General features: G+C 46.2%; 1 protein-coding gene and 1 long non-coding RNA gene across 5 annotated transcripts in view; both read right to left on the bottom strand.

Moving 5' to 3' along the window:
• Window positions 1-4,830: 4,830 nt before the first annotated feature.
• Window positions 4,831-51,712, bottom strand: LOC126505955 (uncharacterized). Of its 2 annotated transcripts, XR_007593030.1 has the most exons (5): window positions 51,552-51,712; window positions 8,130-8,239; window positions 7,898-8,029; window positions 7,050-7,653; window positions 4,831-6,808 (listed from the first exon to the last, which is right to left on the bottom strand). It is a non-coding gene; the product is annotated as an uncharacterized lncRNA (long non-coding RNA). The 2 variants fall into 2 exon arrangements; XR_007593029.1 differs by having other exon boundaries at window positions 4,831-7,653.
• A 15,547-nt stretch (window positions 51,713-67,259) lies between these two features.
• The window catches only part of Nr2f2 (nuclear receptor subfamily 2 group F member 2), a 12,947-nt gene continuing 8,863 nt past the window's right edge, over window positions 67,260-71,343 (bottom strand). For all 3 annotated transcript variants that reach the window (XM_050149203.1, XM_050149202.1, XM_050149204.1), the window contains exon 3: window positions 67,260-68,721. In XM_050149203.1, coding sequence (XP_050005160.1) covers window positions 68,447-68,721 — 275 coding nt within the window. In that variant the 3' untranslated portion in view covers window positions 67,260-68,446. The remainder of the gene's footprint in view (window positions 68,722-71,343) is intronic.

Genomic DNA, 71,343 nt, shown 5'->3' on the forward strand with positions numbered 1-71,343 from the left:
GTACAACATAAATGCGGGGAGCAGGCAGATGCGTCCCCTGCCACTCAAATCTGGATCGTGCGGGTCCTGTAGAAAGAGCTCACAGCACAAGGTGTTGATGGCCACATTTGTCTGTGTGTAGTCCTCCCTGTCGGTGAACCTGGCTCCTAAAAAGGCTGAGTCTCTGAGTCTGTTCCTCCGCGCCTGTAAGAAGTGCCGCGACTCCCTCAGTCTATCTGCACCCTCCCTAGTGGTTTCTGGAATATTCCAGACTGGAAAAAGGCTGAGCTGCTGGCTCCAAGGCCTAAACTCTGAGAGTTCACACAGCGCTGCCAATGGACTGTCCGGGGACTTAGGCTGGGAGTGGAGGGAATGGGAGCCCACGGGTCATTTTATGATCCCAGGACTGCTCCTCCGAGACTCTGGAGGTGAAGGCAGCTGTCTCCAAAAAAAGCCTAAGGCGGATTCTGAGACCAGTCCTGAAGCCTAGGACTGGGGCTAAGTTGGAGCTCAGGGGAGGGATCCAAGGGTCTAGAAGAGAGTGGGACCCAGGCTTTCCCAGTACCTCTTCCAACCCCAGAAAGCCACTTGAGATTCGTTAACACGCGCGGTTGGAGTTCTCCCCTCCCCCAGGTCCAGGGAGCATAGACTTGAGGAGGCACTGAAACCAATGCTGCAACCTTTTTGGAAACCTGGCGCTCTCAAGAGCTCTGTGCCCGAAACTGACACCCGCAAGCACTCCCCGGGGGCCTGTTGGGCAGATGGAGTGGCAAGGCCAGGCGGGGCCTGTTGGCGAGACACCGGGACATTTGTCATGGGTGACCCTGCGCCTTGGCTTCTGAGCCCACTCCGGCGTGGGGAGACCAGCACTAATGTAATAAAGCGAGAGCGACAAGAGGAAAGGCCTCTCTCGCCCCGGGGCCGCCACATGCTCACTCCGTTTTACTGTCAGGGCTGGTCAAGGCTGTGCCTTCATTTCATATTCCATTAATATTTACAGCAGCTATTGAATTTCCCATTACAAAGTTCACCATACACAGTGCTAATATGAAATTTTAATAGTATTGTGCACATTATGAAAAGTCCCGCCATTAAAAGGGGAGGGGGAGGATCGCAGGGAGAAGTTACCCTGAGAAGTTACTAGCCACTGAACGCTGGAAACACTCCCAAGGCGGGGGAGATGGGGGTGGGGTGGGGGAGTCTACTCATTTGCACCTATTATCATAAAGATGCGAAGCAGTGGCTTGTTATCAATATTGAAATCAAAAGAGAGGGAGGAAGTGGAACGTAAAAATGCAGGCTGACTAAATTGAGTTTTCCAAGTTGTGTGTGCCGGGCTTTGCCCTCACTTAGAGAAAATGATTCTGTTCTCATGCTTTGTATGAGGTGTGTGACGGACAAGGTAGAAGTTGTCCACGTTGGCTCGGGTTCCAGCAGTTCTTGGTGGTCCCTGGGGCTGTGCAAGGGCAGGTGTGCCTTCCTCAGATTCTGCCCCCTTCCTGCCAGCCCCCAGGGTCCTCAAGGTCCGAAAACTGCCATCCTGCCTGTGGTTCCCAGGGAACAAACTTGGCTAAGAGTCGTGGGAATAACCTATTTCTCTGCGTGGAGTTCAACTTTACCGGATTGATGTCTTAGGAGCTGCACTGGGCACCCCAAGCGAAGGCCAACTTGGGGTGAAAAAGAATGGAGACCCAAGGGAAATGAGGCTGCCCAGGGAAGTGAGGCAGAAAGTGGGGGGGATCTAGAGCCTGCAGCTCAGGTTAGGATTCCCACTTCTGCCTCCCTCTTCTGCCTCTGGAGGGCTGCTTACGAGGGTCAGATCTGCTACAGCTTCCGGCTCCAATTGGTAGCTCACCTTCTGGCACCCAGGAGCAGAGCACACCCCTCTGCTGGAGGGCTCCGAACAGAGGCAAATGGGTCAGTTCTCAAAGGTACCCTTCTCTGCTTTTCCCAGATGACCAAGACCTTTGTACGGCTGCTAGACGGTGTCACCAGCTCACTGGGTGGCAGCCTATGGGGTGTGAACTCTCCAACTGTTTGACTTCCTAAAACACCCCAAGTTTCTTTGAAAATATCATCTGGTCCTGCAGAGTGGGCAGATAAAGTAGAAGGGACGTTTCTCTCCCCCCCTCCTTTTTGGTTGGGGGGGCGGGGATAAACTGTCTGCACTGAGCTTTCTCGCTCTCTATCCACCCACCCTCGCGCCATCCCTCCTCACTCCTCCGGGTGTGAATTAATGGCAGTACTGCAATTCTTAACAGGCTTCTATTTCTGCAAGGAAAGGGCAGTTCCTGAAACTTCAGGTTACTTTCTAGCTAAAGGAAGACGCCGGTGACAGAAGGTAAAGATGGGTGACAGTTCTTCAGGATGATCTGCTGGAGACACCACCACTCCCCTTTAAAATGTATTACTGTTATTACTATCCCCCATATTCTTGTGAGTTGCGAGTGTGTGCGAGTGTTAAAGCCCCTAAATGTGTCACACTTTGTCACATCCTCTGTGTGTGTTTTTAGAGAACCTTTGAATGAAAGGCTCGATGCCAGGTATTGGTGACACAGGGGGTGGAATTTTCAGCCGTTCCACAAAGAGTTGGCCGCCTCTATTTGCATAAGGTCAGAGTAGGGCTTGTGGTAGAACTTCACCAGCATCTCTGTCTCTTAGCAACACTCTTGCACTCTTGGTCCCTGCATTAAATTGACTGGTCCCTTCCTTTTCTTCCTTTCATTGGGAGGCTTACAATAAAATGTCACCCTTCCAACCTGTGCCTGTCACCCAGTAGGTCATCTGTATCTCCCCCCCACACACACACACATTTTCCCTCCCTCCCCTTCCCCTCTCCTCCTCCTCCCCTTTCTCCAAAGCTCCAATTAGAGACTGAGAGGATTCACTGGGTGAAATCCCAAAACTGTTTCATTTTATGGTGTTAATTAATATTAATACCACTTCTCCCTTTGTTATTAATTTTAAAAATCCCTCGTAAACAGGCAAGATAAGGAGTAAATTGCCATCACCTGCCAAACAATGGGTTTGGAGAGGGGCAATAAGGCAGATGGAGAAGGAGGGAACAGGGTTTAGTCTCTACACCATTCAAATGGTGAGGGGTTCAGCACAGCCTAGAAACCCTGGAAGAGCTTGGACTGTGCCAGGCAGCCCTCTTGGCTCTAGCATGGGGACCAGTGACAGGATCCAGATGCTGATAGGTAGTGTTAATGGAGGGTCACGTCTAGACAATAGTATCCATCACTTGCCTCCTGGCTCTTCTGTCAGCTGGAGTCATTTCTGACTACTCCATCACTCAGATTTAGGATAGATTCAATTATTACCTTCGCCTTGGCAACAGGATACACAAATTGGTACCCAGAGGACCAAACAGTAATGGTGATAGTTTTTATTAGCAGTTCTTATTATTAGCTTACTGTGCATCTTTTTCTTGTTAATTTTGAAAGAGCATCCTCGATATCTGATGAATCCTTTCCTCTTTTATTCCATCAACAGTTGCCCAGAAACACAACCCCACCGGATAATGGTTGCTTGATTAGTATACAACACACACTTTTGAAAGCCTGGATGATTTCTACTGATATGTATCATTTTATCGGTTGTGCAAATGAGATACTTTCTGAATTCTCTACCATTTTTGCAGTAGGAAATGTCTGTCTATAGACCCTGTTTTATAGTGCACAATGTTTCTCGCCATTTGAGAAGTGCTTATGCTGAATGAAAGTAGAAGTTGTATCTGAGATGGGGGGGAGTATGAAGAGCCCTTGATACGTTTTTTTTTGTTCATAAAGCTAAGAATTTATTAAAGTAAGTGGAGTTTTAAAATCGTAAACAAAACTGAAGATGAGGAAGTCGCAGTAAAGAGGCTAAACTTTCATTGAATCATTGAATTCACCTCTTTCCCCTTGGTCATAGAAACTCTCACACACACACACACACACACACACACACACACACACACATACTTCTTAAAGGAACAGTTAGTTTTCTGAAACATATTACTCATCCATTTGAGTGTCAGGAATGGTTAGATATACACCCAGCTTTCCCTGGTATTTTTACAACCTCTTACCTCTGCTTTCTCCTCTCCTCTTTATGGCTTACATACCCTGTAATTCTTGTAACACATTCCCCCGATAAATGCGCAGGTAATGGGGTCTGAGCAATGCACCCAGGGTTAAAAGTCAACCAGCTCCTCTTTAATAATTCACAAGTCATGTTTCTTCCATGATGTCAAGTTTGCTAAGGAAGATAGACAAGGTGAGGTCAACCACTTGAGTTTGTTATTCCAAATCTCAGAAGAGAAGAAGACTGCAAAAACTAGGGCCCCCCCCCCAACTCCTTTACCATCTATACTTTTCTAGAGGGGCTGTTCTTCCCTTGCGGACCATTTTTCCAGGGCCTCAGCAAGATGTTTGAAATGTTTGCAAAGGTTGGGGTGAAGGGAGCATCTTGGGAGTTTTCCCATACTCATTGATTCAAGTTTACAAAGTCACCCACTTCCTGCTTCCATCATATAATTCCCAATGGCTTCTTCTGCTCATCTAATTCCCGAGGTAAGACCTCCTCAGCAAGAGCCATTTCGTTTACAAGGATGGCTCCTACTTTGACTTTCTGTAGGTGACCCTTCTTCATGGAGTGACGAATTTTCTTCCCAGAGGCATAACTGTTGACAAGCTTCCACAGTCTCTGACTTAACCACCACCACCACCCATTTCTTTCCTTTCTAGAAGGATTTGAGGAAAAATCTCAGATGCATGCCTCTTTCAACCGTTTGTCCTTTACAGGAAGAGAGAAGGACGCAACGCATAGACAGAAACAGGAAAATAAAAAAGTCCATGGATGTTAAAGTGCACTGGAGTTTTATTCTGAAGCATCAATTGAAACAAGATTCCATATTGAAAGAGGGAAGGAAAACTATGAAGAGGGAGGTGCCCCTTTGCCTTTCCTAGATGCACAGAGGGTCAGGGAGTACAACCCCAGCCTGGCTCACATTGCTCTATGGCCCCTGTTCCTCTCTGTGATATTTCAGGATTCACTTTTACGCGGACCATGCCGAGGAAGTAATTTCGTTTACATTGTTCCCCTCACAACCATTTCAAAACCAAAATATTGAAGGAACTTTTTTGACAGAGTTTTTAAAAATTATTTCATATGCTACTTATTTAATGAGAAGAACCACAGCCTTTTAAAGATTTATTCGGCAGTAGTAAGCACACTTTTTTTTTGAGAACAAACATTCTGCATTTGTTCAGTTCTGAAAGATTTCTAACAAAATAACAGGGGAGAAGAGAAGCAAAGTTTTCTCTTCATGGTCCAGTTATCGCTAGTCTTATACCATGCAGAGGAAGAAGTAGCACCCTTTACATTCATTCACCTTATAACTTCCTTGTTAGTAAAAATCATGTTTTGTGGTATGTTTACCCCCACCCTCTTAGTTTTGTGGCTATTTAATTTTAATATCTATTTCTGTGGTAGTTATTCAGCACACAATGGATAACCAGGGCATTGTTTCAGACTCAGCCCTAGCCACAGGAACCTTCTAACCTTCTCCAACCGACCGTTGTCAGACCTTAGAGGTGGGGATCTGCTCCACGCTGATTCAAGTGAGTGGCAAAGCTCTAGGGAGAGTACAGATAATTCATATTTATCCAAGTGAGAAACACTTCCACAGAAACAAAGGAAAACGCATCAAGTTCTGAGAAGAAGAAGAAACCAAAAAAACTTGGGGTGATTTGAGAAAGAAAGTTGAGAAAACAAAGTTAGAAGGCACTGTTTTGTTTGCAAGGGGTGGGAATCTGGCAAAATGTTTCCAAGATCTGGTCTTTTTTGAAACCACAAACTTTTAAAACCTATGATTCTTACCACTTCTCCAGTTAAAGAAGAACCTAAAAGCTTCAGCTAAGTTTAGTTTTGTTTGTTTGTTTTTTTACCAAGCAGGACACAGGAAGCCTGGAAGCATTTGTGCCCTAAGCTATGAATCTACAGTGTATCTGCTCTTTCTGTCTCGATTATGGAATTATTTAAGATTGCTCGTGCTTTTACTTCCATGGATTTTTTTTTTTTTAAGAGGGAGAGGGAGCTGCAGTTTCTTTGTAACCATTTGCACAGTGCCCTGAGTATTACTGTTTGTCTATTTGGGGCTTCAGCTGAGCTGGACCCTTCAAGCAAATGAGTTTGGGGGGGGGGCAGGAGGCACAGCTGGCTTTGACAACTACCAACTCTGCCTTTCTTGGCAAGGATTCTGAGCACGGAGTTGTGATAAACATATTTCACCTTTTGTATTACAAGGTTCCTCGCAAGTCCCTTCTCCAGCACTCTCCAACTGAGGGGGCATCCTCAAATCAACCTGAATTCTATAAGGTCCACCCCTAGCTGGGGTGTTTATTTTCTAGTAGGGGTCCCCACTACCGCACTTTAGGGAAGAGCAGTTCTACCGGTCTGCACAGTTTCTACGCAGCACTGTTTTGCACCGGGAGAGAGGTTGTTAAAAGCACCTACAGAATTGCTGGGGGCGGGTAGGGAGGAGGATATGCTCCCCCTCTCTCAGACAGCAGTTCCTAGAGAGACCCTGGGTAGCTCAGACTGAGGCCACTTTACTAAGCAGCAAGCGGGGTAGGGGCAGAGAATATGTCTCTTCCCTTCGCTGGTATCACTTTCCCCCTCCCGTGCTAACTTCGTGAGAAGAGGGGAACTCAGAGGAAGAGAGGTGGGGGAAAACTCTAATAAAGTCTAGTAGAAGTTTGCAAAATGCTGATCGCAGGCAGACAGCTTCTCACAGAGGACCAGGAAGAAACCATCTCGGGAGAGGGAAGCGTCCATTTCCCGCCTGCCAATGAAAAACACACAAAGTTGCAAATTTGAGGAAGGGGTAGGACTAGCCTTTTCTGGGGCAACCAGCTGCAGCTGCCGGCTACCGAGAGAGTGCTGGGGCAGCCCGCCGGCTCTGGGCGTCGGCAGCACGGCCGCCGGAGGCCAGGGGTGCATCCCGTGCCTCCGGGGCGGGCAGTGTCGCCGCGCGGCTCCCACCCCGCCCAGCCCGCAGCCACGACCTCCAGTCCTGCCCACACCTATCATTTGGAGCCATCTTCGCTCAGTCTTCCAAACATTCCGAGGGTTTTTGATTCCACTCGCCGCTTCTTCTTATTGAGTTCTCCGCGGTCTCCCTACAACTTGTCATAGCCTGTAATAAAATGCCCTTTCTGTCGGGAGTTAAAGTACAGAGGGCAGCGGTTCTATTTGCAACTGACAGCCGAGAAAAGGAGCTGCGGCAGCCTCGCTTTTGTCTGTCTGGGGCTTTAACTCCTGCAGGGCCGGCTACAGAGAACTAGCTGCTCCACAGGCAGCACCTCAGGTAGCGAACTAGCATCCCTAGACAGCCCGGGAGCAGAGATCTCAATCCTGACCTATGTCCCGCCCTGAATAAGGAGCTCGGTTGTGAGAAAGTTCTGGACCAACAAAACTGCCAACTATACTCTGTTGAGAAGCAGTCCTCAGATAAAGGACCCCTATTTTACTCTTTGGTCTGAGTGGGCTTGAGGAAGGACGTAAGGAAAGAAAAATGTTAAGTGATTCCTATGTCAGTATCCAGAGAGCTTTCACCTGGTTTAGTTACCAAACCGCTTCATCTATTTCTTCAGGGAGTCAAACTGTCCAAAAATTATTTCCATATCCCTGGGAACAAAGAAAGGAAGATTTGTGCACGAGTTTTGTGGCCCATCAGGTACCTGAAAAGATATGGTGTGGACAAGCCCTCTAAATCTCATCTGCTTCAGGAAGTGCTCAGCCTTTAGCCTGCATCCCCCCCCCCCCCCAGTTGGCAGTGTGTTCCACAAGGTACAGTCCCAGGCTGTCTTCAGTATTCACAGACCTGACCACAACTAATCTGATGCATTTAGGAAACCAAGCCACTTCTTACCTGGCCAACCCCTTCAGAAGTCACTCTAGGATACTCTAAGGGAGGGTGTTGGTGGGTTCCAGAGTCCCCCAGACATTGTGCGTGTGTCTTCAACACCTGAAGAGTTTAGGAAGTCGATGGGAGTAATACCACCTGGTGGGGGAGGAGAATTGGGAGCTCTGGTCAGTGAGGACAATTCAGACTGGGAGAGGGGAGGCAAACAAGAGTTTCTCAAACTACTTTACCATTTTACCTTTTGGGCAAAGGATGTGCTGGCCATACAGGGAGCATGTAGCAGGTGTTGCCCTGTCGTGGGTTTCTTCCCAACTTCTAGGTCCTCGCTCCAATCCCAGAACTCCTTTTCTGAGTTCCAAAGGGAGAGAGAGTGTGAGACTGCCTCCGTCCAGGAAAATAGCCCTTCCTCCCTCTGGCTTGCTGACTGGTCCTCATACCTTCTCATGTACAGTACATCCCTTACACACAGTGTACGTCTTACATACGATGTACATACAATGTGCATAAGTACATCTCTTTTGGCTGTCCCCATGGAGATAAACATGCCTGTCTGGCCCCCCTGTACCTCTCTATCTTCATATCCACCACACACTACCTTCTTCTAACTCTGTGAAGATACTAAGAACTTGAAATCAATAGTGTCAAAACCCAGGAAAGCTGAGAAATTGACCAGCTGACCTCCGCAGATGATTTTCTTCTAGAGGATGGGAAAGCCTGTGTCCTAAACTGATAACACCAAGAAACCAAAAGGATTCTGTTGAGAGTAGGAGTTATACAATATTCCTCAACAGAGAGTCCATTGTGCTTAGCTTGAAAGAGAGAGGGAGAGGGAGAGGGAGAGGGAGAGGGAGAGGGAGAGGGAGAGAGAGAGGGAGAGGGAGAGGGAGAGGGAGGGAGAGAGAGAGGGAGAGAGAGAGAGAGAGAGAGAGAGAGAGAGAGNAGAGAGAGAGAGAGAGAGAGAGAGAGAGAGAGAGAGAGAGAGAGAGAGAGAGAGAGATTTGAGCATTCCACATCAGAAGTGGCCTGTTAGAGGCAATGCAGAGCTGCAGTAGGGGAAAGTGTGCTGTCTCGGAAAACTTAAGCAGAAGTTTTTTAATCCCCTAAAGAAGGGGGAAACAGCAGCGTGGGGAAAAGCCGTACAGCACGCGGGCCACCTTGTCAGCTACAGTTCTCAGTTCTGTGTTTATCTCTCAAGTTTGATCTCTGGATCTCTAGTAAGGCTCTTGATGCAAACCCAAAGTGGTAGTTTGACATTCTTCCGCCAGCACCACCAGCTTTGTGTAGGTGACCGAAACTGTCCTTTCCTATCCTTAGGAAAAGTTAGAATTCTCTCCCCCACCCCAGGAGGCCAACTTTTACAGGAACCATTGTTCATTTAAAGCACTGGTTGGGACACTCAGGTCATAGCTGAAGATTTGGACAATAATACCCTTATTCTCCCAGTTAGCTGGTGGCTTCTATTCCAAATGAAGCTATTTGGGGACACGTAAAAGCCAGGAAATTTCCTGATGCACAATAGAAAATGACGCTGTCTGCCTTCTGCCTATTTCCACTCCAAAGTGAATCATGCCCCAGTTACCACCGGGCCTGACTTGATTTATCTTGGTTAATAGGATTAACGTGTCAGCCTTTCTCCAGAACTTCCAAGTGCATACCCGGAGTGTCACTGGCTGGCTGGTGTCTTCTCTCCTCTCTGATGGGCATAATGACACACCTACAAGCGGAGGGCCTTTGTCCACTGGGAGCAAGCAGATTATCCGTCTCCAGTGCAATAAGGCGCACGGTAGCCTCCTTTGCCAAGACTCAGAGCCAGAAGCCAGTCGCTATAAAATAATTGTGTCACTACCTCACCAGCACACTGGCCCTGCTTCATTTGTCTTTGGACTGTAATTGAACGGTTGAAGAGCAGGAACGTAGACAAATTCCAGCTGCATTGAGATCTGTTTCTTCCTCCGCTACCTCGGCCCATCATTAGATACTTTCCCTCCCTGTGCAGGAGGTCAGAGTGTATAAATATAAATTGCATTTTGCATTACTTCAAGATGAGTGAAGCTGTCAAAGCAATAATATGAGCTTTCAGTCCCACATTCTACCACTTCTTTCTCATTTTTTGGCCAGGAGGTCATGTGCAAATTGAACGTGACAACCCAGAAGACATGTCCAACAGACTCGTATTGTTACCCGGCTCAGCTGCCTGGCTCATGACAACATTAAACCCACATTAGTCCCCAGCCTCTGCCAGGCAGGGGCTCCCAAAGGCAGGGCCCAGGCTGCTCTGAAAGTTCACTTCGGTGGTGACATGTCATCTGCAAGTCATTGGCAGCAGTGACTGAAATATTTGCCGCGTAAGATTCGGGAGGATGTCCCATTACAAAGACCAGGACGGTGCTCTGTAGGGCAGAAAGCTGAGCACAAGGTGAAGAGCCAAAGAGGTCTGCAGCACGCAAATGTTAGAACACACACACATATCCACAAATGTGCACACACACATCCATGCAGTAGAGATACCCTTGATCCTGTCTGAAAATATGCATACTTTTCAGAATCCAACTGAAATGTGGTTGGACATAACTTTTGTTGCTATCTCCACAGGGAGAACATCATTTTGAAAGCCACCTGAAAACGCCCATGGACTTTAGCGTCTCATTAGCAACTCTGGCGACCTTTGATTATGAGATTCAATTCCAGAACAAAGATGAAGTCTCAGCCGCTCACAACACACGCCTAAGATGGTGGCTTGCCCCAAACTGCACTGTACTGAAGGGATATGAAACTATCAATTTCAAGGACATTGAAAGACTTGGAGGATCTGATCAGCAAGTATCTGTCTGCGTGACCCATTCGTGTCTTGCCCATATTGCAGCGAAGGGAGAACTGTTGTTCGCAGACAGGGTGTTTGATGGTTTCTAGGAAATGAGTGGCTGTTTCCATTCGTGTTCCAAATGGACAGGTGTCGACATCAGAATTCGCAACCTGGTTGGCAGACTCAGAGAGCGGCCAACGGACAAATTGGTTATGCAGAATAAACTTCCATCCCTCCCGTGACGACAGTGCATATGTGAGCACTGGCTGTAGGTGGGGCGGAGATGTGGAGATGCTGGGGCTGAAAGATTGATACAGGGTCCACTGAAGCCCTTTGATTCCAAGAGGCGCCATATGCAATGGCACTTCTGGAGCTCGCTGGGCTCTAAAGGCACGGATGAGAGTCACTTCACCTTCCATAGGAAGCACATATCAATCTCAACAAGTAAAATTAATCGAGCCGCCCGTCTGTGCAGACTCTGTTAAATGAGCCGCAGTCCCACACATCCCTTCTTTCTCAAAGAAAGTGTCCTTGTTTTTAATCCCCTTGAGTGAACTGGATATGTTTAAATATTGAGTGTGAGAACATGGTGTTGAAATAGGAGCGGCGGGGCTGAGTCCCCGGCACCCGGCTGCCCGCGTGGCTAGCTTATGCCCGAAATAATTACATGGAAACTGTATTCTTTCAAACACTGCCTGGCCCGGCTAGTTTCAGCTTCTTATTGGTTAGCTCTTACATATTGTTCTAACCCATTTCTAATATTCTGTGTAGCCCACGAGCTGGCTTACCAGGGAGGATCTTAACCTGCATCTGTCTGGAGCGGGAGAATCATGGCGACTCAATGACTCAGCTTCTTTTTCCCAGCATTCTCTTCTGTTTACTCCACCTACCTAATTTTCTGTCCTATGAGGGCCGAGGCAGTTTCTTTATTATTAACCAATGAAAGCAACAGATAAGATACAAGACCCACCTCCATCAACATGGCAACTGAGGCCCACACCTGGGAATATGGAATTCAAATGAGAATTCCTCCTTTGTTATTGATGGATATATATATTATCAAATACTACCTAAGGGTGACTTCTGGATTTGTGGAAGCTTCCATGTCTCCCATCATTTGTACTCTCATAACTCTTAGGATCCAGATGTCTGTGCTGAATTTTGCTTCTGGAATTAGCACACTATACAGTATGATGGTTGTGCGTAAGGAAAACAATACTATGGTAACTCAGGATCCAAAGTCTTGTCATAATTCATTTTTATTTTTGTTTTATTTTGCTGTGCTGTTTAGGAGAGAATCTCATGGAGCCCTGTCTAGTTTCAAACTCTCTGTACAGCTGAATCTGGCCTTGAACTCTTGGTCTTCCTACCTCCACCAGCTGAGTACTAAGATTCAAGGTGTGCACCACCACTCCCAGTTAACCTGGTAGCCTTTTGAAATTATCTACTTGTTTTATTGTATGAGTATAATGTGTGTGCACTGCACGTGTGCAAGAGCCCATAGAGACCAGAAGAGGGCATCAGATCCCCTGGAGCTGCCATATGGGTAGTGGAAACCAAACTCAGGTCCTCTGCAAGAGCTAACTGCTGAGCAATCTCTTCAGTCCCCTCATGTACTCTTATTGTCACACTTCTCCTGTCTCATAAATTAAGGCTGTTTTAACTTGAAAGGTGTTGATAACAATACTAGAAACACCTTTGATTGACTAAAGAACCAAGGTAGCCATGTGTTGACACTGAAAATATAGACGCATAACTGTGGACAGTTTTTTTCTGGGTGCCTACAGTCTTTTTATTACATGTATTTGTGTATGTGTGTGCGTGCACATGTTCACAGTCACAAGAAACATGGGCAGGCCAGAGAGCAACTTGGGGAAGTTGGTTCTCTCCTTACACCATGTAGGTTTCCAGGGATCAAACAGCTTTTCAAACTTGGTCACCAGTCTCTTAATCCACTGAACCATCTTGCCAGCACCTAACTATAGTTAAGCATGTCAAGCTTTTAATTACACCTTAAATCCCAGCACTTGGGAGGAATAAGGCAGGTGGGTCTCTGTGAGTTCAAAGTCAGCCTGGTCTAAATACTGAGCTCCAGGCCAGCCAGAGTTACAGTGAGACTTTGTATCAAAAAGCAAAGGTATAGATGTTTGAAATTTAAAGCCAATAATTTTCCAGTCACAAGTAGAATATAGGTCCACTTCTATATTTAAAGGCTTTGATAAAGCTAACCTGTATTCTTCATAAAAACTTCCCATTAGCCTTGAGTGGAAAATTGCACTCTCTAGCCTAAGAGTGCTGGTAGTTTTTAATTGATAAATTATTCAAAGATTCTTAAAGTCGTGTTTTCCAAAATCAGAGCAATTTCTCAGAGGCAAGTATAGTTATTGCTGCTACTCATGACAGTCACAACAAAACAATGAAGCTAGGACCTCCTTAAATATCATTATCTTCCCTGTGAAATGGAATTCCTGATTCCCAAAGTCAGATAAAGTGTATAAAGTATCCAGCACGGTGAGGACACTGGGACTTGCTGGCCTAGCCCCAGATTCGGTGAGAGATCTATGTCAAAAGAATAAGGAAGAGAATAATAGAGAGAACACCCAAGACCTTCCTTTAGCCGCCACGGGCACTTACCACACCCATGCACTGGGCACACATATACACACAAACTTCACATGCTATGATGATGCAAAGATATGTCTAAAATCTGAAGAAGAATGCAGAGCATTGAAATATATTATTTACTCTCTGATATTGATGATTCATTTGTAGAAATGGGACCAAAACTTTCTAGGTGCACTTCTAAAGACAAATAGTGGCATCATCTACCGATCGGATGCTGAAGCCAGCAGCCTCCAGCACCTAAAGATGTTTACATCATCCGGAAAGATCTCAGCACTGCTGGTTCTTTGAGAACTTCACGTGGAACCAATAATTCAGTGGGGAAATGTCTGGGAAGTACCGTGTACCCTACACAAAATTTCACAGTGATAATAATACTCCATATCTTAGTAAACTTCCTCTTATAACAAAGTTCACAGTTGTATTCTCCTATGGGCCTTTCAAATGCTCTTGTGCTGAATGTTTGGTGGCAGCTGATTATGAAGTAGAGAGGTGCTGGGGCCCAGGAGGAACTCAGATGGTGCTGACTCTGCAGTTCTGTGTTAAAAACCAAATATCCATTAATTGCTTAGGTGAAAACCAAATTGTTCCAGTAACTACCAATTGACTCAAATGCATGTGTGTGTATGTGCGTGTATATGTATATGTGATTATTGCCCGGTAATATTTAAAACATTTGCTATAGTAGTTCAACAAGAAAGTCAAATGGAGTTGACTTTGCTCCATTCTTTCTGAGCATAAGTGTCGTGTTCTGTGAGTGCAAATTGGATTCAGGGAACATTAAAATCTGCGCAAAGAGAAACAACTCCTCTTTCCACTCACGACCCAAACAGCCAAGTGTCTGGCATTGGCCTGTCAGCTGCTTTGCTGACCATAGGGAGCAGCCCGCATGACAGGAACACAGATGGACACTCGGAATGATTAATGTGTCTACCAGACCTGGCAGAGGGGAATGCAGAAAATGGTAGCAGATATGAACTAGTTTCTTTGTGTAGTGCTCCATCCAAGGCTGACATGGAGATCAGGAAAAAAGAATCCAGCTCTGTCCTTTGCTAGAAAGTCTGATTGCAACCTACCTTTCTTTCTCAAGATCCGGCTTTCCACCGGAAGCTGTACCAGCTTCCTGCCTGATCCCTCATGGTTGTTTTCACCTACCCTCCCTCCTCTTTTCCTTTCTTCCTTTGTTCCTTCCCTTCTCCCTTGCTTTGTGAGATGATGCGTCCTTCATTTCTGTGCCTTTTCTCAAGCACGGTCTCAACTCAGTGACCTCTGGATGCAAACTAGAGAAGCAGAGCTTGCACTTCAGAGTGAGGGACAAAGGGAACTATGTTGCTCTGAAGGGAAGGGAGGAGACATTATGAGGGGGAAACCTGGTGTTTTTGAACACACCCTCCACTTCCTAACCAAGTGGGCCACTCCTATGCAAGGTGTTCCTAATGTAACAGGAACACAGGACACCAAGAGTTCACCATTAAAAATGGGTCCCACATGAGACTATAACCTCAGGGTCATCCCTCAAGTTGGGGGGTTCTCCTTTTGTAGTGGTTTCCTTTGTTTTGTTTGGGTTCTGGATATTGAACTCAGGACCTTACACATGCTAAGAGGTTATTCTACCACTGAACCACGCCCCCAAGCCACATGGCTTCAATATTTTTAGTGTACTATGAATATGTAATAGAGATACTTACTTTTCAAAATTAATGTGTTTTGAATAACAATAGAAACATGGAAGAGGTAAAAAGGAGAGGAAAATATTCTGCTGGTCCTACCTCTTCACCCCTCCCCTCCCCATACTTACCAATGCTTCATTTCAAAAAATTAACTGAAACTGAATGTCTACACTTAACATGTTAGAAATCTTAGGCCCTTAGGCTTCATCTCAATGTGTGTGTGTGTAGAGTTTTAGGTAGATAGAAAGTTTGCATGGGACATATAGAGAGATCACAACATCCCCTGCCAACCTCTCTTATTATATATGTTTTGCTTTAGTATAACACATTTTTATAATGGCAACATCATATATGCGTGTTACAAAAGTTAAATATTATTTCAAAGTTGTTATAGCAAAATATACATTATAATTCAGTGTAATTATAAATCATTTTATGTAAGTTCATTTGTAAACAATATTACTATATGCACAACTGATGTAGGAAGTCCTTCTGTATATGTGTTGCTTTTATTGGCTAATGAATAAAGAAACTGTCTTGGGCCTGTGAAAGACAGAACAGAGGTAGGTGGGGAAAACTAAACTGAATGCTGGGAGAAAGAAGGCAGAGTCAGGGGAATGCCACGGAGCTGCCAGAAGAGAAAGATGCAAGTCACCAGTCGGAACCTTGCCAGTAGGCCACAAGCCTAGTGGTAAAACATAAAATAATAGAAATTAGTTAATTTAATATGTAAGAGCTTGTTAGTAATATGCTATAGTGATTGGCCAAGCAGTGATTTAATTAATATAGTTTCTGAGTAATTATTTCAGGACTGAGCAGCCGGGAATGAACAAATGGGCTCCAACAATACACAACAATGTACAGGTATTTGAATTCCAAGTCCTAAAGTGTTAGAAAGGGCATTTCAAATATTTACTGTGTGGCATTATATATTGTTGCTGAAAAAAAAAAACATTTTGAAGAAGGTTTTTGTATTGTTTTGTTTTATAGCCCCGAGTGTACTGGAACTCACTTTGTAGCTCAGACTGGCTTCAAACTCACAGAGATCTACCTGCCTCTGCCTCCCAAGTGCTGGGATTAAAGTATGCACTACTACCCCCAGTGAGAAATTTCTTTCCTTGTATTTGGGTTCGCTATTGGTTTGGAATGATCTATAGGTTTTCACAAGGCTGCAATGACATGTCTGCGCCCTTACTACTACATGCAGAGTTGTTCAATTCTTCTCAATGTCCTGTGTTCTCTGCATGTTTACCTGTCGTCCCCTCCCTCAGCCCATGAAATAATTGATGATTTTCCTGCCTCTGTAGTCATTGTCTTTTTGTGCCCTATTGTTGCAGCCTTCTCTAATCTGCTTCTTTCACTTGGCACCATGCCTTTAAATTTACGCTCTGTCTACTCATGGCTTGATGACTCTTTTCTTTTGCTTGATGCACACCCCTTTGATTGACACAGCTTGTTCACTCACCTGCTTAAACACATTTTAGCTGCATCCATCTTTTGGCAATTAAGAAGAGCATTATGGTATAGTACTCATCACTGTGGCAAAGTAGGTGACATAAACTACTTGGAGGCAAGGTGTATTCTCGTTCAGGGTTTTGGAGCACTCAGTCCATTGTGATGAGGAAAGGATGGGTCAGGCCAAGTTTGTGATCTTGTGCTGGAGGCTAGTCCCACCACAGTGGGCCAGGAAGCACAGGTTTCAGAACTGAGGGTGGGTAAAACTTTTCAAGACCACCGTTTAGGGGCTGGAGAGATGGCTCAGAGGTTAAGAGCATTGCCAGAAAGGGTCACCAGATCTCATTACAGATGGTTGTGAACCACATGTGGTTGCCTGGAATTGAACTCAGGACCTTTGGAAGAGCAGCCTGTGATCTTAACCTCTGAGCCATCTTTCCAGCTTATGTACCACAGGCATTTCCAAAAGGTGGAGAACCAGATCCTGACAACAACACCTGCCACACTCATGAACACACTGAAGCAAGAGCTGCCTGCAGGTGGAGGAGCACAGGATCACTTAAGAGAGTGATTTGATTGGCCACAGGGCTTCTCTTTTAGCTTTGAGACCTACTTACTCTGTGATCTCTGGAGAGTTATAAACCTTTCAATGTTAGGTTTTCTCAACTCTAATTAGGCAATAGCATCCGAATACTAGGATCCCAAACATTACTTAAGAAGTCCCATACATATCTTCGCAAAAACACTAGGGATAAGTAAGTTCTCAATAAACATTAGTCATTTTAATGTCCTGTTACATAATAACCTTCAATAGCCATCACATCCCTTAGGGATAAATTTGCTCGGCAGTGCACTCAGAAACACCAAACATAGAATAATTCAATGTGCTGATGAAGTCTGATGAGGAAAATCCAAGTACAAGGCGCGTTAAAAAGAAAAACAAGAAAGGAAAGCGGACCTGAGAATGGAAGTCAAGTGAAACTGCTTCCTCCTTCGAGGTTTTGGTCCACGAAATCAACTTCTTTCTTGTACTCTCAGCCCTGGTTCTTACTTGTTTCTTGGCTTGGAATCCTTTGGGGCAAAGCCTGAATTACGAAATACCCTCTCCCTGGTGGCCTGCCAAAGCCTGCTCTGCGAGCACCCAGGCTGACTGGCATTCCCACATGTGAGCAGACTCCTCACCCTCAGGGCCTGAGTAACTCTGGTGCCTTTTCTCTCCTCAGACACCTCCGCAGGAAGGTGGGAGGGGAGCCATATTAAGCAATCCACGTGGTAATTGTTTTTAAAGTATTCTTTGGGCAGTTCTTATATGATGATAGAACAAAAGATGCCAACGCTGGAAAATAAATACACAGGGACTATAGCTTCTTGGGATTCCGTTTGTATTGGAAATTAACAAATGAAAGGCATTCTCCCCTGTGCATTCCTAATTAATAATCCATGGCTCTCTCCGCGGTGCTAATGTGCCAATGGGAGCAGAGCTGTTCCAGGGTGTACCAGCTGATTCGCCATCATGATATCGAATAACTAGTCTTCTTGCTTTAGCGACATGAGCGGAGTCTAAATGTCCTGAGGTCAGAACATATGGAATTGTTTTTAACTAAGAGTAAACAATGAAACCCAATAGCGTAGGTGGGGCAAAGGCTGCAAAGCAAGGACTTACTATCAGAATCTGCTCCACAGTACCAAAACACAAGACGACAGTCATATTTAGATCAAAATATTGTTGAGCAGCTATAAGATTAAAATATGCCAGAAGAGCTCAGAATCGTGAGTCAGAATTCTAGACAAATTGAATGTGAAAGCTAAACCACGGGAGATGTGACTCTTAGGAAAGGATGGCGACAGCTAGGTTTCAAAACTCTCTCACTGGAGTCCTCTGTGGAAGAGAAGAGAGGGCAGGGAACTGAAATGAACTGGTTCTTCCTTGTTCATCTCCCTTGCCCCATTGCTATATCCACGCGGGTTCCTGGTATATAAAGTGTTCTGAGGCTGGGCATGGAAGCCTATGCCTATCATCCCAACTCTTAGGAAACTGAGAGAGGAGATTGCGTGCAAGTTTGAGGACAACCTGAGCATCGTGGTGAGTTCCGAGGCAGCCTGGGCTATGGAGTGAGATCATAATTCACAAAAAGAAAAGGGAAGAAAGAGAGAGAGAGAGAAAGAAAAGAAAAAAGAAAGAAAAGCAAAAGGGGCTGGAAAAAAGAAATGAAGAACAAAAGAAAGGATGGAAAGATAAGTAAGTTTCATATTCTAAATTTGTTTTGGATGTGCAAGGACCTAGAGAAACATCTCTGTTTTTTCTAAAACATTTTTATTCTTTCTGATCCAGCATGATGAGTTTGAACACAAAATCTGGAATCAGACCCTTGACATGAGCTCTGATCTCCATTCCTCTGAGCCACAATTTTTTATTTGAAATATGTCAGTGTGTAGATTAAGAAGGATGTGCCTGCCCAACAATCACATGACCTGTACAGGAAAAGTCTCCAAACAGAAGATACCAGTTAAATTGGCTGTACTGTAAGATGCCCTTGCAAATAAAAGACCCTCTCACCACAGAATATTAGCTTCTTGTTACATCTATCTCTTGGTTGGGGGGGGGGCAGTGAGAGCTGGGGTACTCCTGTAAGGTGAGAGGACACTTGATGGTGTTAATGTCCCTACCTTGTGAGTTCTGGAGTTCAAACTCAAGCCTCCAAGCTTGACACATGCCTTTACCCAATGAGCCAGCTCACCAGCCCAGAGTAGCTTCTTAAAACATAAAAAAAATGTTCAGTTTTTCCAAAGCCTTGTGCTCCCTAAAATATATAGTGTCTTAATTTAATAAAAAATAATATCAATATCAATAGAGCTGGTGTTGATGATGTACAGAGGACCCGGATCTGAGGACCTAAGATCAGGAGAACTGGATAATCCCATCAGCAGATAAACCTATGAGAGTGTGAACGTGAGTAGTTGAATTGATGCTGTAAGATTTAGAATGCTTAGGGAGGAGGACGTGGCCCACACTGCGTTCTTTATGGACAGTGAGTCAGATCTCTGCCAGGCTCATGGCTCCTGACTCCTCAGAGGCATTCTCCAATAACAGTTTCCTCCTGGAGACTCAGTTGCTGTAGCTCTTAGCTCTGCAGTGTGTGTGTGTCCGTATGTGTGTGTGTGTCTGTAGGTGTGTGTGCGCGTGTGTACGCGCACTCACAGGAGGAGAAAGAGTAGAGCTTTTTTGCCTCCAATATAATAGGAGCTTGAAACTAGCATTCTCAGTCAATATGAAGCCAGGCAGAGGAAATATGAGCCCAACCTTGAAATCCCTCTTACTGTCAAAAGAATGACCTTGTAGGGTGTGGGATCTCAAATTGCCTAATATTTTATTTGTATGTATGGCATGACCCCACCCGCACCCCCACCCCCACCAGAAAGTGGGAAAGAAAGAAACAGAAAGGGAAGAAACGAGTTTCTTCTGAGAGCTGACATTAAAAATGTCAAGTGTCTGAGTCAGGCCCACTGCCACATGCACGTGACTGTAGCCTTGGGTGTGGAGCACAGAGGGAGGGCCAGTTCAAGACCAGGCTGTGCTACAGCCGAGACCAAGAACTAGAGATCTAATCTCTGTGGTTCAGCTCTTGCCTTGCATGCACAAGGCGCTGGGCTCGACTCCCAGTACTAAAACCAAGAATGTTGTGTCTCTGGAATGTGCTTTCTGTGGCGTCTCAAAGTTATGAATGTTGATGCTGGAGAGAAGGTGCCTTGGTGAGCAATTCCTGCATGCCGCCGGGGTAGGCTCTGCCCGTCCCCAGGCGCAGTGGCCTCTGCTGCACACAGCCCCAGCTTTCAGGGGCTGCCTTTCCACATCTTTAGGTCCTTGTTGAGGAAGGAGGAGACAGATGGAGATATTTCAAATCATTCCGAGTCAATTAATTATCGAAACAGGGTCATATATAGCCCAAGATTACCTCAAACTCATTTAGTAACAAAGGATGACCTTCAGGTCCTCAACTTCAGCCTCTACCTCCCAAGTGCTGACATTAGAGGTATGTAATCCCATGCCTGGAGTTTTCCTCTTCCTTCTTTCCTTTCTTCCTTCCTTTTTTTCTTTGGAGAAAGGGTTTCTCTGTGGAACAGTTCTGGCTGTCCTAGAACTCACTTTGTAGACCAGGTTGGCCTGAACTCATGCGATCCACCTGCCTCTGATTCCCAAGGGATTAAAGGTGTGCACCATCGCTGCCCATCCCATGCCTATCTTTTGTAGCCTCGGTGACAGAACTCGGGGGTTCTGTAGAGACTACAGAAGAACTCTAGCAACTGAACCCATGCCCCAGCTTAGTTCCTGAATTTTAAACATGCTTTTTGAGGTTCTATTCTAAAGCTACTTTAAAGAGAGTTATATATTAGGAACAAGTACACTTTCTTTGTCTCAGCCTCCTCGTTTCCTGTGCTGGGGATCAAACCTCACACATGTGGGGCAAATACTCTGCCATAATCAAGCACCTCAGCCCTCCACTGCTTTCTGGGTGCCGGCATTTTCTTCTCGTTTCGTGAAGCATAAACTGGTTCTCCTTGTAGGGGAACTCCCCACCTTCAACCATGCCGTCCAGACCTCCTGGTCTTCCTTCAGCTCCTCTGCAAGGATTCCTTTTGCTGTTTTTCTTCTCCTGGTGGCCCTGGCTCATTTCCACACATCCCCTACATTATTTCTTATGGGAACCCTTCTCTGTTCCTTCCCTTTTTCTAGGTCAACACCGTACAATTACTTGCCGTTTGCCTGGTCCTCTACTTCAAGCCTCTTTGCCTTGTCTGTGTGTCCCGGTGCCTAACCCAATGCGTATACATAGGATCTGCTGTATCATAGTTCATGGAAGAAGAAGAGAAAGCAGATGAGATGGAAGGAAAAAAGAAAAGGAAAGGGAAATAAAGGAGGAAAAGAGGAAGAGCCACTACGGAGTTCTTCCCTAGCTGTCTGTCCCCTAAACACAGTGTCTTCCTTCTCTTTCATGCCCATCTTCTTCACAGAAACTCCAAAATTAGCAAAGCTAAAAATCAACCCTGCCTTAGCGGACACCCTCAGTTTCAGCCACATTTCTGTTCTTGTTGATGGTGTGAATCAGATGTGTGTGTGTGTGTGTGTGTGGATTGTGTTCCAAGTCCAATTATCTCCACGAGAAAAGAAAAAGGAATCAGGATTCTATCACACACATCTCAAATAAGTGGCGACATAGACTTGGTCAAAACATAATTTTTATTTAAGGCTTAAAATATTACCAAAAAATATATTTTCTGTAGGAAACAACGAGTTCATCTTGATACATTGTAACACCAATGAAAGAAAGACGGTAGAAAGTATACCATTCGAGGGTGAAGAGAGAAAAAGCTTATTTGGGGAAAGACTGCAGAAAATGTGGTCTTCGGATGGCGACGTGTTTTATTTGTTCGTTGCTTCATTAGTAGCAACGCCCGAGGCATCTATTTCGTAAGACTGAAAAACATTCTATTTAATTAAAAAGAAGGTTTATTACGCTCCTCACGGAAAGCAAAAATTAAAACTAAGATAATCCCAAGATCCCTGGGCGTATTTCCCACACGCATTTCCTGGAAGATGTAGCAAGCCCAGCTTACCCTTAGAGCCCTTGACAGGGCCCAATCCTTGGCTTATGTACTCACAACACCACGCACATCCAAACTCATAAGCGTGCAGTGCTACAGTGAGCCGCATCACACTGCACACGAGGAGGATGAAGTAGATTTAGTTTCTGTTTAGTTTGGTTTGGTTTGGTTTTTGAGATAGGGTTTCTCCGTGTAATCCTGACTGTCCTGGAACGTATTCTGTAGACCGGAGTGGCCTCGAATCCAGGGATCTGCCTGCCTCCATCTCAGGAGTTCCAGGATTGCAGGTGTGTACCACCGCACTTGGCTGAGGATGAAGTGGATTTATTTTAAAGACTTTCAAAGAAATTTTCCTTTGAATTCAATGAATTTCCTCAATTTTGTAGAGAGATTTTTTTTTCTGTTTTCAATGAAAAGAGTAAAAATAAGAAAGCACCAGCGTTCTGAGGGAGAAGCAACGCTTGTTCATTTGGATGGCTGTCTTGATTCTTCAGATCCTTCCCTTAGAGAATGCTGTTTGGGATGGCCCACGGAGATAGCCGCGCAGGTAAAAGTGCCTGCTATGCCAACAAAATGGCCTGAGTTCAATCACCAGAACCCAGATAAATGCAGAAGGCCAGAAGTGACTGTGCCAAGTTGTCCCCCCTGACCAAAACATACAGATCATGCACACACAGACATGATAATAACAATAAGTAAAATTGTAAAATTAAAAGGGAAAAAAAAAAACCAATGAAGCACAGGGATGGTTTGTTTCAGAACAGGACAAGGACTTGAATGGTACAGAGATAAGACCACGACAGGACTTTTCAAAGGTTGCAATGACTAAGTCCAGATGAGACCGTAGCAGAGATTTAGTCAGGTATTTAAGATTTGTACTAGGCAATAAAACTGGCAGATCCTTGTTCCGTTTTCCCATAAGAGACCAGGCCACTCGGAGACACCGCTGCTAAGGAAATTTAAAGCGAGCTAAAGGAAATATCTCTTCACCTGCTGGAATCCACGCGGAGGAATTTTCAGGCACCGGCAGCTGTAAAATCAATCACTACGTCGGATTTTTCAGTCAGGGTAGGATAACGTACGATCCACTCCTGTGGCTAATCGGAGAGGAGAAAGTCAATCAATTCGCTTGCCTCTAGGAGATCACAGTTGATTGTAAGTAGGTCAGGAAAGGATGTACCCCATACTTGATCAGGATAATTAAAGATTGTTGATCCATGCTTACAAGTCCTAGAAGGACAGAGGATATGAAGACCAAATGACTAGATCCGAGATTCCAAATATTAATTGACAGAAACAAAAAAAAATTAAACAATACCAAAAAAAACAATTCTAGGAATTAACGATCTTCTTAAAGTCATTTTTGTAGCATAAACATCCTCTGGTAATTTAGATAAAATGTGATATTTTGCTGTGTTTCATGTTTTGCCATGCGGTGTTGGAGTTCAGGATGGAGCCTGGGGTCTTGTGCATACAAGACAAGCCCTCTCCCGCTGAGCCTCATCCCAAGCCCTGATTTGCATTTCTCAAATCTGATTCTCTGGCCAGCATTCTTGAAGTATTCCTGACAAACATGAAAACAGTTAATATGTATGACATTTTTTCTCCTGAGGGAGCGTAGAGTCTGGCTGAAGCTCCAAGTGCAATGCAGATGTTATTAGTAAGGTGACGTTAATTTTGAGGCTGTCATGTTGAACGTCAGTAAGAATGCCCTTCGATAAAGGTATCAAGGTTTGGATATAGTCCTTTTTGAAAAGCTGTTATCTTCTCTCATCTGTTTCTCTCTCTCTCTCTCTCTCTCTCTCTCTCTCTCTCTCTCTCTCTCTGTTTTCCCTTTCTTGAAAACAGGACTAGTCTTGTAGAGCTTCACTACCTAGAATTACAGCCAGCGAAAGCAGTATTGTGTCTCAGGCACGCTTCCAAAGAACTTCTGAGAGAACTCATGCCTATGAGGCAGAAGCAAAGCCTATACTTCCATTCGAGGTAAAACACAGTGTATAGTATACCAAGGAGAGAAAATTTGCTCTAAGAATTACAATGCAATAAAATGAAGTCCTGAATATGTCATGGCAAAATCTAGTCTTTGAATAAAATCCAAAAAGCATAATAGTTCTGAAAAGGCAAAGTTGTCAGCTCTTAAGACTCAGAAAGTGTTGCTGACTGTAAGGGACAATGACATGTTCAGTCTTATTATGGATGCTAAAGAGAACATCAAAGAAAAGTTAGACGGTCTCTGAAAGCACCTAAAAGCAAACTGGACTAGTAATGTTAAAATTTGGAGCTTACGAACATTTTTTTCCCTCTGGACTTATGGCATATGCCTGTAATCTCATCACACAGAAGGGTGAGGCAAGAGGATTGTCGCAAGTTTGAAGCCAGCCTGTGTTCCATTGCCAAGTACCAGATAAGCCAGGGCTACAAAACAAGACTGCTTCAAAACTCAATTAAATAAATTCTTGTCTTGTAAACCTTATTTAAACATTGTCTCAGTCATCTCCACTAAAAAAAATAATTGATACTGATAGATGTGTGTGTGTGAGAGAGAGATGTGTGTATGTGTGTGTGTATGGTGCATGTATGTATGGTGTGTGTGGTGTGTGTAGTGTGTATGTGTATGTGGTATGTGTGTGTATCATATGAATGTGTGTGTATGGTGTATGTGTGTATGGTGTGTGTATGTGGTGTGGTGTAAGTGTGTGTGTCTGTGTGTGTATGGTGTGTGTGGTATGTATTTGTGTGTGGTGTGGCGTCTGTCTTTTGTACGTGGTATAGGGTGCATGTAAGGTATGTACTGGTGTGTGCTAAATAGCTTGTTCTAGCAGGCATGTCTACAAGCCAGAGACCAGTATTAGATGCCTTTCTTGGCCATTTCTCCACCTTATTCTGTCACTAACTTTGAAGCCCACCATTGCAGCTTGACTGGATTACAAGTGAACCCCTGAAATCCACTTCCCAGGCACTGAGTTTACAGACACACGCTACTACCCTCAGTTTTCACGTGGGTGCTGACGATCAACATAAAGTCTTCCTGCTCACACAGCACGTGCTTTCCTCGCTGAGCCATCTCTCTGGCCCTAAGAATGTCAGATCTCTTAACAATACGGGGAGAGATTTTACATTCGGCATAGCCCTGTGTAGAAAGTTCTAGAGGGCATTCCAGCACCAATAGACTCCTAGCTGCTGAAGACCTTTGGGGCGAGGGCAAGTGGAGCCAGAACATCAGGATCGAGCTCTAGCCCCGCCTCTCATTAATTTGCTTTTCCTGGGGAGTGGAGACGGAGGACAGATGAAATCATTTGGCTCCTCTAACATCCATCATTTCATCTCCACCACAAACAGAGCCGGGTCTCCCACATCACAGGATCGGTGGAAGTTTAAATAACTATAAGGCATCTGTCACTGCGCCTGTCACAAATGCATCTTCATCATTGCTATTAGTATTCAGTCTCCAGAAATCCTGGCTGTTCCAGAGAGAAAAGGACAGGAAAGGGACACCAACTTTTATGGACTGGAGCCTAGGAGCCAGATGTTTCCATTGTATCTATGCCTCTTAATCCAGCTCCAACCACTTCTTGCATCTCCTGTCTGACTGGTTTGCCGCTGAAGACTCCACTCCACGAGCCAGATAACCGCATTCCCTGCATCTGTTCTAGAATTCTCTTTAGACCTGAGGTAATTGCCTTCTTCCTTTCTCCACTAGCCCTGACCTGGATACAGTCATCCCTCTGCTTAAACATCAGCATCTTGAAGGGTAACCCCCGCAAACCTGGGCTAGATCTTTTCCGAGCATTCACTAATAGCCACCCTACTTTCATCAACCAGCTCCGGCTTGTCTTTTCTGCATCTGCACTAGACTGGAAGCTGCCCATGGAAGCTGGCCTGGCTCTTGCACTGAGTTCTACTTCTGTACTCTTCAGTGGTCCTGCATGGATGGAAGAAACAGCCAAGCTCACCAGAACAGGTGTTGCCACTTTGGAACATGCTTTGCCTCTCCATCTGCTGTTACTCGGCAAGACTTCCTACTGATGAGAGTCTGGCCCAAGGAAACTGATGTCTTGACCATTACATGCAAAGCCAGCATTTCAAGAGCACCCAGACTGGAGCTGTGCGGGAACAACTAGTCTGAAATTAAAACTGAGGAAATATAAATGACGGTCTGAATTAGGAACGTTCAAAACAAGGCCAAAACAAGGGAAACAATTTCCATGGAGTGTTTAGGATACAAAGAAGATTTTCAATAAACTTGTGTGGGCTATTAGATGTGTAAATTCCACTAACCGAGTTGCAGCCTTTCTGTTTGTCTTGCAGAATGAGCAAAATGATCTTGATCCTATCATCAGGAGAGTACGTAAAGTATATCCTTGGCTCTGTGACGGATGCTCAGAATGAGGCAAAACACAATTAGAACATGAGGTAGTGAAGTAAGCAGCACCTTGAGATGATCTGTCCTCCTATGGTACCTGTACTTGAAAGATGTGAGGATCAGAAACAGAAGCGCAGCGCAATCCACATCAGGGATCCAGATCTCGATTTCTCTATGTCAGTGCAAGTTGAGTCTGCGTTTCCAGACACGTGATGATAGCAACAGCAATAACTGGCCTATGTAAAGCAAGAGCAGTGTTCAGAGCCCCTGGTGAGGGCTAGCCCAGCATTATTTCATTTAACCAAGCTAGAATTTGATGAGCTATGAAAGGCTCTGACAGTCCACAGCAGTAATTTGAGGTTAAAGGATTAAGAAACCCGGCCAAGGTTGCATAGCGAACAATTAACAGTGCCTGGCTCCATACCCTCTCTTGGTCATCTGATTGCAAAGTCTTTTTGTCAGCCTCTAATCACCCACACAGCCAAAGTCAGACACGGATGAGCATTGAGGAAGATTCGAGATCTGAATCTAGAGACCCGCTTTGGTTGTTGCTCACACCAGTTTGAGTAAGTCGCCTCCTCTCCGAATCGCTACTCCGTCATCCATCATGTGAGATGATATTACCCACCCTTCCAAAGTCTCCGAGATCATCAAGCAGATAGCTCACACGCGAGAAGTTAGGAAATAGGAATGTGCTGTACTTAAAACAGCTGGTAAGATTTGTTTTACAAGAACAGCTTCTTGGTGGAATTGGATGAATTTAGTTGTTATTTACAGAGCACTTTCGTATGACAATTTAAGACTAGTTCCAAACCAGCATGACTGGGACATATAAGTGGCGGACCTTTGTCCACAGAGGCGAATGGGCCTGCTGTGGAGGGCACGCCCGGCTGTCCCATAACTGGGCAGTCTTGCCACGGACCAGCAACACAGAGATGTGACACATTCTAAAGTTTCCTCCCCAAACCTAGCTGTCATTACAGTCATTGCTGCTTGCAGATTAGACTGGAAGAAGTGTCAGATATTTCCTGAATATGAAAAAAAAAGTGTCATCTCACGCATCATGGCACACACCTGTAATCCTAGCACTCGAGAGACAGAGGCTAGAGTATCTGCACTCCAGTGTCATCCTCAGCTACTCGACGAATTCAAGACCAAAACAAAAAAAATAAGGAAATAAATAAAGAGACAAACAAGAACAGAGGGAGAAAAATATTTTCATCTAAAGAATGGGTCAACAGCTGAATGTTGGCTTGTTTAAAAGTTCTGCTCACGCCAGGCAGTGGTGGTGCACGCCTTTAATCCCAGTACCTCAGAGGCAGAGGCAGGAGGATCCCTGTGAGTTCAAAGCCAGCCTGGTTTATAGAGTGAGTTCCAGGACAGCTAGGGCTGTTTTGTAGAGAAACCCTGTCTTGGAAAACCAAAATAAAAAATAATAAAATAAAATAAAATAAAACAAAGACGGATCACTTACAATTCTACAAACTTAAGCTTTACAGTCTATAGTCTATACACTTATTTTTTTCTATTTAAAATTAAAGCACAAAAAAGATTTTACCTACTGTTATTACATTTCCAAAGCTCTAGGGAAATGTAGTGTTATAAGGTAACTTGAAGAAGTGTCAATTATCAGATTTTTCTACGTGTCTACAGCATCCAAATTCTCACTCCTTTTCATGACGTAAAGGAGAGCTCCTGGCTACAAGAATTTGCTTTCATTCCCGCCTTTGTTTTGTAGCCAAGCACATTCATAGTTAACGACTCGCATACACATCTGTAATCTTTCTACGACCAGCATCTGCCCCTCCATCATTTGTAATAATATCACCTTGGTTTTCCCTTAAGCTTATTCCCCCTTCCCTATTCTCCACCTTTAAGGCTTAAAAGAATTCAACCCTACTGTCCCCAGCTGTTAGCAGGTGTCCTAAAGCTCAACAAGTCAAAATGATTGTTGTTTCTTTCCCCAAGTCTGGGCATGTGTTGCAATCAAGAGTCACAGATGCAAACAGTGGACTGTCCGAAGTAGCTACTGAGAAAGATATTAGACAAGGAGGGCAGAATGCTTGGGATACTGGTAGACATCTCCACTACAGCTGAAAAGGACCTATTTGACAGCACATAAGCTCAGCAGAGATGGGTGACTAGGAAAGGGACTTCCTAGAGGCATTGATTGCCCATTCAACCCTTCCCCTAGTCCTGGACCATTATATTGCATAACTAGCTCTCTTCTCTCCTCTCCCCTCCCTTTCCCTCCCCTCCTTTCTTCCCTTCCCCTTCCCTCCCCTCCCCTCTGTCTTTCTCTCTCTCTCTCTCTCTCTCTCTCTCTCTCTCCCTCCCTCCCTCCCTCCCTCCCTCAAAGAGGTTTTCCAGTTGTGGAAATGCCACATGTATTATATGCATCATCTGTTGGGCCCCCAGTGGCTTCCTGGGAGCAGGAAGTAAAAAAAAGCAAATTCTTGAGAGATATTCCCTTTTCCATCTCTACTTTGTCATGTTGGAAATTAGTGGCAGAAGTCACCATAGAGCACTCAGGATATAACAGGAACTCTTCTAGTGACTCATTTTGGGTATTGTTGTTATTTACACCTCATCAAAAACATGTTTACTATATTTCCAAGAGAATCCAAACACCGGAGAGATTAGTTGTGCCTCAATTAACACCTTCCAGATACTAGCACAGATTATACTCTTATTGATATAAGAACAGAGAGAGGCTGGAAAGATGGATTGGGTGCCTGCTGCATAAGCATGGGGACCTCTGTTTAGATGGCCACCCATGTGGTATCGAGCTGCTGGACAGAGATGGGAAGATGCTGAAGATTTGCTGGCCTGCCAATCTAGCCCAAGTAGTGAGTAAGCTGGATGGAGACTGACAAAGAAAGACAATCTGACCTCGGCCTCTGGGTTCTGCACACACTGGCCCAGGCAAACACACTTGAACTCACTAAGAAGTAGATCAACCAGAAACATTAACATCTTTTTGAGAATGTAAAAGAAGGAGAAGAAGAAGAAGAAGAAGAAGAAGAAGAAGAAGAAGAAGAAGAAGAAGAAGAAGAAGAAGAAGAAGAAGAAGAAGAAGAAGAAGCCACTAGGTTGACACTCGGAAGCTAAGCATGATAGCACACTCGGGTAATCCTCGAATGTACTTGGGAGGCCTGAGAGTGACTACAGCCTTATCTATATTTGCAGGACCAGGTCTGCTGGTACTACATTGTGAGACTCCTTCCCAACTAAAATGAACAATAAAAGAGATGCTTTAGAGCCAAAGGCCCAGCTTCTACCCCAAATTCTGCCTCAGGTTTGCTTCACGTCCTGTGGTTTCATTTAGGCCTCAGTTTCTTTATCTGCCCAATGCTGATTACATAATGTGTTGTGGAACACAGTAGCCATCCTTGATGCTCGTCCACATGCAGCTGGCCTACCTTTCTAGAGATAATGCTGACTCTCTTTCATAGGCCATTCAAGTTTATGACTGATCAAACAGCAGTTGAGTCAATAAGACACGCTCATGTGGTGTCCTAAGAGAGACCCTCCAGTGCTTTCTTTCCCATGCTAGGACCCCAGAGAACATTGCTAATATGAAACGGCCCACTCACTGAAGGCTGAGCCTCGTTCACCTCAGCCCCACCCCCCTCCGAGCTGGTTTATGGGTCAGAATCACCCCGCACACCCAAAATAAACACGTGTTCTGCATGAGAACTGTCTTGTGCTGGGATAAGCCATGGCTAGTCTAGGGTTTCATTCCTAAGAATATCTTGGGCATGTCAGCTATAAAAATAACATTCCCTTCACTTTCTTTGGTCAGCTATATTTACTGAATGCAACATCTGGGTTTTAACCTCCATAGTCTGGGAGGCTTCTAGTGAGAGACTCGTAAATATCCCTTCACAAAAGCATGGCAGATGCTCAATTAGGCTCCCGAGTATTTCATAGCTGAAGAGACTGATTCATTGACAGATAGAAGCAACAATAAATATGTGTCGGCCGACTTAACTTTTAATAATTAAAGACATCCTACCCCCAGAAAACTCTTTTGTGAGTCTACTTTAAAAGCGGCTCTCAAAATCCGCGAAAATTATGGAAGGCTATAAATCAAACCTTGCCCTCGTTCATCTTAACTCATACCTTCAGCAAACGTTTAGTAAGTGCATTTGTAATCAGTACCAGGTACCCTATTGGTTCCTTCCTAAGGGTTTACTGGTTAGCTGTTTCTGCCGCAAATTAACCAAAGACACCGCAAGTTCAAACAACGGACATTTTGGTTTCTCATCATTTCGAAGGGTCAAAAAAGGGAAGTTGGTTTTCCTGAATGGTTTCTATTTAAGATCTCTCGTGAGGCTGTCATCAAGCCGGTGGGTAGAGCTGGCATGATTTGAAGACTCAACTAAAATGTAGGACCTGCTTTAAAGTTTACTCTCATGGTCAGTGGGTCTTTGGTTCCTGGGTAACCACAGATGATGCTCAAGTTGCTCTCTACCTAGATCTCCCCTCACCAGGGATGAAAGAGAGAGACACACAGAGACAGACAGACAGAAAGAATCTACAGGCCAGAGTTGGCCTTTTATCATCTAGTCTTCAGAGTAGGGCAACGCCACCCTCAGAAACTAGCGGTCAGCACTTAAGGGGTGGATTACCAGAGAATCAACAGAAACAACTTTAAAACTATGAAGGAAGATTGAATAAGATGATAAAAGGTTAACATTTTCGTCATTTACGTCCCATGTTTTTGCTAATTATAATCAGCGTGTGTTGTTTTGAAGCTCGATTTTCTGTCAATAGACAGCACACATCGTTCTATGTTTGGCACAGGATGAGAAATACTTAGACTTGAGTCAAGGGCAAACCTGACCTCTCTCAATCCTTCTAGAAAAAAACTGGAAAGCATCAGTGCCTCTTGAAGATGCTGACAATCTTTCCCCCAGAGATGTTCATATGGCAGCCCATTGCATGTATGCAGAATGCTAGGAGGTTTGGGTACTTGAGTGGCTCAAAGACAATAGGGAAAAATTAAGATGGCATTTATTTCTTCTGGAGATGCAGTGTGCACAGCACCTATATAAGTCAGAAGGCAATTAATGGAAGTTGGTTCTTTCCTTCTACTACGCGGGCTCCAGGGATTGAACTCGGCTTGTCAAGCAAATGCTTTATCCTCTGAGCCATCTCAGCAGTCCACAGAAATTTAATAGCATTGGAGAATCTAGGAACTTCCACAAAAATATACTTCCCAATGAATTTTAATTCTCCAATGTATTCAACTTTTGGTGGTTTGACTCTCTATTTTTGATCTGCTGAACTGTCTAGTAGATTCAAATTTTTCACCATTGTCCTTCACCTTCTATAATGAATTCTGAAGCAGAAATTCCATCTGTCACTTTAGAGGATACAGCGTCTCATCTCGGAACTGAAATCAAGTTCAACAAGCGAAGCACCACTTCATCACCAGCAACGTGGAAGGCTGCAAATCAGTTAAACTCCCCTTGCATTCAGAAGAACCTGGGAATTGCACCTACAATGGGTTTACAAAAGGGGTTGGTGGTCTGTGGTTCTCAGAAGCGCACAGGGGTCAGCGACACTGACTCTTTTGGTCTTCTCTGTGACTCAGAACCCCCTCCTCTTCATCTCTCCCCGCTCACTGCCGCTGCTCCGCTGCCACACCAACAACACCGCAGTATCCCTCGTTGCGTTATTTAAACCACCAGAAGAAAACCACCCACATGCAGGTTTCTGAAGAGCTGCATGTGGCTAAGGAAGCTGCGGGTTGGAATGTGGCCCTGTAATCCTCTCATAGGGGTGGAGAGGAAACAAATCCAGAGAGGGCTCCAAATGCCACCCATGCCCCTTCCAGCTAAATTTTGCATTTCGTTTTCTCCCTTTAAAATCTCTACTGGCTACACATCTGAGAAGGCTTAAGAGCATAATTTATTCCATATAAGGTTCCCAGTAATTTATGCCCGGTAAATTGGCAACATAGGAAGAGGTTTTTTTTTTTTTTTTCATTGACTGCCCCGGAAGATTATTAAAGGCGGCCTTGCGCAAGTAAAGACTGCCCGAACGGCCATACTATTCACATAAGGAAATTGCCTGGCACCTTGGATTTTAAATGGAAACCATTTTTAACTTTAGAATTCATAAGTTCATAATGCCATTTTTTAACAATTGTCACTTCGTGTGCAAGCCTTCTCTATGTCGGCTAGCTCAGGGATGGACTTCATCTTACCCAGACAGAGTAAATACAAGAAAATCTTCTCTCTATAGCTCGCTCTATTTCTGTATTTTTTTTCAATTTCAGATTTATACCAAGATAATAGCTCAGTGCCCTGCGATGCTTGCTTTCTGACAGGTAAATATTAACTATTTGTTCTCAGCTCTGCCTTTCCCAGCAATAGATGGAATGAGTACCAGCGACTTCGCTGTTTTGCCTTTGGATGAAAACCAGATTGGATCTATATGTACAAGGTCAACCCTATGCTGGCAAAGCAGGAACTAGGCTCCATTATTTAAACAAAAGATCCCAAGCGTTTAGATATTCATAGTTTATACCCAATGCTTAATGCATCTTTTGAATTTCCCTCCCGAGTTTTTTTTGGCATCCAGGAAATATAATCAAAGATCGAAGAGTATTATTTGTAATTATTCAATAACAAGGTCATGGCAACTTCCTTCCCTGATGTTTATTATGTTAGGGCTCCTTGCACTGAGAATACCAGACAGACAAATTTGTTGGAAAAAAAATTATTTAGATTCTTAGTAGTAGGAATTTGCATGAGAGCAGATTTCTGCAAGTTGGTAGGGGGACATAAGCTGTTCTGGCTACCGTGCTTACCAGCTTTGCATGACTCTAATAAATACCTGGGATAATCAGCTTATAAAGAGAAAAGGTTAATTGTGTTCCCAGTTTTGAAGGTTCTGGTCTATCGATGGAAGGCAATACCCCAGCGTGGGAGCAGAGCAGCAGCAGAACATATCCCAAGGCTGGGCAGGAACATCCCTGGCAGGAGGATTGAGGCCAGCATTCCCCTAGTGGGTCTGCCACAGCAATGTCAGGCTTCCTACTAAATCTCATCTCCTAAAGATTCTACTCTTGCAACAGGACGTGAGGGACTTCGGAGCAAAGTTAAGATACAACAGCAGGAAGCTCACATCAGAATCCTAAAAGTAAAACCAGCCTACGTTATACAGCCTGTGCGGAGCAGTCAGAACACGAGAGAGTTGAAGCAGGATCTTCTGGGCGCATATCTGTGTCATCTACTTCCACTCGGATCTCCTGAAACAGGCTGTCGAGGCCCACAGTGTCCTGTTGACAGCCAAAGTTTGATTCTGTCTGGTGAGGGCTTGCAAGTCTCACAGTTTTGCCTGTCTTTGGGTCATGTGACAGTTGCTAGGTATCTGTGCATTTCCTCAATTGTCCAGATACCAAGACACGGGCAAATATCCGAGAGATGATGGTTAAAGCTAACACCGCCTTCTCAACTCAAAACAAACAAAAGCCAGAAACCTCTTTACTGAAAACTTCAACGGTTCCCTAGAGCTGTGAACACTAGAAGGCATATGATCCAAAAATGTGTTTTTCTTCACTCATGAAGCCCTTTGAGATCTGAATTCTTAAAAGATAATTCCCATGAGAGATGGGGCAGAATCCGGAATTTTTAAAGGAAGAATGAGTCCAGAAAAGAATAAGACGATGTCTTGCCACTAAGCCAGTGGGAATTTGAAATTACTCCAAGCCAGCCAGGAAAGCGGCTAAAACATAAGGTAGAATTCAGAGGGAGCTGATCATGTTTTGATTGAATTTAATGCTTTTCTTCATGTTTGGTTCTCAGCTCTAATTGATGCCTGTGTTGAAACATGTTAACATAGGGCAGTGGTATAGAAGGAAGGCATTAAAATCTCATAGGTGTGTGGATATTCCCCTGTATGAATCTTGCCCTCTGCCCAAGACACTGGCCATAAAACATTCTTAGCTTTTAAGAGTCCGGGTTATTGCCATTTTCTAGGCCACTCCAAGTTATAAGGAAGCTAGGTGCGGGGGGGGGGCGGGGGGGGGAGAGAGTTCGCCTTCACTCATTCTTTAGCTGAACTCAGAAAGTATCTTCAGAGTTGCCAATACTATACATGATGTAATAAATATATACGCAAAGGTCAGGTTTTAGTTCTGTGAGAATTTACAATGGCTCTGAGATATAGAAATACCCGTGTGGGGAACACGGTTGAGCACTAACATCAAGCTGTGACTCAAGCAACAAATAATAAAGCATTGATTGGAAGACTCCTGAACGGTGCTTTTTTTACACTTAAGTTTCTTGAAAGTGAGTATCCAAGGTCAAGGTTGAGTGCCCAGTTCAATGTCTACACCCAGACTCTTCCATTTCCCCATGCCGGCCCCGCCATAAATAATAAACCATTTGACAATGACTATTTTATGCAATCATAATTAAACATCCCAAATGGCAAACATAAAAAGATGTTCAGATGCTCCCACCATCATTACATAAATTAAAAACCTATATTCTTCAACATGCATCATTCATTCATTCAGAATATACTGAGCTTTAATTACGAGCCTGGCACAATGCCAGGAGCTGGAAACATAAGTGAAGTCGGCCAGTCTCCCAGCATCCAAGGAGCTTCCAGCCCTGAGGGAAAGACCCATTGAGAAGGAACTAAAACAGTGTGTTTCATCTGTTCTGATGGAGGCACAGGCTCTGAAGAGGAAGCCCAAGGTACGAACATTTTTGGCACCTGCGCAAAGTTAGCAAACCATTCTGGCAGGGTTGTTTTGGGATGCCGTTCCTCCTGTACTAACCTCTTCTGCTGCTTCAACAACCGTACCTAGTTGGAAGTGTTCTCTCTGCCTTAATCTCATATGTGAATGTCCAGGACACAAGGTACTGAATTGATCCCACCTAAATTTGACTAGAATAGAAACTCCATCTTCTAGGTTATGATTTTAATTCTCCCCCCACTCATAAAATGACACAGGGGTCTCCATTGGCCACCTGTCTGCTACTTTACAGTTGAGCAGTCAAGATGCCGAAGACCTTGCTAGGCTCCCTGCAGCACAGCACAGATCTCTAGATATGGGTACTGCTCTGCCCCCAGAGAGATGCCCATAGCATCTAAGAGGACTTAATTATCTCCTGAACCAATCTGAGAGTAAAGTTGGCTGCTGGCAGGGTCAGCATGGCTGTATCTGAAATAAGCTTCGTTCTAGTTGGTTTAGCTTGATATAGGATTGTTTAGCTCCCTATGCCCATTTTCCTAATAATAATGATGAGAGAGACAGAGAGAGAGAGACAGAAAGAGAGAATAGACAATTTAGGACTTTTGGGTGTCTTGGGGCTGTGAATAAACAGTGCATTTGGGCTGGAGATATAGCATAATAGTAGAGCGCTTGGCATGCTTACATCAAACTCTGAGTTCGATTCCTAGTACTGGGAGGGTGGAGAAAACATCATTTGGGTCTGTGGGTATAGCTCAGGTGACAGAGTGCTTGTCTAGCAACTGTAAAGCCTTGGGTTTGAGTCCCCTCTATGCCTATGCACGGTGAACAATCAGGTTTAGTGCTTCATGCTGGTAATCCCAGGAGTCAAGAGGCAGCGGCAAAGAAGTTTAGAAATTCAAGGTTATCACCAGTTTGCATAGCAAGTTGCAACCCAGCCTGGGCAACTTGAGACACTATCTCACACAAAACAAAAAGGGGAGGGGAAAAAGGAAAGGAAGGAGAGGGAGGAAGAGAAGGAGAGTTGGAGAGAAGGTGCTTAGTTGCTTGGGACTCAGAACTCTTTTTTTAAGAATATTTATTTATTTATTATGTATACAATATTCTGTCTGTGTGCGTGTCTGCAGGCCAGAAGAGGGCACAAGACCTCTTTACAGATGGTTGTGAGCCACCATGTGGTTGCCGGGAATTGAACTCAGGACCTTTGGAAGAGCAGACAATGCTCTTAACCACTGAGCCATCTCTCCATCCTGGGACTCAGAACTCTTAGAACACTTTTCAGCTCTCCTCCTTTCTGTTTTCTTGTTTGTCTTTCCAGAAACCCGTTTGGGGCACCATGGTTTTTTATCACGAAGGTTTAACTGTGAGTAATAACGTGAGAACTGCCGCAGCCAAGTCTGGAGATGCGGATGTCTAAATTGCATGGATATGGCTTCTATCAGGATCAGTGGCCAGGCAGACATAGACCAGGGCAGTGAAACCAGAGCCAGCAGCAAAACCTCCCTCCTATCCTTGAACCTGGTATCTTGGACCCCTGCCAAGAGGATTTTCTCTGGGTCCTTGGGTGCTCTGGAGCCCGTTCTTTCTTGAGCGCCCCACTCCCTGCTCTTGCAAGGAAACCTAGAAAGGCAGGTGCAGTCTTAAGGACGCTGAGGAAGGTCAAATCAAATATTCTTGGACCACCTGCTGAAGGAAGATAGGACTTGTGCTGTTTCCTGGTGGTTCATCATCAAAATTCATCCTTACCCCAGCTCCCAGGTCAACTCCAAGTCAGAGCCCTCGTTTTTTTCCAGTCTTTCAGGCATCCCATCCATCTCATCCAGTTCTCCTCCTCTGGGGCCTGAAGCCCTGGTGACAATTCACCCACCCTGCCTCCAGGACACACAGGAAGATATGGAGGAAGATAGATCCAAATGAGGCTAGCACCTGGGTGGATGGGAGGAGGGATGGGGGTGCACATTGATTCTCATACTTCTTTCCCATGGCAGCTCCAATCCCGCCTCCCCCACCCCCAGTACTTCCAAGACAGAGGCCCTTCCCCCACACCTAACCAGGTGTTTGGGAAGGGGTAAAGCAAAGGTGACTAAGCCGGTTTGTACCCTGCTAGGTTCTTTGGGTAACCCCAGCCACGGTCTGAATGCCCTCCCAGGAAGCCTTGCAGGACCCAGGATTTGCCTTTTCCTTGGAGCCTATCAAAATTGACAGTAAGGTGGTCAGATAGATGTACCTGCAGCTATGAAGCCAGTGACCCAAAGACCTACACTAAAGGCTGGAGGTTTCTGACCGTCAGCAAAAGGGGGGAAATAAACTAAGATATACTTTGTACCCCAAAACTACACTGCGGAAGGTGGGGGGATGGATCATGAAGAGCGAGAGTGGCGGAGGGGGAGGGGAGTTGGTCCTTCCCATCAGAGGGCCGACAGAGAGCGCCGGTATAAGGAAGAGTGTGGAAGATGAGGGATGGCAAAGTGGAAGGCGGAGTCTGGGAGGTGGTTCTAGCAAGGGAAGTGGTGGAGGGCACTGGATGAAGCAAATAATTCAACTCGGGGGGGGGGGCAGGGGTGAAGTGTGTGGGGGTCTCTAGCCCGTAACCATGTGGCAGCCAACCTGATTTCCTGGGGTCACCAGGAAATCACCAGGGCAGGATAGTGGAGCGCTTTGCAGCAGACAGCTCCGGAGTTCTAATTAAACGGAGATGCGAAGGCAAAAGCCTAGGCGATGTGGAACCCTATCAAAATAATAATTTTTCCCGATGTCTGCCATTTTACATCTCACGTCTGCCACTTCTGGAGTTTAGCTTTGGACCCTAGTTCGAGAGGACCTCCCACACTCCGGGGAGCTCCTGGAGTATCAACAAGAGCGAGCAGGGACACTCGCGGCTCGGCAGGAATTCTCCTGGGATCAGCTTCCGGATTTTCCTTGCTGGGTCGGCCAAGCGGTGCCCCAGCCCGGTGGGGCAGCTCTGCCTGGAGTGTGGCCTGCGACACAGGCAGGGACACAGCAGCCTCAGGCCGCAAACACAACTTTTTTGAAACGCATTGCTGTCCCCCTGAAAGGTGTTATAACAGCAATTCAATTACAGTAAATGGCGCGCATCGTCCGCACAGCTGGGAAGTCAGTAACTAAGTGCGACTAAATCCAGCTAGACACGAGACACACACACACACGCACACACACACGCACGCACGCACCAACCCTTCTCCTGATTCCTCCGGTTCTGTCTCTTTATTTTCCACTTGATTGCAAACACAGCTAGGCCACAGGCTAATAAACCCCAAAGCGCTTAGTCTATCTGGACAAGACGTGCTGAGAAATTAGCGCGAAATCCTAAAAATTGGACCCTGGAAATAGAAAGATTTCCAAAAGTTTCCACCCATTATCTTCCTTGCCTCCGAGGGGCAGAAGAACTTTTTAGTCTCGTCTGTGACGGAGTTGCCCATGGTGATCCCTCCCGGGGAGCTGCTCCGAACGCATTCACCTGGCGGTTTGAGAACTTAAGTAATGGAGTCTCCTATCAGGAAACGGTGTCCTCTACCCAGCCAGCGTGGACTGCAGGCGGCTATGTTTCCAGATCTAGATTACACTGCAAATTACAGACACCCTGGACACTTCCAAGAGTCAAGGCTCATGCTGCCCGTGCTAAATTTTGAGCAGCCTCCATGAAATGAGTATCAACAAAAAAGAAGCAGAGGAAGAGGGGGCTGGGGCTGGAGAAGAAAGAGACCTGCTGGGGTCAGTCACAGCAAACTTTTAAGTAAAATGTAAAATTGGTGTTTTTTTCCTTTAAAGTTGAAATGATGATAGTTTGAAAGAGGATTTTTTTTTGTGGGCATCATACCCACTTACCCAGCCACCAATAAATAAATTAATTAATTAATAAAAGAACAAGAAGAAAGGGGTTGCCTGGAGCTTTGGTTTCTTTATACTTTTTTTTTTAATATAACGTTTTAGTAATGTCAAGATGATCCCTCAGGGGGTTCTAGCATGTTGTCCCCCCACTCGTCGGGACATTCCACTGCCTGCGGTGGCTGAAGCTTTCCTGAGCGAGGCATAGCGGAGCTTCAAATGGTTTGGGAATATTTTCTTCTCAAGCAACACGCTGTTGTAGCCGGCCAAGGATTTCAGTGTTTGCCTTTCGGGAGGGCACCTGTTTGGGTGAGACCAGGCCGCAAAGCGTTACTTAGTTCTCCACTTGGGCCAACTCAGGTCCTGCTGTGACTGTGCCCTTCCCCGGCAGCCAGCTTACTGAGGGGGTGAGCAGGATCTGATCCGGGTCTCTTGATCTGAAGCCACTGGGCAGAGCAATGTCGATGAAAAGTCTTAGAGTTTGAGTCTGTAAAGGGCCTGGAGTTCGAAGCTCTCTCTGCTCCGCCTTCGTTCTGCCCCAGAGACAACGAGGGAACCCAGGTCGGCGTACTAGGAAAGGCATTTGAGCTGCTTTCGGCTTTGGGCTTTGTTTGCTTTAAAATCTAGCTACAGTGTTTCACCCTAATCTCACAGAAGCCTCTGACCTACACTGTGTAGGATCCTTCTCTAAACTCCTGTTTGTTTGTTTGTTCATTTTTTTTTTTTAAGAGAGAGAGAAACGGTGGGGAAAGGGTTACCCCGAGCTGGAAGTGGTAAAAAAAAAAAAAAAAAAAAAAAACGAATTGTTAACCGTCGGAAGAGGTCGCGGGCTGCCTGTGATCTGGGGTTGCTGCCCTCCAGGGTCTTTTTGCCCCTGGAGAGCTTGGTTATGAAGTTGCCGAAGGGACGTTCTGCGCCAGTCCTTGGCAGGTCCAGGTCGCCAAGGATCTCATCCCTGGCCCCCTAGCCGTCCTCTTTTGTAAATAAAGTTAGTAGTCTACCAGAGCTCTACATTGATGTATTTTGTTGTTGCTTTTAAGAAGAGTCAGGCTAGCTTTAAACACTGAAGAAGTTGCCTCCAAGACCTCCTCATTCTGCCTGGAATCTCTCGGGCATCTTTCAGGAGACCTCTGAGGCTCTGGGCCAGCTTGCGACTGCGGAACCCGATGCGAATCCCAGCTGAAACTGTCTCTTCCCTAGCTAGGGAGCAAACCGGCCAGGATCGCTCAGGAGTCCCCTTTCCTGATCTCCCCATTCCCTCCAGTTCTTGCTTCAGGTCCATTTTCTCTCTCTAGCACTCAGTCAAAAGTCCCTTCCAATTCAAGGTGCAAAATCCTTCTTTCCCAGCGGGAGAGGGACTGAGGGAAGGGCTGGGAGCCTCAGAGGTAGAGAGCCCTTCTCAGCCCTACATCTCCCCGGTTCTCTTCGTCTCTCTTCAAGAGTTTTACCGAAGTGCTTGAGCTTCTCTCAATCCCTCTACTGTGGATTTGATGATCCGAGGAGTAGCAGCAGCCCCCACTGTTATTCGACCTCTGCCTCCAAATTTTCCAAAATAGGAAGTTCCCTGCTTCAAATGGACAACTTGAGTGCCTCTGGTGGGCCCTGGATGTGGGTTGCAGCCAGGGGCCAAGTTCTCTTCTGCTTAGCACACGGGGACGGGGAGAGGGAGAGAGGGGTTGGGTTGCCCAGCTTGTCAATCACCTCGTATAGTTTAACCTCTGCACCCCAACCCTGAAGTGTCTACCTTGACCAGGACCAGACTCTTCAAAGTTAATCTAGAAAGCCAATCACAGCAATTCCTACACTTTTCTTCCTTTGCCTACCTATGAAACAATTACATCATTAATGGCTTTAGTCCATAGTTGAGAAACAAGAAACCTTTATTAAAATTCTATTCGGTTTTTCGGTTGTTCGCTTCCACACTTCTCAACACTTAATATATGCACTGCAGGGGCACCCTCAGAAATCTCACTTCTGATGGTCTTGGTTTGGGGTTTTAAAAGACGACTCTAACTCACACCATTTTCAAAAATACCCTGTTTGTTTCCCTGAGATAGCCAGGGAAAGTTAAAACAATCAAAGCAATGTTGAATTGGCCGCTTTTTTTTTCTGCTCCGAAAGTTTGCTCAATTGTACACAATTCTTTCTTCTGGTTCCCATTTTTGCTTCTCTGCAGTTGTTTTTGTTCCCAGGGCAATGTCTTGCTGCTCCCATGACTGTCTACCCAGCCCTTTTGCTTCTTATTTCAGAGTTTCTTACATTATTCTATTCTCGTCAGATTCTTCTCCTGTTTTCTCTCTGGTGGACCAATCACAGGGACAACTCTTTTATTTGAACCAGGAAGAGCTGATAGCTTGGGGAGAGGGGATAAAATTCAAGTGAGCATTTACCCCCTGGGAAAAAAAATCAGGTAGTCAAGCCAATCTTTTAGGGATTGAAAGTGCATGGTGGGTGTGTGTGTGGGTGGGTGGGTGGGTGTGTGTTTAAGTGTATATCTCTGCAATAATGCTCACAGATGTGACTATGTATGGAGTTGACAATGTTGATAAGCTGTCTGGTATCAACATGAATATTAGTCTTAGAGTGTAAACTGAATGAGAAATCATCCCAGTGTGGGCAAATGAGAAGCATCCCTAAGCATTTAGGAGTTAGTCGTCAATTATTACAAACAAAGTTCTTTTGAGCTCCCTTCCCTTGCTAGAAATAAACCATCAGCTCTCTCTCTCTCTCTCTCTCTCTCTCTCTCTCTCTCTCTCTCTCTCTCTCTCAGAAATAAGAACCTAAATTCTTTTTGGCTAAAAGGACTGAGACTAGGATGCAGTTTTGTCTTTCTTTTCTGACTACTCTGTCATCCACACAGAATCACAATCATGTCAGGATGTCTGTCGAGAAAAAGGAGAGGGAGAGGGAGAGGGAGAGGGAGAGAGAGAGAGAGAGAGAGAGAGAGAGAGAGAGAGAGAGAGAGAGGATGCTAGTGAGAAAAACCTTACAGCCATGGCCATCTTTGCATCAAAATTTTCCAGACCTCTATTTTTTACTGTGATCCCGCTGATCTGAGTTTGAAATGCGAGCGCAGTGAAGCCCCTAAGCCTTCAATCCTGTGAAATTTTCAAAAGATCTCTAGAAGCAATCTCAGGCTGCCTGACCCCTGACAGGCACCGATCTCTTTATTCCTCCGGCTGCCAGCACTTCATTTGTTGGAATATCTTTCAGATTTGCACCTCCAGATGACAAACCTGAGTGTTTATTATGTGAACATGAATCGGAAATCTCCAAGCCCGTACAAAAGCACCATCTTAAACATAATATTTAATTTCTCAGCCTAAGTGCCAGCTTCTTTATTTGCTTTTCATTAGCTTAAATATTTTTCCAGGTCTCCCCATGTGTCACTTTGATATTTAGATGATTCTCTTTTTTAATCATCATTTTCCCCTTGGAAAAAAAAATCTTCTGTCTCCAGTGTCTGCCTTGCTTGTACAACATCACAGTGCTGCGGTCAGCCAGGATGCGCGGCCTGACATCTAGCCCTGGGAAGGGAGCTGCATCTCCAAATAGGGTGGGGGCACTTCCACACCCTGGGGGGGGGGGAAGGCTTGTTTCTTAACCAACACTCAGTGCTGGCAGTGGACCTCCAGTTCATTTCACTTTATTTTCCTCCTGGCCTTTTAGATTCCTTTTATTATTATTTAAAACAAAACAAAACCTCAGGTGGCTTGAGAAAGTGCCAGGGAAACCTTCCTTGCTCCCCAAGCATGCCCAGCTTGGTGCCAATGCCTCCTTGAGTAGGTTGCCTTGAAATCTTCTGTCTAAAACCCCCAACTCCTGCCTTGGGCATTCATTTCTGCCCTGCTATTCTTTGGGGTTAGAGGGCACTGAGGGTTGGGAGGGGTCAGGGGAGGTGATGGACATATTTCCTGAGATAGAAGAGTTATATTTAAATGCCCTCTGCCAAATAAATATTCCACCCACAAAGCATTGAGGTGGAGACATTGGCCACCCTTGTCCTAGTTTCAGAGATCAACAGGTCACCCTGGTGAATGAATGAGTTGAGATCTAGGTGAGACCCTGGTGAGATTGCAGGGGTGCATACCCTAGGGATGAGTCAGCAATATGAAGCAGTCCCAGGTCCAGCAAAGGTGGGCTGACACCCCTTCTACGTGTTTAGTTGCCGTGTTGCTATGATTAACTTATTAAACCTCCTCGTAATTATTTTAATTTGACTGGAAAAAAATACTTTGGGCTGAGACAGGACGTGTTTGTATTTATCTCCCCCCCCCACACACACACACCACACACACACCCATAAAGCCTGTGTTAAAACAAATGTTACTTTCCTCTCTCTGTACATAGGCCCTCCCTTTTTGAAATAGACCAGAGGAACTGCCATTAGATCGAATGGCAAGTCTTTATGGAAAGTGTTTTGCATAATTACATACCAAAGCCAGAACAGTCACCTCCACATTTTATGGGTCACAAACCATCAACAATTGCCACATTATTGTCCACGAAACCTTCGTCCCTTCATTGATGGAGCAGACTCCACTGCCTAATCTAGAACGGGAGAGGATGGAAATTTCTTCTAATAAGAACCCAAGAAGATTATGTCCTCAGTGACGCCGTGTTTACACATAGTTATAAAGTTCAGAGAACCGAAGGGGAGAGGAAAGGCCTGATTAAGTACGTGCATCCATCTAATATAGATAGTGCATCCAAAGAAGAGTCTGGGTACCTCTCCCCTTTCAGTTTCGACCCCTTTTCTACCTTTGTGATGCTGTAATTAAGATATTCTTATGTAGACAGACAGCTTCGCCGGTAACTGAATAATATTAGCCCCTTTGATGTCAAACTTTCGACAGTTATGACACCAGCACTGGGCAATTTAGCACAAATGCCCTCCTTAAAAAAAAAAAAAGAAAAAGAAAGAAAAGGAAAAGAAACCCCCAATGTCTTTGAAGAAATCTAATAAGTGTGATCTTTATCACCAAATGATTTAAATCGCCACCGACAGGACTCCCAGCTATGAATTACATTTGGTTATACATAATAAAGCTGAATTTGGGTTTTAGTTCATTGATGCAGCACTCGTGGGGAAGGCTCCCAAACACATTTTCCCCTCGTCTGAATCCCGAAGTAGTTTCTCAGAGCAAGAGAAAGCACCCAAGATTTACCAGGCCAGGGTACGGAAACGGCTGGGATGGAACCTAGTGAGGGCAGAGCCCCAGTGCCCTTTCCTCAGCTCCGGGGAGTCGGGCAGGGGGCAGGACCAGACACCCAGTCTCGGGATGAAATGTCGTTTTTGCTTTCCCACCTTGGTCGCCAAATTTGGGACTTGCCAGATGGCGAGATTATCTTCGCGTCTGAGTGTGTGTGTATGTGTGTGTGTGTGTGTACACGGATGCGGGGTATTGAACAGAGAGTGAAGACAAGAAAGTCCAGAGACTACTCTGGCTCCTTTAAAATGTTCGCTTGTTCGCTCTTAGCTCTTAACCGACTCTGGGTTGTGCCACCGCTTGGACCTTCGTCCGAGCCTTGGCTTCTTGGAGCAGCCTCGCCGCAGGCACAAACAACCCCAGCGCCACCCGGGTCCCTCGGTGTCGACTCCCTTGGTCGAGTCTTGGGACCTGGAGCCCAGTGCCCAGATGCAAAGAGCAACGCGTTGCGGGGTGGAAAAGAGGGGTAGGGTGGCTGTTAGGGAAGGTGGCGAAGAGGACGGGTTGGGAGGGGTGAGATAGGGACGTTGACACCTGGAAGGCTTTGTCCTTGCGAGAGACACCTGTCAATCTCCGCTGAGGGGTCCTGGGGCCAGGGGCGGCGGAGGCCGCCTTTCTCCTTGGTGATGTCATCTCGGAGTCTCTTCCCTGAGGAGGGTGGGAATAGCTCCGAGGGGCACAGATCCCAGAGGTCTTTGAAAAGCGTGGGGGAGGAAAAGAGAAAATAAACAGAAGTAGCTCTTGCGGCTGGCAATTTACATGGAAATCAATAATCCAACTTTAATGTTATTTTTAATCTTGCCTGACCGTCTCGCCTTTTCACTGGGGGGAGGAGGGACAGGGTTACAGCAGCCCATCTTTCAACCCACACAATCGCTCGGGAAGTCTTGTTATCTCAAACCCCGACGTAACCGACCCTTCCCCCAGATCCAGCCCCCCTCTTTTTCTGCCGGTGGTTGTACCGAACGCAGCCTTCAGGCTTGAGAAGGAAACACTTGGGGATGAGTTTTGAAAGTCTTCCGATACTGCACAGGGTGAAGGGGGAGTTAATTAACGCCAGGCTTGCTTAGCGAGTGGGAGAGGGAGCCTCGGCGTGGGTGGGCGGGCCAGGTCGAACGCAGAGGTGCGCGCCGTGCGGGAGGCGCGGGTTCGGGAGGCCCAGGCTTGCAGGGCCTTGCTAGCAGGGGGTGATCGAAGGTGGCTCGGGCAGGGGACGCTGAGATGCCCCCAAGGAGTCTCTCGGTTAATCCTGGGGAATTCTGATCTCCCACCTACTGAGCCCCCACTCCCAACCCACCGTGTGCTACAGAACTCTCATTCTTTTCGGCCGGAGCTAATTAGCAGTCTGCCAGAGGCCTGATTTATGGAAACGCTCGGGCGGGCGGAGACGCACCGCTAGCGGAGCTCTGGCTGCCTCCAGGCGGAGCGGAGGAGGAGTCTCCACCGACCTCCTCCGACAATGAATTCCCCTCCTCCCTGCAGGGGGGAAAATGGAAGTTGCAGTTTCGTGGCTTCGACCTGGCTGGTTCGGGAGCCTCCCCTAGCACTGGCCACCTTAGCCTCGCAGGGATGTCTAGGCTTCTGCGGGAAAGACCGAGGTTGTAGCCCAGCAGTAGTTTTTTTTTTTTTTTTTTTTTTTTTTTTTTTTTTTTTTTTTTTTTTTTAGTGTTGCGGCCTCCAGGCTTCAGTTCCAAGCTACCTGGGAGGGTAGGCTGGAAGCAGATAGAGCCTGAGCCTTCCAAGCCTGGGTTGAACCTCTGTCTGATGTCCCCAATGAAGGGACATCAGGTGTGAAGGCTCTGGCGTTGTGGCAGGAGGCTCAAATCAGATCTCTAGGAGGTCAGGGTAAATGGATGCCCGCAGAGGGCCAAACCCAAAAGCTCAGGTGTCTGGATCTTCCTGAAGGGCTTGATCCTTTCCACTTTCTAGTTGTTTCTTTTAGGTCCTCCAATGAGATCCTCTCTTCGGTCCAAGCGAGTGTCCAGAGTGTCCAGAGAAAGGCCACTATTAGAACCACTTAGCCAGGCATTTACCCGTAGGCACAGCACAGTCTGCCGGCTGCCCTTTCAGGGATGTTGCCGGTGACCAAAGAGAAAGTGGGCACGCAGTTCTCCCCTTTCGCCTTGCACCCCAATAATGAATATGGAGAGGAAAGTGACCGAGAAGGTCAGAGAGGAATCTCAGCATGGACCTGTTGCTAGCGTTCAGGCAGCCTTTCTGTTCTTCTGGTTGCCAGTGTTTCTCCAAGAAGCACTGGAGGTACAAGACCGTGAGAATGAATATCCGTGCCCCCGAAGTATTTGGAGGGGAAAAGACAAGCAAACCCAGAGGCCAGAAGCTAAGGCAGACTTTCTGACTCGGGGATGAACCCGAATCCGGGGCAGCACGGTGGAAAGCGTGGATAGGGTAGAAGCCCCTGGCAAGAAGACCAGAACGACTCCCTTAAGCTCAACTCTCTCTCAACCCAACACCCCAGGCCTTCAGTGGCTGACACGGAAGTTGTAGCGTACTGCTACCTTTAAAAGCTCCTGCAAACTTGATTGCAAAACATCACATTGTTCTGTTTTGCCGTTTACAGAAGTCAGAATAAGGAACCTTCACGGCTCTCCTCAAACCTGCAGACACCTGTCATCTTTTACCTGTTGTAGTTTCACAGGTCCCCCTCCCTTTTCTTGTGAAGACCAGCCAGTGTCATAGAGAACACTAAGTCCCCTCTCAGGCCGAAAAAATTTACTTGTAAGCGGCGCGTGTGGGCACACACACACACACACACACACACAGAGAGAGAGAGAGAGAGAGAGAGAGAGAGAGAGAGAGAGAGAGAGAGAAGCTAAAACAACAACCCACAACCACCATTACCAAAGGGAGTCTTCCAAACCCTGACAGACAGAGCTGGACGGGAGGTCCCCTCTATACTGTGACATTCAGTCCCTAGAGTAATGGCCTCTTTGAATTCCCCGCAGTCCTAAAGCTTACCATCTGCCTGGCCTGGGCACATTACAGTAGCCAAATCCACTACTGGTATGCAAGTATGAGAGGAGGAGACACAGGCTGACCAACAAGTCCACCTTTGGATCTTTCTGGTGCTTGACACCCCCCCAACACACACACTCCCCACTGTCATTTTTCAGACCTCACTAAGCCCAGTTGCTGACAAGCCAACCCGGGCACAGCAAATGCTGGGAGGTAGGTGCCCAAATAACATTCCCCATTTGTCTTTTTCAAAGTTGATTTATAGCGATCGACAGGTTAAAGGCTCATCTGACTTCATTATTTTTAAAAGCTGTCTATTTCACAACTGTCCCCTTTCATCACTTAAGCACAAATAAATACTTGAAGAAATGAATTGGAAGAGACTTTCCGATCATGCTTATAATTCTTGGTTGCCAGTTAACATTCCTAATGGCCTGACCCTCTGAGCTTCTGTAGACTCCTAAACTTGGTTTCAACATCCCACCATTTCTACTTTAAAAACTTCAAGGGAAACGGGTGAGATGGGGGGGGGGGATTAGCCGGAGCATAGCTAGGCTACAAGCACGCAACTGGGTAAGCAGAGAGCAAAGTTTCCCCGGCAGCCTGAAGGCTGCAGTACGGGAAGGGCAGGGGAGAAGGGATGCCTCGTGAGTCAGGGGACCCAGTAGAACCAGAAGCTAGAAAGAGGGCCTCAGACCAAGAGAACAAATTCTGCACATGCGTTGGTCCTGTTGCAAAATGACGGCGACGCTCCCATAGTACAGAACTGTTTGCCCAGAAAGATTACGGCCACTATTATTTCCAGCATAGTTTCCAAAAGGGTCTAGGAGACTACGGGACATTTTCTCTCCCTCATCTTGAACTTGGAGCTTATGAGCCTGAGCCCCCGGGAAATGCAAAGGCGACGTGGAAACAAAACGGCGTGGATTGAAATCCATGCAATAAACCGAAATTGTTTCTTCAATTTTACTGTTATTTATTCGGCATTCAGACTCACTCTCTCTCTCTCTCTCTCTCTCTCTCTCTCTCTCTCTCTCTCTCTCTTTCCTTCCCTCCCTTCCTCCTTCCCTCCTTCCCTCCCTCACCAATGAGGGTGCAAAAATAACGAAAGCAGAAAAAAAGAAAATACACAAAACTAAAACAAAACAAAAAGGAGCAAGAGAGAAGGGAAGAAAATGGCAATAAAGAGAAAAAGGGAAACCAGAAGGAAAAAAAAAGACCTAGTTTGGGAGACAAAACGGGTGCATCAGATTCCCCCCCCCCCCCCCTTTATTCTTATTCCTCCTCCTCCTGCTCTTTCTTCAACTTCTTCTTTTGACTGGGGTTGGGGCTGAGGCCAAAGAATTAACTAAAGCAGGATATGTGAAACCTCTGTGAGTTTTAGGCAGCCAGCCTCAGTTGGGAAGGGTGACAGGGCAGGACCGGGCCGAGCTCCGTCTGCAGCATCTCTGACCCACTAGAGCCCACCAAGAGTTAGAACTTTGCTGATTCCAGCGAAGACCCAACGCTGAGCAAGCCCTGGCGGGGTTGGCCACACTGTTGCCACCACCTTGTCGCAAGTAGTGAGCTCGGGTCTTTTTTTTTTTTTTTCTTTTTTTTTTTCTTCTTCTTTTTTTTTTTTTACCCTTGTAGGCCACTAGGCCTAGAAAGGTCTGAGGACCCTTGGACTCTGCATCGAAGGTTAAGGAACTCTGCGTTTACAGCGCTCGGGGACTGAGGCTTTCCAGAGCGAAGGCTGCGCTGCTCGGCTGCGGAAACCAGGGCGCTGTGCAGTGCCCTGGAGCGCCACCTCGCTTCGGAAACTGGAATAACGCGGCTAAGCCTTCCACTCTTCCCGCAACCTAACTTGATCTTCACCCGTTCTATTTCCTTTATTAACATCTCCAAAGAAGCCTAAATGCCTAGGCCTCCTTCCCCACTGGCAAAAATAAATAATAAAAAAAAAATCATCCGTGACCCACATAGCTCAAAGTAACTGCACAATGGAAGAAAACTACAGAAGCACAATTTCACTAAACAAGGGTAGTCACCTAAGCTGTAAAACTGCTTTCCGAGGAAAGAGAAAATGAATTAGACACGTTGTCAGGAGGCCACCAGTTCGGGCTGCGCTGTGTTTTGAGTCATTCGGCTGTGGCCAATGCAAATGTCTCCCACGAAGCGGGTGCCTATGAAGTTAGAACCTCCCAGTTACGATTTTCACAGAAATCCATTCATTGTGACCCGTGGAGTATCAGAGAAAGAGAGAGAGAGAGAGAGAGAGAGAGAGAGAGAGNAAGCCTGGCTCCTCAGCCTTACAAAAATAAATAAATAAATAAATAAATAAATAAATAAATAAATAAATAAATAAATAAATAAATAAATAAACAAACGAGGGGGGGAGCCTCTAAATGCAATCCTCAACGTGTCCACCTTTCAACCAACGAAAGCAGCAGCTGCCAGAAATTATGAGTTACAAAACATTGCTCCTCCAACGTGCAACTTGCTATTTGCCTCCTTTTCAACCAGTTGGTCAATTAAGATCTTTATCCGCCCTTAAAGAGATCCACTGGACTAGACTATAAAATATATAAAAAATAAATAAACTCACTGATACACTATGGTCAGTCTTTGTTTCATTTTTCTTCCCACGCCAGAGCCAAGTGCGATAAGAAACAACCTATTTTCCACTTTGAACATAGTTTTGAATGTGGAGCATCTTGCTTATGGCCCAGTGAAGAGCTGTGTGGTTTGTTTCATTTTTTTTTTGAAAAGGACATGGAAGTTCCATTTAATGTAGTTTTTACTTATTTGTTTAACCCCTCTCTGTCTCTCTCCCTTCCTTTCTCTCTCTCTCTCTCTCTCTCTCTCTCTCTCTCTCTCTATCTCTCTCTCTCTCTCTGTCACTCTCTCACACACTCTGTGTTTTCAGGACATTCAGTAGATTAACTGGGTAAAATGATGGCTACCCTGGGGACAGTGGACAGAGGAAGAGGATGAGGAAAAAGAAGGTGGTGGCATCTATGCCCCTGTATTTTTCTGCTTGAACAAAGCAAACTTAGAGACCCTTTTAGGAAACTTTGGAGTTGGTAGGGAGGTCCCTGGGCAGTCAGGCAGGAGATGGAGAGAGCGCTGTGCCTCTCTGCTCCACAGGACAGATTAGAAGGCTCTCAGGGTTCCCACTCAGAAATTATAGGGCTGAGCCAGGAAAATAGCCAGTTTAGTTTTCTGGCCGGCTTGTCCCTTTTTCACTAGGTTAGGACAGGTTCCTGAGAGACAGTGCTAGAGAGAGAGGTCTCAGATTCCTAGCAGGACTTAAGGAGCAGTCCCTCAAGTGGCCAGCTGTAGAGGGGTGGCCAGGTTCTTGGGAGTTCCAGCCTCTGAGGTGAGAATGCCAAATCGTGAAGAAGATGGCTGCTGACAGATTCTGGGAGCGAAGTGACAACTCCAGAGAGGACCCTAGCTTCCACTGAGGGGTGGCAGTAAGGAGCAGAGACCAAACAGAAGGAAGTCACGGAGCAGACCGCACTTCAAGCTTCAGGCCTTCGGTTTGCAGGAGGTTCTAAACTGGAAGACTTTTCTCCCTCTTTCCATTTCTTTCTCTTCCACCCTATTCATATTTTCTAAGATTTCTCCCCCCCTCCCCACCCCGCCACACACACAGAATAGAGCCTGAGGATGAAAAATTACTTTCTTGCTATTACCCTTCCTACCACAAGATGCGGTGCAAGAGTTAGTGTTACAACTATGGCACAATGTTTCACCGACGCAAAACATGCAGCCAGAGGGGGTTGCTAATGACTCCTGGACTAGAGCGAGCCAGCGACTGGGAGAAGGGGTGGGGAGAGCCAGAACTACGCAGGAGAGGGACATTTTTCATTAAAACCCCGGGGTAAGGGCGAATCAGGACTAAAAATCCCATCCGTATTTCCAATTTCAAGGCTCTTTCTGCTTAAACGTGTGAGCTAGAGAGAATCCAGCATCCCTTTAAGCACCACTTTTTGCCATATTAATAACAATTATGTTTACAGTTACGTGGCGTGAAGAGCTCTCCTTTGGGAAGGATCAAACACTAGAAATCGCTTAATACTAGATTCAAAGCTACTCCGATACGCAGGCCCTTTGAAGGCTGTGGGGGCCTGGCCATCGTTAACCGAGGGGTCTATGCAACACAGGGCGGCCAAAGAAACTCAAGCCTCGCTCCCCTATTAGGGCACACAAATGGACAAACGCTTGTGATGAAATGGTGGGAACCAGAATGACCCAACCAGGCTATGGAGCAGCCTGCAGGTGCAGCGGCCAGCGGTGGCCTGCCTGGCCTGTGCTAGATCTTGACAAAATGTCCCCGCCGGCCTCGGAACTCCCCTGTGCCCTCCCTTGGGACCAGCTATTTGGGGGTGCATGAGGTTTCGAGGTTCCTACCGTGGCCCAGGCTGGTCCCACCGCCCTGCAGTCTGCTTCTGCACCCCAGGGCACACGAGGAGGGCATCCCCTTGGGCTGCGGCCCTTTGAACCAGGGAGCCCTTGGCTCCCTCCCGGACCCGGACGCGCGGAGCTCGCTGGAGGCCCGGCAGCGGAGCGGAGTGTGGGTGGCGGGTGGGGTTGAAGGGGAGTGGGGGAGGCGGGAGGGGACAGAGGGGCGGAGGCAGGAGCGGGGCGTTAAGCCTGGAAGCTTGGCTGTTTACCCAAACGATTTTCTTTTCAGGCCGGAGACGCCAATGAGACAAGATCAAACTGCCCTCCAAGCAGTGCGTGTGGGGCGGCGTGAGTGTGTGTGTGTCCCCTTTGCAAGAGGGGCTTTGTGAATGGGGCCTCCAGCACTCTGGCTTGGAGGGATGAGAGGCGACCCGGCCACCAGCGCCTCCTCCCGGGGGCTGGGAAAAGCCTGGTGTGTATCGTGCCTCAGTACAGGGAAGGGCAGCCCGGGCGAGCGGTAGTCCAAAGAGACTGAGCAAAGAACTGCAGAGGCACGCTCTTGAGAGCTAAGGCCTTAAAGATCTAGAGCATCATACAAATTCCATCCTTCTTCCGACCCGTTGATTTTCGATCCGTCTAAAGCCTGCATCCAGCTCTTTGGGCCATTGGTTTGTTTCTTCCTGACTGACTGACTCCAGATCTATTGCCTAAAAATTAGGGCAAGGTTTTAACGATTAAGTTACAAGGCAGGCTGGGAAGCGCACTGCCAGCCCTAAGCCTGGGTTCTTTGCACCACAAAATAAAGATCAATGGGGCAAAGATGGTCTGTATTAACAAAATTTGTGATTTTTTTTTAAAGGAACCTAACCCCAAGAACATTCATTAACTGGGCAAAAAGTATGAGAGAGAGGCAAGAGGGGAGGAGGGGGTGAACTTGGTTAAGTTCGAGCTACAGCGGAGATGGTGACTGTCCTCCTGGATGTAGTTCCTGCAGCTGCCCCAGGAGTTGAAAGGTCGTTTGAAATAATAATGACATTCTACGTGTGACAATAAAAAGAATGGTCAGTCGGGGCTTTTTTGTTTGTTTCTTGAGGTCGAACTATAATTAAAATGTGGCAACATAGACGTTGTGCCTGTATCTTCTATTTCCCGTAGTTTACTCTCCAGTAGGGCCCACTGTAAGCTTACCTAAGGAATCTGGAAGAAAACAACTTCATTCCAATGTTCCTAGGGTCTCGGTCTCTATGACTCCTCAGTGACCCCGTCCTTGTCCCTCCCATTCTTTGCCACTTGTCCTTTGGATAAGGGAGATTGGACTGGGACCTAGGTTCGGGTTCTTCTCACGCAGGCATTCTACAAGAGTGGCATTTCCACTCCCATTGGAGCGGACATTACATTGCCCCATTTCCAAGAGTTCTTATTTACCTAAAACTCTCCTTCCCTGGGGCTGACCCAAGAAGGGCACCTTGGGGACCTGCTGAGACTTGCTGCAGGCTCCTGTGACCTCCACTGTGGTGGCCCAGGTTGGCACCAACATACTGAGAAAGAGCCTATAGACCTCCACCTTCTTGCCAGAACCTCTCCAGTGGAGTTTGCAAGTCTAGGACTGAAGGACCAGGGACACCGAATGTCTCCTCCACTAAGACAGATTAAAGACAGGCCTGAGGACTTGCCTGATTGCTGGCTGGTCTGCCATGGGTGTAGGCCAGTGGTGGTTGCTTACAAAGGAAGGCAGATGTGCCTAATTTGAGAATGATGAACTTTAATGAGAGAGTGGACTACTCTCTCAATGTGCTCATCACTGCCCTCATCCAGGGTGGTTTCTAGACTTGACAACAAATGGGCCCGACCAAGAAAAAAAATCAATAAAAAATAAAAATAAAAAAGCCTTGAAGCAAGGCAGCCAGAAAGGCAAAGCTACTTGGCTAAGGGGGGGGGGGGAGTCAAGGTTCCTGGGCTCAACACAGTGCCCATCAGAGGGTAGCGGAGTGCTGTTGAGCCATCCAAGAAGATCCAGACCCAAGAGATGTCCATCTGGAACCCCAATTCCTTACTGACAATTGTGGCTCCTGGGCCTCCAGGCCTCCGATCTGGGAGTTGGAAAGAAGAGCTGTATTCTTGTTTCTTCACACTGGAATCCTAAGAGGAAAGACTGGTGATGGCTGTGGTGTTCATGTGTGGGAAGGTGGCAACCACTAATCACCCAAAGGCCAGGTCCACATCCTGGGTTCCTACCACTGCGTTGCTCCAAGCTAGTAGATAAGCTTACTTTGAGTGTCAGGGGGCACTTGACTGAGTACCAGGACCCTCCAGAGCGGGGCCTCCTAGTCGGTGCCCAAGCGAGGACCCAGAAACAAGGGGTTAGGACAAGACACAGGGCATTGTCCGGACTGCCCCTGGCAACACAGTTCTTTCCAGGCCCCCTCCTGCTGGGCTTCTCTAGCCTCCAGCCACAGGAGATGGGGAGAGTTTTCCTTTACTCCCCCTCTGTTTCTCCCATCCCCCCCCCCCACTAAAGCTGAGGGCCGAGACTGGCTGGTAACCAGGGGCCGGTGGCTTGCCCCCTGAGTGTGAGTGCGGAAAACACCAGGCGCTGCGCTGTCTGCAGACAAAAGACCCGAGATGGCTGGCTCCAGCAGGCCCAGACACTGTGTCGTTCGCACCCGCCTCCACCTTTGCCTAGGCAGCAGGCGCAGGTGAAAGCAGGGGCGCTAAGGAGCAGAGAACTTTTATTGATTCCCTAAATTGAACACCTCCGAGTCCGCGGGCATAGGCAGGGCCAGGCATCTGTTTCAGAAAAAAAAATAAAATAAAATAAAATCTGCCCCCGGCACCCAGCCATCCATCCTCCCATAAAGGGCTGCTCCTTGCTGGTTTTTTCCCCCTACGTGTCTCATAGCAAGTCACCTGGCAGCTAGGAAAAGCTATCCTCCTCCCACATCGACCTGCAGGCGTTACTCCCCCCCCCCAAAAAAAAGGCTCTTGTCTTCTCTTCCTCTACAAGCCCCAGGGAGAATTCACTGGCTTAGGCATTAAGGAGTTGGGGAAAAAATCTTTACATTCTCCCTAGGTGTAAGATGCTGTAAGAATTGGGAAAGGCTGCTGGCGCTCCACACCTCTCTCTCTCCCTCCCTGCTGCACCTGGAAAGCCAGCTCTGAGAAGAAGAAATAGTCTTTTCCTGCAGTCTGTCATTCTGCTCCCACAAATAACCGGTGTGAGAAATACCCCAGGCTTGAGAATATTGATAGATGATAGTAGCGATATTCACAATCGATCCTTTAATAGGCAGACGTCATAAATCATGTTCAAAGCCCTGACAGAATGGTACTTCACTTAATAATATAATTAAGATTAAAACTCCAGAGGTATTGAGACAGCAGCTATTGATAACTGCAACAAAAAAATGCATTCTGGATACTACAGTGGTACGCAATAGGATTTGGGGAAAATACAATCTCCTTTCAAAAGCTGGAGTTTTACCAGGGTTCCCATCTTTGAGCTCCTTTGGCCTTGATTTCCAGCCCCACCCCCAACCCCTCTTTACCAGTCATATTGTCTAAGGACAGCTCTTTCAAAGTTGCTTTGTTTTCTAGCCTTCAATATGAAGTTTTCAAAATTATCACGAGACCTAAGAAACGTATGTTTGTTTGTTTGTTTCAACACACTTAAATCCCTCAGTAAAGTTTTCCAAATCGCACATACAGGATAGCACATACATATACATCAGGCAGCTCCAGCCCTGCACCCTAGCCTCTGCCCTTTGCAGACGGCTCCACAGTCCAAACCATGGGCCTCAGCATAGGTAACAAGGTCCTGAAAAGGATCGTGAAGTGGCAGGCTCCTATCCCAGGGTGATAGTCTGCCATCTGCATCGCGTGGCTAGAGTTGATAGGAAGTGCAGCTTGAGTCGAGTCTAAAGAGTGGAATATTAATCAGATCAATGGAAGCTGACAAATGAGAAATATCTGATAGTTAGTAGCAATTTGCAACTTTGTTATTAGTTAAGAATCACCTGCCTTGTAAGAGTAATTCATAATGCAGAGAGGAGCCCTTTGGAAATCCCCCTCCTATTCTTCTCATTTCCCTCGGCTCTTAAGGAAGAAAAGGGAAAGAAAGAAAAAATGAGTGATCAGCAGAAGCAGGAAAACAAACCAAACAAGCAAACAAACAAACAAAAAAAATGGCTGCATTTGTGGGGAGAACAGAACTGGGGAATATAAAAAGGGGGGATTTATTCCCTGGGAAACTATCAGGAAAGAAAATATCAAGGGAGGGCTGATAAATGGGAAAATAAATTCTGTAACCATACACCACGAACTGGCTAAAGGTTGAGTTTCAAATGACCCAGAAATGCCATCAAAACGGACAGTGCCGCTACAGTGTAACTTCACAGCCTAACTCAGCCCTGAATTCCAGGCAGAGCTCAAGGCATTGTCTGTGCTGTTGTCCTTAACAATGTATTTCTTTACAGCCCAGGAGCAGACAGACGTGTGCAGGCTCTTTCCCAAATTCCATCCCTGGAGACCCAAGCCGCTTTTATGTGCCTAGCATCAGCTCTCTTCTAGGTCCTAGACAATCCTCCCTGACCCCAACACACACACACACACACACACACACACACACACACACACACACTCATTTTACATTGATTATTGGATGGTTTCAGCCTCACCAAAACCACATTCCAAAATAAAGACTTGTTGAAAAACTGTAAATCTTTTCAGCACTGTAGTTTGAGAAACCATTTCAATCAACAGACTGGCTGTAAAAAAATAAATAACTAAGAAATCAAGAAATCTCCAGCTTTCTGCCCACAGAAGGAGAAACTGCTGTTTTGTTGAATATTTTATTTGTTAAGTGGACTAATTTTTTTTTCAGATTTGGGTTTGTTTTTGTTTGTTTCTGGCTTAGTTTGTTTAGACAAGAGGAAAGAAAAATAATCTCAACTTTAGAAAACTTTTTCTGGTCATGATTATAAACTCTGGTTTTGCCTCACTAAGTCCAGGCTGGATCGACAAAAGGTAGCTAGAAATTGAGGTTTATTGGCCTCTAAACGAAAAGATTCATTTGATAGAAGAGGTTAACTCTGAGTTCCTTCGCTGTGACTGGGTTCGGCAAATGCTTCAGAGGCGTGAGCATCGAAGCAGCTCAGAGAAGCTTTCAAAGGACACAAGGCAGAGACACACAAACACATGGCTCCTCTTTGTCGTCTCCACTGTCACTGTGAACCTCCAGATTCTCTCCAGGTAGCTAGGATCATCTCCGCCCCACCACTTTGTATCTTTTGCTTTTCCTAGAAATTATTGAAAGAATAAAGGGAGGCGGGGAAAGCAGAAAAGAAGTGGGGGGGAGAACTAATTCAGATAAACCAGAATATGTTTGTAAATAATGTGCAGGGAGAAGAAGGATAGGATGGAGGAAGGGGTTCCAGGATAAAAATAGGCAAATTGGTTAGTAACCATGAAATGATTTTCAGGAAATGGGGTTGATGTGGGAGGAGGGAGAGAGAGAGGGAGGAAAGGGGAGATGAGAGAGAGAGAGAGAGAGAGAGAGAGAGAGAGAGAATATGAATATGAATCTATCAGTAATACTAAGCTTAGAGAAAACAGCAAACAGCAGCCTGAATCCGAGCAGACTATGGAGATGCTAATGAGAGGAAATTAACCTTCGGGTTGGGTCCCTGACATGGGCCCTCCACTCAATGTCTGACCCAGGGGCTGCCAGCAGCTTCTCTCTGCACCAGGGAAATGAGATAATCACTCTGAAACCCACCAGCCTTGGTACAAACTCGCTCTGAGCTACTGATAGGGACAGCAGAGAGGAACTTGCAGCTCCTTGCAAAGGAGAGGAAAACAAACACAAGGCGACCAGTTCCGCAGTCTGGAGTGGAGAGCCGACCAGGCTAGGTTCTAGCTCAGAGCGTCGCCAGGATGGAAGGGGATGCAAAGGCAAAGAAATGAGAAGTCACTTCATCCTTTTTGCTCTAGTCTACCACCAAAGAATCCAGAGAACTGGGCTTCAGGAAGGACATATAAAAGAGAAGTAGATTTTATGTCTAGGAGCATTGCCACTGGGCCAGAGAATTTCTGCCTAGCCAGAAGGAACATAATGGGTCTGGGCTGTGTTGGTAAAAAAGAGGCCGTGAAGAAAAGGGACACAGCAACAAACTGAAATTCTTAAAAGTGGTTCCCTGTTTTGCACACACACACACACACACACACACACACACACACGGAGAGGGGGTTATTAGACAAATAAGCCAGCAACTAAACACGTTTCTCCTTCTGTAATAGACCAAAGGGGGTTGGAATCCTGGGCCTCTGCCTTTCTTTACCACCCTGCTCAGAGCCTTCTCTCCTTTCCTCCCTCCCTCCACTTCCCCCTCCCCCTTTCTCTGCAGCGTCACCTCGTCCCAGAAGCTCCTGAGGAGAAGAGGTGGCTGGCGAAAGCAGGGACGACTCCTTATTGGAGGCAAAGAGGTCGTGTTTCCAAGTAGAGACATCAGCAAACCGCAATCTTAGTGACAATGACAGCGCAAAATTATGTTTAGTGTTGGAAGGGGGAAAGGGGAAATATAAAATTAGCGCAGAGAAAATGTTTCCCAGACCTTCTAGCAATTAGGGCAGAAGCTTTGCCTGGTCAGAGGAGTGGGGAGTCTACTGGAGGGGAAGAGCTGTGGCCTGCCAGGCCAGCGCCCTAGGTCCAAGCTAAGGCCCCACCTACCATAGAGTCTTCACTCTCTGGGAAAAAAGGAACACCTCTAAAGGCGATTAGGGACACTCCACTCTGCCTTTACTTGGTTCTGAACCTTTTTGGAGAGGAAGGGATGTTCTAGACACCTCACCCTTGAGGAGGTGACAGTTCAGCCACTGGCTGGCTTGTCCGGAAGCCAAGGGGCTTTTTAATTAGTGGTGAGGCTTGTGAAGGGGGCAGTGCTTTTCAAGCCTCGGGGAGCAATAGGGAGAAGATGCTGAGCGGAAGGGAATTTATATGTATGAATATATATATATATATACATATATATATATATAAAACCTTTCTTTTCAGAATTTGCTATCTGCCCGCCTCTGCAGCCTTCTAGGGAACGTGGAGACACCATAACCTCCCCCTCTTTGTCCTCTGGGCTAAATAGGCATACCTCAAGGGCAAAGAGACTACCAATAGCCAAAAGGACTGCCCCAGAGACAGCCAGGGCAATGAAAGGGGTGGCACTTGGACAGAAACAGCAGTTTCTGCTCAGGGTAGGTGATTACCTATGAACCGCTTTCATAAGAGAGAGAAGGAGAGGAAGAGGAAGAGCCAATCAAGAGACCCTCCCTTTGCAATGGTTGTAAAGAATAAATTTTGTCTTTGTTAGAAAGCCAGTGTCCTATGGTAGATATTAAACAGTTTCCCTCTTTGGTGTTAGGCTGGGTGTGTGGGGGGGGGGTCAGGAAAGCAATAAATGAAAAATTCATTTGCAAATGATACACATTAACAAGTAAATTTATTAAGAGAACCCTAAAACAGGCAGGTAAAAACAGGAGACAAGTCCTGCTGTGAAGACAGGCTGGGGTGGGGGTGGGTCTGAGAACTGCAAAAGAATTCCGAGGAAAATCTGGGGGACAGAGCAATTGTCGTTTCTTTATGCAGCATGAGCTAGCCCGTCTTCTTTTTATAAAGGAGGGGAGCAGCTAGCCCGGGAGGTGGTAGTTTTATATTTGTATTTTAGCAACAAGTATCAAAAGATCTAAACTAATTGATTGCCGAGTTCCTTGGCCCTCCTCCAAACAGCAATATAGATTTAATTGTATGTTGCTTAAAACTCCATTTCTGGAACAGTGTGAAACATGTAATAAAAGCCACAAGCCGTATCGAAGATTCCCCCCCCCCAACACACACAGAAAAGCATAAATACTCAACTGACACTTGAAAAAAAAAATCTTAGCTGAAGCTCCTAATGGGTTAAAAAAAAAAGGAGGGGGGCATCTGAAAGGGGTAACTACATAATAAAATTTAAACTGTTAATCCATTTTAACTCATTCAAAATAACCTGCGGTTGTGGGTGGTGTTTTATTCCAGAGGGGTCATGGTGAGGAGACCCACACCACACACCTGACTTGTTCAGATGCATTCCGTCTAAACCGCATTCCACTTAAAGAATTAAGTTCTGCTTTTTCGAACAGGACAGGCACAAATCTGAAAGTTGCATCCTAACTACCGGGCCAGGAGTTCTCCGGCCAAGAGCCACCGAAGCCACTGAGCCGCCCATGCTCTCTCTCCTCCAGCCTCAGCCTTTCTCCGTGCAGCGACTGGGTTGCAGACCCGGCAGGGAGCTTCTAAATCGTGCACGGAGCGGCGACGTCCTTCTTTTGCCCCTCCCGGCAGCCCCTGTCCTCCCCATTGTCCTCTGTTATCGGTAACCCAGAGTGGCTGTTTCAGTCTAAAGTCAGCCCAGGTGCCCCCTCGGGCAGCTGCGTCGTGAAGAAGGGAAGAGCCCCAGCGCCACGCCTGCGATTTGGTCCAGGATCAAGCGCTGCAGCCAAGTTCCTGGCCGCCATCAAACAGGAGGTTCTACGCGTCGCGGCTGTGCCCTGTCGCGGCCACGAGGGCCGGCTGCAGGCGGAGAGCTGTAAAAATCCACGTGAACTGCCCCTCCTCCTGCTGCCCGCAGCGGCCCCTGACACTGCAGCATTGAAGCCGGTCCGGAGGTCCCCAAGGTCTCCGAGTGTGACAGTACTCAGCATAGCGGGTAGATGGCACAATTTTCTAACATTTAGAGAGAGGAACCCACGCTGGGAGCAATAAGTCCATTTAAAAGCCCTTTATTTAAGAGGAACAAAGATAACTGACAAGCGAAGTACAGAGACATCTCAATGAAATTTCCAATGAAGAAAGAAATCAGAGGCCAAAGCAAATGCGAACTGCTCTGGATGGAACAGGCCAGCACTTTCCTCTGCCTCAGAAAGAAAGGAGAAAGAGAAAAGACAAAAAAAAAAAAAAAAAAAAAAAAAAAAAAAAAAAAAAAAAAGGGGGGGGGAGAGAAAGATGTTGTAGTCCATGGGGCAGTGGGTGTTAAGGACCACAACCCAAACCGAATTCTCAAAATCCATGGTCCTGAGAAATTTAAAATGTCCAGGTGAACAAGACAGAGTCCGGTGGGATTGAAACAAGGCCAGTTTAGGGGAAGAGGGCTAGAAGTTTTGCCCAACTCCTGAAGGCCGCCTCAGGTTGGTTTCGGTGGGATCAGGGGGTCCTAGGTGAGGTGAATGGGACCTGAAGATCAGACTCATCTTAGAAGTGTGCCTTTCTAGAATGATGCCCACAGTGTCCAACCAGGATCCCAGGCCTGTAAAATCTGGTCAAAGCCAGGACATTTAAGCTCCACCAACTGCAGACTCGGGAATAATTGTGATCTCTAGAAAAACCAAGAAGGATGCTGGGCACTTACTGATGCCTTAGGGCAAAGTCAAGACACTTTGTCCTGCCTGTGGAATCTCTCCTCCACACTTCCCACCTGCAGGTCTGTAAGCCAGGCACCCCCATACTCTCCAAGAGAGAAAGATCAAAGGTCTTTGACAGAGGAAGGAGGGGAAAGACACCAGGAGATGGATGAGACCCCCCTTCTGGTCCTCCCAGTTGGGAGTTAGCCCCGACCTGCCTGCCTAGCCTGTGAAGGGGGCACAGCAGCTAACGCCCGCAGGGAGTCAAATGATTGTATTTGGGTGGGTGCTCGCCGACATATTTGCTGAGTAAACCTCCCTCGCTGTGCTGAAGGCGAATCCCCGTTGATAAATCCATCATTACCGTTTGGATTCAGGGAGGCAGCCGCGCCACTAAATTCATCTTACATTTGTAGCGCTTTAATAGACATTTATTAAATGCTTTTAGAGAGAGGCATGGGGCGCCTGATTACATCCTAGTTATAGACAGAACATAAAGACCCACGTTAACACCCATTTGCAGGAAGGAAGGAAGAGGTGGGGAGGGGTGGTAAGGCAGAGGGATGAAGCGTGGAGAGATGGGGAGGGTGGGGGGTGGCCATCGAGTCTGGGCGTTATTAACAAGGCTTGCCTGCCGAGGCGAGGCACAAGGCGAGAGCCACGGGAAGTCTCAGGCTGTGGAGCGAAGCATCCGCTCCTCTAGCAGCTCGGGGCTTCCCTTCCCTTGTCCCCATCAGTTCCTACATGGGGGTCTCTTGTTCTCTCTGTCAGAGCATAAGGGGCGCCTGCGATATCTCTGCGCCCCTTTTCACTTTATTTCAGGTCTCTCCAGCTAATCTAGAAAGAAATAGAAGGGCTATTCTGAACTTCAGAGTCCTAGGAACCCCTTTAGGGCATCTTCTGCCTCACACTAAGCCAGACCTTCAGCAATATAATGTTTCTGCCACCTAGCAGGGTATCCCCGCTGGCTTAGAGGGCTCTTTGGCCTGGCAAGTTGTGCAGCAGGATCTCTCCTCTGGCCAGCACCAGAAAGGACTCCGATGTCCACTTTGAGCACTGGACCATCTCTTAATTGGAAACTTGTCCTGGGCTAGCTCTCCGACCTTCTCTCTCTCTCTCTCTCTCTCTCTCTCTCTCTCTCAGACTTGAGCCTGAAGGGGTGCCTAGGCCATTAAAGGGCCTCACGCTACCCAGAGAGCCCCAAAGGCCTTGCCCTAATGTCTCAGTGCCTTTACTCGGACATCCTTGCGATGGCTCTCAGCTTGTCCTTAGTCCTTGGGGACACAGTTGCTGACCCCATCCCGGAGAGCAGCGCACCGATCTCTTGGTCCTCTCTGGCTCCTGGTAAGGAGCACTTCCGCTATCTCAAAGTTGCCATATGAAAATAAATACAAGTGACATTGTACTGGGCCAAAGCTCATTAGTTCGTTGTCCAGGCCTAATAAAGGAACAGGAGCGCAAATTATAGAGTTCAGCTTCAACACACGCTCTGTCACCCGAGATCGACGTACCGCGAGCCTGATTCCAATTGCTCCGAACTTGCTCTGCAGTTCGCCCCCCACCCCCTCCTCGCGAGCAGGAGGTTGGGTGGAAAAATATAGTTCCAAAGGGAGTAATGATCAAGCTTTTCCTCTCGGAAGCCTGCGCCACCTCATTTCCCATCAGTAATCCCAATAAAATTAACGTCGTGGCTGCAACTGAAAAGAGGAGAAACCCGCGACACTCCTGAAATAACACATTCTTCCTAGCAAAAGGTAAAAAGCAAAAACGGCCCTTTGTTCGGCTAATTAACGAAGGCCCAACTCCGAAAGCACATGTGTTTGCCTAACTAATCACAAGCATGTTTCTTTCAAGGAATGTCATTTTCAGGAGCTACTGGGGTGGGGGCTGGAGGGAGGGATACCACCCCATAAGTCCTTTTTTTTGGGGGGGGGGGCTTGGGGTCTCTCACTCAGGCCTAATCCAAGCAGCCCATCTTTCACACCTTTCTTCTCATTTGCCCAACCCCAGAGGCCCAGTAGTAAAGGATCTCCGGCTACCCCAAAGCCAGACCAGCAAGTCACCAGGAGAGGGGAAAAAGTTTTAATGACACAGATGCCTTATTAAATGAGGCAGTTTTACAATTCACGTTGAATAGGACGCTAACTTATTACAAGTGTGTTATCCGAAGGACGATAAGATTTATAACTTGGAGAGTCAGCTTTGCGCCTTAATGACAATGGATGCTGGGGGAGGAAATCTGTTCTGGATTAGAGGAGCTAGGAGTTCCTTCCCGGGGTTTCCAAGAGGACCCATACCAACCAGCCTGGCCCTTTGTGTCTCCAGAGGGGAAGATTCTACCTTTCCTCTTTTCACCAGGAAACTGGCTCTGCTTGTGGGCTTAGCACCTCGCTCAGCTTTTTTTTTTTTTTTTTTTTTTTTTTTTTTTTTTTTTTTTTTTTTTTTTTTTTTTTAACCTGAAGCGTGAAAGAGAAAACTAGAGAGAAAGGAGACTGAATGGGACGTGGGGATGAGGGGTACGGGGGCACACAGTCCTGAGCCCTCTCCTTCCGAGCAGGCCAACTCTTCTCCACTTTCTATACTATACAAAAGATACCTTTCCCCTAAACCAATACAGTCAACAAACTTTAAAAAACCGGGGTCCTATTACAAACCAACGCCCAGCACTAACTACTTTAAAATTACTGCATAATTAGATTTAGTTGAATTTCACCATTAATTAGGCCGTCGCACTGCAGGGGGCCTTTGAAATCTGAGAAAATGGGAAAAAATCATCCGAAGCACGTTTTTGAAAACCTAACTTCAATACATCTTGACGGGGCCTGGAATCCAGTAGACCTCCCTTCCCTCCCAGGTGGTTGATAGGGTTCCCCAGGCCCAGGCTAGGTTTGGAACTGGACCGAGCAGACAACTTCCCCTATCGTTCCCCCAGAACGGATGGGTCCCAACTTAGGGTCTCTGAAGAGGACTGGAAAGACTTGCTGGGAGGCCCGCCTGCCCCCTGGCCGCCCTTGCCTGCTCTTAAAACCTACTAGAGGAAGACATTCTTCCTCTGAAGATGAGCGTCAGCCAGTGGTTGCAGTCCACGAGGGTTCTCACTTAACTGGGCCTTGCGACCACCCTCCTGGAAGCGGCCCTAGGCCCTACTCCGTTCTACTCCCCAGTTAAATCTCTGTCCGCAAAGCCACCTTTGCCTGAACTTTGATGAGCAAGCAGCAAGTTGTACCAAGCAGATAGGGTTCGCAGCTCTCCCCCCACCCCTGTCCTTAGCATGTCCCAGGCCCGCTGCAAGCCCAGAGCTAGCTCCGCTTTAATGAGCGCGGGGAACTGACCCAGGTCTGTAAATACTGGCTTCTCCCCCTCCCCCTATACCATTCAAACACTTAAGATCGTTTGTGGATACCAAATTTTATTCTTCTCGTTTGGTTCTGGGAGGAGAGGGGGACATGAAATCAACTCTCCTGAATATATGTGGGGGGTGCCAAAAACAGAGGTTAGGTTCCTGGGTTACCAACATTTTCCCTAGAAACGCTATTGCTTTAATTACAGAATAATCGAGGACTGCTTTCACTTGCCAGGCAGAGTTTAAAAGAGGGATTTCTGCCTGTAGACCGAATGGCCCTTAGTCCCCCCCCCCACACACACACACAACACACCCCTTTTTTCATCCTTCTTTTTGGTAACCAATGTGTTTTCTATTACCCGGCCGTGCGATGCCTGGCAGCCGGCGCTCGCGGTGCAATGGGAGACGCCATGTTGGCTCAGCTCATAGGACCAAGTCAAAAGCGAGCTTGCAGGCAGAGTTTTCACACGCTCGAGCTCCCCCTGACCGTCCCCCGCCCCCCGCCCCCCGCCCGTCGCCTCTCGGTGCACGTCCCGGGAGAGCAGCTGGGCGATCTCGGCACCCCGGACTTTCCCGGGCTCGGGCCGAACACTGCTGCGGTCCTGGCGGTGGGGGCGGGGGCGGGGGGCCAAGCACTTTCCCGCAGCCGCTGCCAACTCCGACCGGGTCCCAGCCGCCTGCCGACGCTACCACCAGGCCGTCGCCAGGGACCCAGCCCCGGACGCCGCCCGCTAACTTTGAGCCCCAGGCCCTGATCCCCGCCACCAACACCCCCCTCTTCCCCAGCCGTCCGGGCCAAGCTCTACGAGAAAGGCCGAGGCAGGGCGACCGCGAGCCGAGCGAACTGGCTAGAACCAACCCCCCCCCCTCCCCCAAAGCTCAATCTTCTCCCAGGTTTGTTTGAAAGTGGCAAGAAGGAGCGATCGCCCCTCTCTCTTTCTCTCTCTCCTCGGACCATTGTTGCATTTCGCCTCTAACTGGGTTCTCTCACACCACCAAGCGCCAGGAGGAGGGGGAGTGGGGTTGGGAAAAGAAATAAAGCGAGCTCAGATCAGATGGAGGAGGAGGAAAAAAAAAACAGCAAGGAAAAAGAGACACTTAAAGGGAAAGAGTCGCCATGTTTAGCAGCCCCTTTTTTTTTTGCTTTTTTTTTTTTTTAAAAGATCTCGTCAATTTCACACAGAACGCACTCACTGGGTCCCAGCCCTCGTCTTTTGTCTAATTCGGTCGCAGCAAAGATCTTTTGTTCTAACTCAGCGTGAAAAGAAAAACTTTCTTTAAATGCAATAAACTTAAACCGAACTCAAGACTCTAAACAGATCCTCCTCCAGCCACTCCAAAACGTATACAAGGGGTTTTGTTTTAACCCGTTGAAATTTTCTGAGTCCTGTTTTTCCTGCCTCGAAGACCCCCAAGCTCATTGCTGAAACTTAGAGAGAGCAAGAGAGAGATAAAAAAAAAAAAAAAAAAACCGCCTAGGACACATACTTAAAAGCATAATAAAACAGGGACTGTCTTTTGCTTTGAAAATCATAAATTATAATTTAATGCCAATAATAATTTACAACAAATGGCTGTTTACAATAAACTAAGACAAAACAAACAAGGAAAAGGGCCTATGTTTTACTTAGTAGAGAAAACTTCACACACTCACATGGGTAGCACTTGCAGGGGGGGGCGGGAATAAACCACCAACAAAACCTCCTTCTAAAGGTCAGATGCTGTGCTGTAAAACATACTTCATATTTATAGATATGTACAGAGAGAAGAAGGTGAGGGTCAGAGGGACAGCTCTGCCTAAATGAGGCAGAGTTTTTCAGGTCTGTGTGTATGAACCAGGACTGAGCATCAAAGTTTCATGCACTTTGCAAAATGACCCCTTTCCTTCCACCTCTTTCATCAGCCCCTCCCTCATTTTCAGATTAAACCACAACATGGTAAAAAAGCATTGTCAGGGAGGGGAGCTTGAAAAGTCTAAATAAGAACAAATTGTAGGCTCCCAGCACTGAGTTTTTCCAAACCAGGAAAGGAGAATAAGGGACTGAAATGAATAGTAGACTTTCCAGATCAGTCAGCACACCCTGTAAAGTTTTTTTTTTTAATATTCTCTCTCTCTCTCTCTCTCTCTCTCTCTCTCTCTCTCTCTCTCTCTCCTTTAAAAAATTGGCTTCCAAGAATGAAGGATCCCAAGAGCAGTGCAGATTGTACTTATACAATCTGAAATGTCCAAATGTCCGTGGGTTTTTATGTACAGAACTCCAATGGAAAAGATTCCCTTGACCTGTGGTCATGCTCTCACGGACTGAAGAGGGAGGGGGAGGGGGAAGGCAGGCCAACTGCAAGTTATCATATATACATGAAAAACAGACCCTTCATCCCTAGCAGCTACATCACTGTATTCAAAATCCTCTCAACAGCCACGCTAGATGAGAACCACAGAATATTTTTTAAGAAAAAAAAATCACACTTACTTAAGGAAAAACTCATTGAGAACAACTGCCCTCTATTTACAGTGCTGTGATTAGCTTGCTTGAACAATCCTCTGCATAACTGTCAGAAATGTACAAAAGAGCATTTTTTTCTGATCATAAAATAGATACTGATCTCAAGCTTTCTAATACTTCTCACAATACCTTCCCTAAGCAGGCACTTAAGTGTGACAAATATAAGGGCCTCTTTTTTTTTTCCTGGAAAATCCATTTTTAATTAAAAGGAGGATTAGGTGAATGGGGGTGGCTTACTATATCAGTGTGGCACTTCCTAAACCATAGATAAACCATTAACTTCGGCTCCCCCCACACACACCCAAATTAAACAGGCAAATACACTAGTCTACCTTTGAACAAACTGATTGAGGGGAGTCAACAAATGGGGCCCCCGCTGGCTCAGCGAGGACCCACAGGGGCTCAACTTGATGGAAAGACAGTGAGTGGGGACAGCCAAGCAGGTTTCAGATATCAAATAATATTTTAATTTCTGAATACTTTCAATTTTCCTTGGAATATAACACACAAAGACTCGACCAAACAGTTCAGTTATTATAACTTTTACAGTATACAGAAATGTTGCACTTAAAAAAAAACCTTCAGTTTTTTTAAAAACACAAACTGTAAACTCTAAGATACTGAATCAATCACGTTACCTATAAGTGCCAACAGTGTTATTTTGTCATGCTGATTTCAATGGTATTTTTTAAAAAGGGGGAAATATCAACAATTATAATACAAAGGGCTTGCAAATATACAAACAGATATAGGATTCATAACAATTCAAGAACTAAGGGGGGGACCCAATTCAAATTACAAAAGTTCACTTTTTATTCAAAACCTCAGGTTGTGTCTTGGACACATTCCTTGGCTGCCAATAAATTCCACAGTTCCTTCTCTTTCTTAAAATATGTTTAAAAAGCTAGGTTTGTCTTGGTCTGGGGAGGGTGTAGGGGAAGCTGTGTTGCATGTGATTCCCTCCAGCTCGCTAATTGGAGTGCTCAACTTCACCTAAAAAAATTTGGCCACCACTTGTAAGTGCATTTCCATCATCTCTGAGTTGCCTTCTAAAGTTTTATGTCTTCCTATGATATTTTCATGGACTCAGTTTTAATTCTTGCAGAACATATATTTTAATGATACACAGTTTTTTTTTAAGAAGCCAAGATTATATCAAAACTTATTATAGAACCACAGAAAAACTGGTTTGGAACCAGAAAAGTACAAAAAAAAAAAAAAACCAACTAGAGGTACACAGACATAGGACAATTAATAATTTGGAAAAAAAAAGACTTACTTTGTCCATTCTGCTAATTTTCTCCCAATCGCCTTAAATGCACTTTTAGCAACATTTTTTTTCAAAAATTTACCAAAAAGAAAAAAGACTAATTTCCTTTTTATACAAAAAAAAAAAAGATAAGTAGCAAGTTGTTCTGCCCAACACAGGAGTTTTCTTTTTTAATGCATTGTAAAAGTTCGTTTGACAGTCTCTCTCTCTCTCTGAAATTCACAGTCCATTAAATTCTTCCCCTCTTCCTTTAGCAAACTTGTAACATCCTTTCTTAACAGAAGGAAATTAAGCAAACAAAACCAGTCTTTTGCCTTTTCTTTCTCTGCTTCTCTCCCCCTTCTTATTTTGATTGATTTATTTATTGAATTGCCATATACGGCCAGTTAAAACTGCTGCCGGACAGTAACATATCCCGGATGAGGGTTTCGATGGGGGTTTTACCTACCAAACGGACGAAAAACAATTGCTCTATGACTGAGGAGGAGACCGTGCGGAGGGAAGGGAGGCGAAGCAAAAGCTTTCCGAACCGCGTTGGCTGGTTGGGGTACTGGCTCCTGACATACTCTTCCAAAGCGCACTGGGACTTTTCCTGCAGGCTTTCCACATGGGCTACATCAGACAGACCACAGGCATCTGGAAGAAAGTTAAAAAAAAAAAAAAAAGTGGGGAAAGAGGAAGAGAGAGAATCCATCTGATTAAGAGGCCTGAAATGGGTCACCTGAGGTGCTCACACAGTGCTCTGTCAAAGTGCCCCATCCAGACTTGGAGCAAATGCCTAGACACTGAAAACTTCAAGGGGGAGAAGCGAGGTGACAAAGCTTGAGCTGGTCCTGGAGTGTTTACTTTAAAATAAAACACGCTTGGGGTGCTACAGGCTTTCATTGCCCTGGTCCTCAGGCTGGGTCACTGGGAGGCCCAAGAAAAAAGTACATTGGTGTATCTGGCCCTATTTAGTACACAGACAGACAGACAAAACCAGAACCACCAATGCTTCTTCCCCATCCCTTGAATTTGGCTTATTATATAGTGTGTATAGGGAGGAGGGGTGACAACCTGGCCCAGCTTGCAGTAATGGCGTCCAAGACCCAGCCTCAGATTCTCCCCAAAGAGAGGGACTCATTTTTCTCCAGTCTTTGAAACTGATTTAAGTGGCCCTTTAAAACTGATCTTGTCAGTTTAGCCTATTGAAGGGCAGCCATGCAAACTGTGATCTCTCTGTTCATTTGAGCTGTTTCTTTCCCCTCCTTTTCTTCTCTCTCCCTTTTCTCCCACCCCCCTTTATTTATTTATTTTTTTAAAGTCCAGGTCTCTCCAAGAAGCATCCCCCCCTCCCTGTTATCTTCAGGAAAACACTTTTCTTTTCTTTTCTTTTTGTTTTTCTGATACGTGAAATTACAATAAGTGCCTTTGAAATGAGAGGCTTCTTGGTGAAGGCGGTTCAGGTTGTGACCTGACCTTTCAGGGCTCCCCAGACAAGACTGGGGTTAACACATGCATATTGTGAATCATTAAAACAGTTTTCACCACCACCTCCACTCCTACCACCAGAACACACATGCACCCTCCTCCACTCTGTCCAGGACTCCATGTGTCTACAGATGCCTAGGTGTCTGTGGTCAGGAATGAAAAGATCTGTTTGTCTAGGACTCCTTCCTCTCCCTCTGCATCAGATAACAGGAACCCTTATCTCTTTGTGAGGCCGTCTGCATTCTCCATACAGGCCTCCACATCTTCAAACAGTGATAAATTAAACTGTTTCGACAGTACCAGACATTTCTTTCTTTGAAAGACCAGGGGGTAAAGGCAAAGAACCAACAATGGCATCAAGAAATTAACAGCCACCCCCATCATCTGAGGTTATGAGAGGTGGGGCGAGGGCAGCTACGGGGCAGGACTAGGGTGCCATGACATTTGTGCCAGGCAAAGTAGACATGAGAAGCCCATGAGGAGAAGAAACCCCCTCTATACAGCTCTGGTCTGGCCAGAGTGCTGCCCTCTGATTGATTATCTAAGGACTTTGGAAGGTAGGGTTTAGGGTGACTGGGGTGGTGTTCTATGTGAGAAACAGTAACTCATCCAAGACAGCACAGTGAGAATGAGCCTGCAAGGGACTCAGCTAATGAGCTGGTTCCCAGATTTCTTTGAACAACAAAGAAGAAACTGTGGTCCTCTCTTCTGTCTGTCCTCTAAACTTACACATCTCTCCTAGCTTCCTCACTTAAAGATCTGGAGTGGGCTGACTAGGTTCCAGGCCCCTGCCAACGTCCAAAGGGGTTTGTTATTCTTAGTCAGAAACCCCAGTCCCTTCTCAGCCATGACAAAGGAATCAGCTGACAACTTAGTGCAAGAATGTGAAGGGTGGGGGTGATTTCCACCCACCTGGGCTAGGGCTGAACTGAGGGAGCCTAGAGGCAGCCAAAAGGCTCAGGTGTGGCCCGAAAATGGAAAGCCAGACACTTTCAAAAATCATTTGGCCTCAAGAGTTAATGAATATCAGATCTATTACTCACACAGGTTAAACTACATGCAAACTAATTAGATTTCCTAATGCAGTCAATGACGGTTTCCTATCTCCAGCCACATTCATATCCAGCCCAAGTTGGCACACACTACACTGTGGGTTGCTTGAAAACTGCCTTAAGTGTTTGCCTGAACAGGGGAAGCCAGAGGCCAGCCTTCAGCCCCCTGCAGACATTCTTGGAATTATGGTAGTCCTTCCACCCCTCCTGCCCTTCCTGACAGCACAGCCCTTCTCCTGGCACTCTGCATTATTTTCATGAGAAGGCAATTTAGAAAGCTGCTGCTCTCAGGTTAGGGTTGTCTGGAGCCCCAACTCCTACTGAGTTCACAAGCAAACTTTCCCCCCTGCAGGGAGAAACTTTGTCCTACAGGGATGATGCCAGGGCTGCAATGTGCCCAGGGGCATCTCCTTGAGGTCTCAGACAGGGTGCCAAAAAAGAAAAAAAGAAGAAGAAGAAGCAAGAGCTTGAGATTCCCTGGGGGGCCAACTAGGCCCAGAGGGCCTGGACTTAGGGAGAAAGCAGGAGAGAGCCTTCCAGGTTGGGTACTGAAAGAGAGAGGAAGGGGCCTGAGAGACCTAAGGTCCCTCTGGGAGTCAGTGTGTGGAGCATCCTTCTGCACACCAGGACCAGCCAGCAGTTATAATAAGTTCCCACTTCAACAGACACTCTGCAGTTTGACCTTTGAAAGGGGAAATAGGGCTGGCCACTTTTCCAGGCCCTAACTCTGTCCTGG

Source organism: Alexandromys fortis, unplaced genomic scaffold, assembly GCF_014885135.2.
Source record: "Alexandromys fortis isolate MF-2015 unplaced genomic scaffold, M_Fortis_MF-2015_v1.1 scaffold_67, whole genome shotgun sequence".
Taxonomy (NCBI): Eukaryota; Metazoa; Chordata; class Mammalia; order Rodentia; family Cricetidae; genus Alexandromys; species Alexandromys fortis.